This window comes from Musa acuminata, chromosome BXJ2-2 (genome assembly GCF_036884655.1).
Source record: "Musa acuminata AAA Group cultivar baxijiao chromosome BXJ2-2, Cavendish_Baxijiao_AAA, whole genome shotgun sequence".
Taxonomy (NCBI): Eukaryota; Viridiplantae; Streptophyta; class Magnoliopsida; order Zingiberales; family Musaceae; genus Musa; species Musa acuminata.
In genome coordinates this window covers 5,653,297-5,725,385 of record NC_088339.1, presented here as the reverse complement: position 1 = coordinate 5,725,385, position 72,089 = coordinate 5,653,297, and positions in this window count along the sequence as shown.

Genomic DNA, 72,089 nt, shown 5'->3' with positions numbered 1-72,089 from the left:
GAGTGTCTTTGTGATCCCGGTCGATCCCATGTCCAACTGCTTGGCACCCACTTGTTATTTCTTTGCCTAATTAGATTCCAGGCGGATGTGGCACTAAATTTGCCATTGTCATGAGGCCAAATAAGTATATCTGAAGAGTTGTTCCTGATTGGAATAGCTATGATAGTCGGCCAAAGTGATAGCATTTCGGGAGAAATAGGATTAGGGAGACACCAAGTACCGTTGGCAATGAACTCGGAAACCTTCCAATCTTTGGGAGCCCCAAGATCTTTTCGTATTCTGTCGCCATCTAATTGAAATATACTCTTCCCATTCACCCAAGGATCGTACCACATATTAGTACTAGTTCCAGAAGAGATTGCATACGAAATGTGTTTGATTAGCCAATTCCTAGCCTTTAAAATTCCTTTCCAAGCTGCAGAGTGGTATGTTCTTGTTGAAATTTCCCAGATTGATTCCTTTGAAAGATACCTAGCAGAAACCCATTGTGACCATAAGGAACATTTGTTTTGCAGAAGATCCCACAATTGTTGTACCAGGCATGCTTGATTCCAATCTCTAGTATTTCTCAAGTTTAGCCCCCCTTCATCTTTCGGTTTGCAAATGCTATCGCAATTTACCATATGCATTGCCTGATCATTTGTGCCATTCCAGAAGAAGTTCATTAATAACCGTTCAATATCTTGGAGAAGTCCAGCAGGCAGAAGAAATGCATTACACCAATATATAGAGTAGGAGTGCAATACAGAACGGATGAGTTCGAGTCATCCTGCTTTTGATAGAAGCCTATTTTTCCAAGAAGAAATTATATTCTTTATTTTTTGCAGGATAGGCTGACAGTGGGTTTTATGACTGCCTGTGGATATGAGCGGGAGACCCAAATAAGGAACTGGCAGGCTTCCCTCACTAACCCCCAAAGTTTGTGCAATAAAGACCTTATCCTCAACGTAAGGGCTCATATATACTTTACTTTTCGCATGATTTAACTGAAGTCCAGAAACTATACCAAAGTCATTCATAATAGTAGCCAGGTTCTTTACTGAAGTTGGATCATTTTGGAGAAAGATAAGTAAATCATCTGCAAATGTTATATGTGATATATGAATAGAGCCAGCATTAGGTACCTTAATGCTGCCATTTAAGACTGCATGTTCCAACATACAGCTAAGTCCTTCCATCGCAATAGTAAAGAGATATGGAGAGAGTGGATCACCTTGTCGGATGCCATTCGTGCTCCCAAAAAAACCAATAGGTGAGCCATTAAAGAGTATCGAAAACTTTGGAGTTTCCAGGCAAGATTGAATCCAATTAACCCATTGCTGTGGGAAGTTCATATCTGGAGCATATTATAGATAAATTTCCTATTAACTGAATCAAAGGCTTTCCGTAAATCAGCTTTAAAATATATTTTTGTCCCTCTTGCTTTTCAATGCAAATCTTTGACCAAGTCATTAGCAAGCAAAATGTTATGATGTATACTTCTCCCTTTGATGAAAGCAGCTTGATTTGGGCTAATGATCTTGTGTATTATCTTTTGCATTCTATTTGCCAATACTTTCGAGATGATCTTGTAATAAAATTGCATAATGATATGGGTCGATAGTTCTCTAGTGAATCTGCCCCTGCATTCTTCGGAATTAAAGAAATAAAAGTACATTCATCTCTCTAAGAATATGACCTGAAGAGAAAAAATGTTGGCAAGCCTTGATCACATCATTTCCAATAATAGACCAAGCAGTTTGGTAAAATTCAGCTGGAAATCCATCTGGACCTGGGCTTTTGTGCTTTGGTGACTTAAAGATAACACATACAAATTCGTTGTCTGTAATTGGGGCATTGAGGATTGAAATAGCTTCAGAATCAAGTTTTCTAGTCGGCTCCACATGAATGTTATTAGTTTTCCCAACTTGATTGAGTAAGGAATAAAAAAATTGCTCTGTGTGTGCTATAACCTCATCTAAATTCTCAATAAGATTATCATCTTTGTCCCTGCATTTGCTGATACGGTTAACAGCCCTTCGAGTAGCAATTGAAGCATAGAAAAATTTAGTATTGGAATCTCCTAGTGTAAGCCAATGCTGTCGAGACTTCTGCTTTGCAAAACTTTCCTCCTGTTTTAAGGCTTGCATGAAGTTATTTCTAGCTTCTGTCTCTTTGTAGATAATATTCTCATCATTTGGCTGAAGTTGCAGCTCATGTTGCAATGACATTAGTTCCTTCCTGCAAAATTGAACTGTGGTGATAATATTGCCAAAGGTATTTGTATTCCACTCCTTTAGTGCTGCTTTATAGGCTTTGAGCTTTTGACATAAGATGTAAGGGGGTGATTCATGCACATTAACATTCCAAGCAGATCTGATAACATCAATAAATTGAGGATGAGTACTCCACATGTTAAAGAATATAAACGGTTTCTTGCCTCTTGGTGTCGTTTTGTCTGCGTGTATATACATTAAAGAATGGTCAGAAAACAAAGGAGCACCATACTCAAGAAGTGAATCTGGGAAAACTGTTAACCATTCATGATTAATCAAACACCTATCAAGCCGAGCCATTATTTTTCTGTTAGCTGCACCTTAATTACTCCAAGAGAGCCAATTACCCACAGATTTCATATCAAACAAAGCTGCAGTGTCAATGTAATCATTAAAACTTTGAAGCTGGCTTTCTGAAAGTTGTCTACCCCCCTCTTTTTCATTTTTTTTGGTAAGTAAAAGTAAATTGATTATGTGTAAAGTTTCTACAACTAGCTTTATCTATACAAGTCATAGACAAAGCCAAGTAACTCATAGAGTGCGAATGCGATAGTTATGACTACACATGCTGTAGACTATAACTACCTGTGGGTACATTATTTGGCATCATTCCCAAGATCTTTAGCTAATAGCAAAATTAAATTTGATAAAAATATCTTTTTCTCTTCGGGTGAAGTGCTCGGTTTTGAGATCATGCTCCATACAGGATCTTGAGTCTCTAATAATCTCTTTCAAGAGCTGAGCATTGTTTGTGTGTTGACATTCAAAGATTCTATTACATCTCTCCTTCCACATCCACCAAATAGCGCATCTGAAAGTAACCTTTGCCAGTTGTGTAAGATGCCCTTTTCTTGAGAAACATTGCATAAGGTCGCCTAGTTCTTGGTGCAAGTTTGGTTGCGGCAGTCTATTGAGTTCAAATCGCTGGAGAATCTCCTTCCATATCCATTTTGTATAATCACAAGCAAAATAGAGGTGGTCAACAGTTTCTTCTTGTTGCAAACAAAGGGAGCATCGGTTAACATGATAGATACCTCTTCTTTTCATATTGTCTATTGTAGGTAGTTTATTGAGAAGGGCCTGCCATGTACATAAGGAGTGTCTTTGTGATCCCGGTCGATCCCATGTCCAACTGCTTGGGACCCACTTGTTATTTCTTTGCCTAATTTGACTCCATGCGGATGTGGCACTAAATTTGCCAATTGTCATGAGGCCAAATAAGTGTATCTGAAGAGTTGTTCCTGATTGGAATAGCTATGATAGTCGGCCAAAGTGATAACATTTCGGGAGAAATAGGATTAGGGAGACACCAAGTACCGTTAGCAATGAACTCGGAAACCTTCCAATCTTTGGGAGCCCCAAGATCTTTTCGTATTCTGTCGCCATATAATTGAAATATACTCTTCCCATTCACCCAAGGATCGTACCACATATTAGTACTAGTTCCAGAAGAGATTGCATACGAAATGTGTTTGATTAGCCAATTCCTTGCCTTTAAAATTTCTTTCCAAGCTGCAGAGTGGTATGTTCTTGTTGAAATTTCCCAGATTGATTCCTTTGAAAGATACCTAGCAGAAACCACGACACTGTAGCGGCGGCCAGATCTAGGGCGACCACTGTAGCGGCGACGACACTATAGCGGCGGCCAGATCTAGGGCGACCACTGCAACGACGACGACACTGTAGCGGCGGCCAGATCTAGGGCGACCACTGTAGCGGCGACGACACTGTAGCGGCGGCCAGATCTCCCTAGGGCGATCTGACTCCTGCAGCATCGGCTTTCTCCCACGGGCGACGGGCGACGACACTGTAGCGGAGATCTGATTTCCTGCAGTGTCGGCTGTTTCCCAAGGGCGACGGTACTGTAGCGGCGGCGACGACACTGTAGCAGCGACGGTACTATAGCGATGACGACACTGTAGCGGCGACGAGATCTCCCTAGGGCGATCTGACTCCTACAGCGTTGGCTTTCTCCCACGGGCGACTATACTATAGCAACGATTTGATCTCCCTTACTGTAGTGGTGATCGGATCTCCTGCAGCATCGGCTTCTCCCCAAGGGCGACGATACTATAGCGGCGACCAGATCTCTCTAGGGCGACAGTACTGTATCGGCGATCTGATATACTGCGACGGTGGCTTTTCCCTAAGGAGACGATTCTATAGCCGCGACCAGAAGAGGGATCAAACATGGCAGCGACGGCCCCTAGGGCTGGCGATGGTGGCGGGAGGGTTGATACGATGGTAAGACTCCCTACCGTTGCCCCTCAATTGGCTCCTCCTCCATATCCTCTCCAGAGAGAAACTCCTTCGACGAAACAGCATCGAAGTAGGTCGCGCTCTAGATCGCGGCAGCCTGCCCTCATTTCCAGTGACCCTAGGCCTTGGACTAGCCTCTTCAAGGCTCCGGTTGGAAGTCCGGATCTAAGCTTGGAATTCTTTACTCCAGAAGTTCAGGCTGATAAGAAGATTGCTGTATACGAGACTGCTGATTCAGCAGAGCTTATTGAGACATGGTCTATGGCGATTGTTGGCTATGTGGTAGGTCTCAAAACATCTTATTTCCCACTATCATCATTTATCAAAACTCGATGGGGAATATCGTCATTTGATCTTCATATGCTGGAGAACGGATTCTTTGTTTGCAAGCTATACTCTGAAGAAGATTTACAACGGGTCCTCGAAGGATTCTGGACTATTCGCGGCCATCCAATGATTCTACGACGCTGGTCTCCTGATGTCCGTTTGGAGTTAGATAGCCTACAGTCTATTCCATTATGGGTATCCTTTCAAGGTCTTCCTCTACATCTTTGGAGTCGACGTTTTATTGCAAAGTTATGCAGCACTCTGGGACAGCCACTCTACATCGACAAAGGAACAGCTGCTCAGACGAGATTAGCATTTGCACGAGCATGTGTACTGGTTTCTTCCGACGAAGATCTTCCAAATGAGGTTTTCTATCGTGATCTTGACGGGAACACTCGGAAGGTACATGTCTCATATTTCTGGAAGCCACAACGATGTCAGCACTGCTTATCTTTTGGTCATGCAAATGGAGCTTGTCAGAAAACTCCAAAACAAATCACAAAGGTCTATCGACCACGTCAAGCACCTCAGCAACAAAGCGAGTCTTCTCTAATGGCAGTAGCACCGATGGTGGCGAAGACTATTGAGCATTCCGACTCGCAAGGACAGCACCGCGGACAGAAAGACAAATCCAAAACTATATCTCTTCCTATAATGTCGGAGCCTTCCACAACAGAGGTTTCCCTTGGTACTAGTGGACAGGAGAAACATAAGTCAGGAACTTCATCTCTTTCAATATCATTGGATCCATCCACAATAACTCAACAAACTCAGGCCCAAACAAATCTCGCCAGCAAGGATATTCTTCCTCAACAAACTCAGGCCACAACAAACATCGTCAACAAGGATATTCTGTCTCAACAAACTCATGCCCCAACAAACCTCTCTAGCCAGGCTACTCCAACAAGTATTATCCAGGATATTGTGCTGCAACAATCTTATAGTGCTTCAACAAACCATGCCAATCAAGACCACATGATTCAAGGTATTTTAAAGTTTAAAAATCTGCAAGCTGTAGATGAAGTGGATAAATATAGGAATAAAGCCATAAAAGGTAAGGATATTGTGCGGGAGGAAAATACAAAACCGAAGGATAAGAAAAAGGATGGTACAACCCATCCAAAGTCGTAAGATGAATACCTTACCACCTTTTCATTTCTTTATTACTGATGAAGATAACATGTTGGAATGTTCGCGGACTTAATAAGCCGGAGAAATGTCGGGAGCTCAACAGAATAATCAAGTCTGCCGCATGTGATATTGTTATTCTAGTAGAAACGAAAATTAAACAATCGCGCGTTCAAGCTCAAAAGAATTTAATATGGCCGGACGCAGAACTGTTTACCAATGACTCAAATGAAACTTTTGGTAGAATATGGGTCTTATGGCATCCTAACTCTATTAATGCTTGGTTTATTTCTGCTACTGATCAATTCATTCATCTTAAGGTAGAGGACAAAAAGAATGGCTGTCAATTCAATTTCACTGGTATATATGCTTCAAATAGTATGCAAGAAAGAAATACTCTTTGGTTTGACTTGACTAATATTGTAAATGGCTGTCTCAATGTACCTTGGATTGTTCTTGGAGACTTTAATACTGTTCGGTACATAAATGAAAAAGAGGGGGGTAGACAACTTTCAGAAAGCCAGCTTCAAAGTTTTAATGATTACATTGATACTGCAGCTTTGTTTGATATGAAATATGTGGGTAATTGGCTCTCCTGGAGTAATCAAGGTGCAGCTAACAGAAAAATAATGGCTCAACTTGATAGGTGTTTGATTAATCATGAATGGTTAACAGTTTACCCAGATTCACTTCTTGAGTATGGTGTTCCTTTGTTTTCTGACCATTCTTTAATGTATATACACGCAGACAAAGCGACACCAAGAGGCAAGAAACCGTTTAGATTCTTTAACATGTGGAGTACTCATCCTCAATTTCTTGATGTTATCAGATCTACTTGGAATGTTAACGTGCATGGATCCCCCCCTTACATCTTATGTCAAAAGCTCAAAGCCTGTAAAGCAGCACTAAAGGAGTGGAATACAAATACCTTTGGCAATATTACCACCACAGTTCAATTTTGCAGGAAGGAACTAATGTCATTGCAACATGAGCTGCAACTTCAGCCAAATGATGAGAATATTATCTACAAAGAGACAGAAGCTAGAAATAACTTCATGCAAGCCTTAAAACAGGAGGAAAGTTTTGCAAAGCAGAAGTCTCGACAGCATTGGCTTACACTAGGAGATTCCAATACTAAATTTTTCTATGCTTCAATTGCTACTCGAAGGGCTGTTAACCGTATCAGCAAATGCAGAGACAAAGATGATAATCTTATTGAGAATTTAGATGAGGTTAAAGCACACACAGAGCAATTTTTTTATTCCTTACTCAATCAAGCTGGGAAAACTAATAACATTCATGTGGAGCCGACTAGAAAACTTGATTCGGAAGCTATTTCAATCCTCAATGCCCCAATTACAAACGACGAAATTGTATGTGTTGTCTTTAAGTCACCAAAGCACAAAAGTCTAGGTCCAGATGGATTTCCAGCTGAATTTTACCAAACTGCTTGGTCTATTATTGGAAATGATGTGATCAAGGCTTGCCAACATTTTTTCTCTTTAGGTCAAATTCTTAGAGAGATGAATTGTACTTTTATTTCTTTAATCCCGAAGAATGCAGGGGCAGATTCACTAGAGAACCTAGCAGAAACCCATTGTGACCATAAGGAACATTTGTTTTGCAAAAGATCCCACAATTGTTGTACCAGGCTTGCTTGATTCCAATCTCTAGTATTTCTCAAGTTTAGCCCCCCTTCATCTTTCGGTTTGCAAATGCTAGAATTTCTTTAGTGCTACTGAATCATGTGGTCTTGATTGGCAGGGTTTGTTGATGCACGATAAGATTGTTGCAGCACAATATCCTGGATAATACTTGTTGGAGTAGCCTGGCTAGAGAGGTTTGTTGGGGCATGAGTTTGTTGAGATAGAATATCCTTGTTGACGATGTTTGTTGTGGCCTGAGTTTGTTGAGTTATTGTGGACGGATCCAATGATATTGGAAGAGATGAAGTTCCTGACTTATGTTTCTCCTGTCCACTAGTACCAACGGAAACCTCTGTTGTGGAAGGCTCCGACATTATAGGAAGAGATATAGTTTTGGATTTGTCTTTCTGTCCGCGGTGCTGTCCTTGCGAGTCGGAATGCTCAATAGTCTTCGCCACCATCGGTGCTACTGCCATTAGAGAAGACTCGCTTTGTTGCTGAGGTGCTTGACGTGGTCGATAGACTTTTGTGATTTGTTTTGGAGTTTGCTGACAAGCTCCATTTGCATGACCAAAAGATAAGCAAAGCTGACATCGTTGTGGTTTCCAGGAATATGAGAGATGTACCTTCCGAGTGTTCCCGTCAAGATCACGATAGAAAACCTCATTTGGAAGATCTTCGTCGGAAGAAACCAGTACACATGCTCGTGCAAATGCTAATCTCGTCTGAGCAGCTGTTGCTTTGTCGATGTAGAGTGGTTGTCCTAGAGTGCTGCATAACTTTGCAATAAAACGTCAACTCCAAAGATGTAGAGGAAGACCTTGAAAGGATACCCATAATGGAATAGACTGTAGGCTATCTAACTCCAAACGGGCATCAGGAGACCAGCGTCGTAGAATCATTGGATGGCCGCGAATAGTCCAGAATCCTTCGAGGACCCGTTGTAAATCTTCTTCAGAGTATAGCTTGCAAACAAAGAATCCGTTCTCCAGCATATGAAGATCAAATGACGATATTCCCCATCGAGTTTTGATAAATGATGATAGTGGGAAATAAGATGTTTTGAGACCTACCACATAGCCAACAATCGCCATAGACCATGTCTCAATAAGCTCTGCTGAATCAGCAGTCTCGTATACAGCAATCTTCTTATCAGCCTGAACTTCTGGAGTAAAGAATTCCAAGCTTAGATCCGGACTTCCAACCGAAGCCTTGAAGAGGCTAGTCCAAGGCCTAGGGTCACTGGAAATGAGAGCAGGCTGCCGCGATCTAGAGCGCGACCTACTTCGATGCTGTTTCATCGAAGGAGTTTCTCTTTGGAGAGGATATGGAGGAGGAGCCAATTGAGGGGTAACGGTAGGGAGTCTTACCATCGTATCAACCCTCCCGCCACCGTCGCCAGCCCAAGGGGCCGTCGCTGCCATGTTTGATCCCTCTTCTGGTCGCGGCTATAGAATCGTCTCCATAGGGAAAAGCCACCGTCGTAGTATATCAGATCGCCGATACCGTACTGTCGCCCTAGAGAGATCTGGTCGCCACTAGAAGCCGACGCTGCAGGAGATCCGATCACCACTACAGTAAGGGAGATCAAATCGTTGCTATAGTATAGTCGCCCGTGGGAGAAAGCCAATGCTACAGGAGTCAGATCGCCCTAGGGAGATCTCGTCGCCGCTACAGTGTCGTCGTCGCTACAGTACCGTCGCTGCTACAGTGTCGTCGCCGCCGCTACAATACCGTCGCCCTTGGGAAATACCCGATGCTGCAGGAAATCAGATCTCCGCTACAGTGTCGTCGCCCGTCGCCCGTGGGAGAAAGCCGATGCTGCAGGAGTCAGATCGCCCTAGGGAGATCTGGCCGCCGCTACAGTGTTGTCGCCGCTACAGTTGTCACCCTAGATCTGGCCGCCGCTACAGTGGTCGCCCTAGATCTGGCCGCGCTACAGTTGTTGAATCTCGGATTTTGATGATGACAACTAATTGATTGTGTTTAAATGTTTGACTACATTTTGAGTGATACAGGTCTACTCGATCAGGATTAGACAATTAACGCAGGAGGAATTGACGTTGCGTCGGAGGAGATCACGTCAGGATATTGGATGGCAGAAGGCTTCGGGCGTCGGGCATCGGGCCAAGAGCGGAATTGCGCCAAGGATATCGGCGTTGTGGAGGTCAACCGCCGATTGGGCAATAAGCCGCAAGAGAGGACGATGCGCCGAAGAATCGGACGAAGCGCCAACCAATGACGTGCCGAGCAACAGAATGTCAATTCGCTTTATAATAATTGTCTAGATCGGAGTAGAGTTTTGGTTTGTGTGTGCAGGATTAACTATGATAACGATGAAGACATAAAGCGAAACAAAGTGCTGGAGTCAAGCGCGAAGGATTCGTTGGGAGTTCGAGAGTTCGATGGAAGTCCGAAGGTTCGTCGGGAATGCTGCCGGAACTAGCCGAGAATGAGTAGGGAGCTTGCCGAAGGGTTTTTCGGAAGCTCGCCGGAAGGTTCGTTGGAAGTTCGCGGAGCTCGCCGAGAAAGATCGGAGCTTACCAAAGAAGCTCGTTGGAACTCGCCAAGATCAAATCGTGAAGTCTAGGAGCTTGCCGGGAGTCCGCAGAATGGTTTCCGAGAGTTTATCGGAAGACCGTCGGAAGTTCGCTAGAAGCTCGCCGGAAGAAGTCTTGACTTGCGGACTTTGTAATAGCTTAGAAAATGTCTTTAAATTCGTAGTTAGCACATTAATTAGGGTTAGGATTAGGTGTTAATCCTATAACCCAAGTAGGGGCCAATTGGGCCCAAGTTCGGACTAGTTTGGGGCAAGATTGAAGCCTAACTAGTGGGCTGAAAACACTGTAGGCGGTGGCACCGCCTAGCTGGGCGGTGGCACCGCCCAACACCCGAGAGCTGGGCGGTGACACCTCCTAGCTGGGCGGTGGCACCGCCCAGCACCCGAGCGTTGGGCGGTGGCACCGCTTGGATGGGCGGTGGCACCTCCAGCAGCGGGAACCCAAAGAGAATTCAAATTTTGAAGCCCAAATTTGAATCCTCTTGAGGCCTATAAATACCCCTCAAATCTCAGCTGAGAGAACAACTTTTTGAGCAGCAAGTGTTTGAGAGAAAAGCCTTAGAAAAGTGTTAGCTTGTCTTGTTTTCAATTTGCTAGTGTTCACCTCCTTCTTTCTTGTTGAAAATCTGTAAGAGAGTGAACCGCTTGTAAAAGTTGTAAGAGGGGTATTCACCCTTCACTTTCAAGAGACTTGCTAGTGGAAGGTGGGAGCCTCATCGAAGAGGGGCCTCGCAAGTGGAGTAGGTCATTTGACCGAACCACTCTAAAAATCGGCGTAATCTCTGGTTTGCTTTTTATTATTGTCATTTACATTACTGCAAATCTTCTTACTGCTTTAGTTCCTTATTGCTCTTGCTGCGCAACTTTAAGAACACGCCTTCAAGTTAAATTTCTCAAGTTTTGTTCTTAACATACGAAAGATTTTTTTATTAAAACCGAAGTTTTAATCCGCTGCACTAATTCACCCCCCCTCTTAGTGCCGCTCCGATCCTAACAACAGTGTCGTTGCCGCTACCGTGGTCGCCCTAGATCTGGCCACCGTTACAGTGTCGCCGCTCCTCTTTTTCATTTTGTGTACCGAACAGTATTGAAGTCTCCAAGAACAATCCAAGGTCAAACCAAAGAGTATTTCTTTCTTGCATACTATTTGAAGCATATATACCAGTGAAATTGAATTGACAACCATTCTTTTTGTCCTCTACCTTAAGATGAATGAATTGATCAGTAGCAGAAATAAACCAAGCATTAATAGAGTTAAGATGCCATAAGACCCATATTCTACCAAAAGTTTCATTTGAGTCATTGGTAAACAGTTCTGCATCCGGCCATATTAAATTCTTTTTAGCTTGAACGCGCGATTGTTTAATTTTCGTTTCTGCTAGAATAACAATATCACATGCGGCAGACTTGATTATTCTGTTGAGCTCCCGACATTTCTCCGGCTTATTAAGTCCGCGAACATTCCAACATGTTATCTTCATCAGTAATAAAGAAATGAAAAGGTGGTAAGGTATTCATCCTACGACTTTGGATGGACTGTACCATCCTTTTTCTTATCCTTCGGTTTTGTATTTTCCTCCCGCATAATATCCTTACCTTTTATGGCTTTATTCCTATATTTATCCACTTCATCTACAGCTTGCAGATTTTTAAACTTTAAAATACCTTGAATCATGTGGTCTTGATTGGCAGGGTTTGTTGAAGCACGATAAGATTGTTGCAGCACAATATCCTGGATAGTACTTGTTGGAGTAGCCTGGCTAGAGAGGTTTGTTGGGGCATGAGTTTGTTGAGATAGAATATCCTTGTTGACGATGTTTGTTGTGGCCTGAGTTTGTTGAGTTATTGTGGACGGATCCAATGATATTGGAAGAGATGAAGTTCCTGACTTATGTTTCTCCTGTCCACTAGTACCAAGGGAAACCTCTATTGTGGAAGGCTCCGACATTATAGGAAGAGATATAGTTTTGGATTTGTCATTCTGTCCACGGTGCTGTCCTTGCGAGTCGGAATGCTCAATAGTCTTCGCCACCATCGGTGCTACTTCCATTAGAGAAGACTCGCTTTGTTGCTGAGGTGCTTGACGTGGTCGATAGATCTTTGTGATTTGTTTTGGAGTTTGCTGACAAGCTCCATTTGCATGACCAAAAGATAAGCAATGCTGACATCGGGCTTCCAGGAATATGAGACATGTACCTTCCGAGTGTTCCCGTCAAGATCACGATAGAAAACCTCATTTGGAAGATCTTCGTCGGAAGAAACCAGTACACATGCTCGTGCAAATGCTAATCTCGTCTGAGTAGCTGTTGCTTTGTCGATGTAGAGTGGCTGTCCCAGAGTGCTGCATAACTTTGCAATAAAACGTCGACTCCAAAGATGTAGAGGAAGACCTTGAAAGGATACCCATAATGGAATAGACTGTAGGCTATCTAACTCCAAACGGACATCAGGAGACCAGTGTCGTAGAATCATTGGATGGCCGCGAATAGTCCAGAATCTTTCGAGGACCCGTTGTAAATCTTCTTCAGAGTATAGCTTGCAAACAAAGAATCCGTTCTCCAGCATATGAAGATCAAATGACGATATTCCCCATCGAGTTTTGATAAATGAGGATAGTGGGAAATAAGATGTTTTGAGACCTACCACATAGCTAACAATCGCCATAGACCATGTCTCAATAAGCTCTGCTGAATCAGTAGTCTCGTATACAGCAATCTTCTTATCAGCTTGAACTTCTGGAGTAAAGAATTCCAAGCTTAGATCCGGACTTCCAACCGGAGCCTTGAAGAGGCTAGTCCATGGCCTAGGGTCACTGGAAATGAGGGCAGGCTGCCGCGATCTAGAGAGCGACCTACTTCGATGCTGTTTCGTCGAAGGAGTTTCTCTCTGGAGAGGATATGGAGGAGGAGCCAATTGAGGGGTAACGGTAGGGAGTCTTACCATCGTATCAACCCTCCCGCCACCGTCGCCAGCCCTAGGGGCCGTCGCTGCCATGTTTGATCCCTCTTCTGGTCGCGGCTATAGAATCGTCTCCATAGGGAAAAGCCACCGTCGTAGTATATCAGATCGACGATACAGTACCGTCTCCCTAGGAAGACGTCGCCCTTGGGGAGAAAGCCAACGCTGCAGGAGTTAGATCGCCCTAGGGAGATCTCGTCGCCGCTACAGTACCGTCGCTGCTATAGTGTCGTCGCCGCCGCTACAGTACCGTCGCCCTTGGGAAGCAACCGCCGCTGCAGGAAATCAGATCGTCGCTACAGTGTCGTCGCCCGTCGCCTGTGGGAGAAAGCCGACGCTGCAGGAGTCAGATCGCCCTAGGGAGATCTGGCCACCGCTACAGTGGTCGCCCTAGATCTGGTCGCCGCTACAGTGTCTTCGCCGCTACAGTGGTCGCCCTAGATCTGGTCGCCGCTACAGTGTCGTCGCCGCTGCAGGAGTCAGATCGCCTTAGGGAGATCTGGTCGCCGCTACAGTGTCGTCGCCGCTACAGTGGTCGCCCTAGATCTGGCCGCCGCTACAGTGGTCGCCCTAGGTCTGGTCGCCGCTACAGTGTCTTCGCCGCTACAGTGGTCGCCCTAGATCCGGTCGCCGCTACAGTAGTCACCGCCCTATATCAAATCTTATAGACTAATAGACAAAGCTATTTGTAGAAACGTTACGCATAATCAATTTACTTTTACTTACCAAAAAAAAAAAGTCTCATTCCCTTTTTGTTGATGACAAAGGGGGAGAAAAGTGATGACTTGTACCATTTTGATCGCATGACTTATATGAATTGCAAAAGCTTGTATGAATGTCTTATATGCCTTGCAAAATCCTTGAGAATATCACAAGATTGATTGATCATATTGAAAGCATGCCTTACATCTATATCATGAAATTCATGTTGAAAATATTTATCTCCTGTCGTAGTAAAAATTGTCTCTTATCATTCGACTTGAAAATGATTTTCATCGAAGTTTCGCATTTACTTATGCTTAATGAGAACAACGATAAGTTCTACGATCCTTGGAATTGGCTAATCAAACATATTTCGTATGCAATCTCTTCTGGAACTAGTACTAATATGTGGTACGATCCTTGGGTGAATGGGAAGAGTATATTTCAATTATATGGCGACAGAATACGAAAAGATCTTGGGGCTCCCAAAGATTGGAAGGTTTCCGAGTTCATTGCTAACGGTACTTGGTGTCTCCCTAATCCTATTTCTCCCGAAATGTTATCACTTTGGCCGACTATCATAGCTATTCCAATCAGGAACAACTCTTCAGATACACTTATTTGGCCTCATGACAATGGCAAATTTAGTGCCACATCCGCATAGAATCAAATTAGGCAAAGAAATAACAAGTGGGTCCCAAGCAGTTGGACATGGGATCGACCGGGATCACAAAGACACTCCTTATGTACATGGCAGGCCCTTCTCAATAAACTACCTACAATATGAAAAGAAGAGGTATCTATCATGTTAACCGATGCTCCCTTTGTTTGCAACAAGAAGAAACTGTTGACCACCTCTATTTTGCTTGTGATTATACAAAATGGATATGGAAGGAGATTCTCCAGCGATTTGAACTCAATAGACTACCGCAAGCAAACTTGCACCAAGAACTAGGCGACCTTATGCAATGTTTCTCAAGAAAATGGCCTCTTACACAACTGGCAAAGGTTACTTTCAGATGCGCTATTTGGTGGATGTGGAAGGAGAGATGTAATAGAATCTTTGAATATCAACATACAAACAATGCTCAGCTCTTGAAAGAGATTATTAGAGACTCAAGATCCTGTATGGAGCATGATCTCAAAACCGAGCACTTCACCCGAAGAGAAAAAGATATTTTTATCAAATTTAATTTTACTATTAGCTAAAGATCTTGGGAATGATGCTAAATAATGTACCCACAGGTAGTTATAGTCTACAGCATGTGTAGTCATTACTATCGCATTCGCACTCTATGAGTTACTTGGCTTTGTCTATGACTTGTATAGATAAAGCTAGTTGTAGAAACTTTACACAAAATCAATTTACTTTTACTTACCAAAAAAACGATAAGTTCTACGGTTAGAACTTATCGGTTTATGCTTTGAACTCAATGGGATGTAATTCAAGTGTTTTTATCTTCTCATAATATGGCATATAGATAGGGGGAGTTATGTTTAACTCCATCATCAATTGATTGTCATCATCAAAAAGGGGGAGATTGTTGAATCTCGGATTTTGAAGATAAAATCAATTGATGGGTTAATTGATCTAATCCATATTATTGAGTTAAGTGTGCAGGATTAACTACGATAACCAGAAAACATAAAGCAAGAATACCGGAGTCAAGTTCGATGGACGTTTAAGAGTCCGAAGAATCGTCGGAGATGCTGCTGGAACCAACCGAGAAAAAATCGGGAACCTGTCGGAATTTTCGGAAGTTCGCCGAAGAGATCGTCGGAGGTTCACGGAGATCACCGAGAAGGCTCGGCTACTCGTTAAAGTCATCACAAGTTCGGGAGCTTGCTGGGAGTCCATCGGAAGAAGTTCGTCGGAAAGCTCGCCGGAACAAGACTCGACGTTCGCGGTTGAAAACTTGCTTAGGATTTTTTTTTTGTTATGTAGTTCACTTGTAATTAGGATTAGGATTAAGAGATAATCCTATATCCTGGTTAGGGGCCAACTGGGCCCAAAATTAGACTTGGTTTGGGCTAAATTTGAAGCCCAACAAGTAAACCGAAGGGTCCGCCCAGCACTCGAGAGCTGGGCGGTAGCACCGCCAAACACCGAGAGCATTGTCAGAGTCTGACACTGACAGGCGGTGGCACTGCCACTGATAGGCAATGGCACCGCCAGCATCGGGAACCCAAAGAGAATTTAAATTTTGGAGCCCAAATTTGAATCCTCTTGAGGCCTATAAATACCCCTTAAATCTCAGCTGAGATTATAACTTTTTGAAAAGCAATTAATTGAGAGAAAGGTCTTAGAAAGTGTTAGCAAGTCTTGTTTTTCAATTCGCTAGAGAGTTCATCTCCTTCTTTCTTACTGAAAATTTGTAAGAGGTTGAACTGCTTTTAAAAGGTTGTAAGAGGGGTATTTGCCCTTCCATTTCAAGAGATTTGCTAGTGGAAGGTGGGAGCCTCATCATAGAGGGGCCTCGCAAGTGGATGTAGGTCATTTGACTGAACCACTGTAAAATCAGTGTGATATCTGGTTTATATTACTGCAAACCATTTGCAGTAATGCTCTACTTCTTTGTCTCCGTCTTAATTAACGCAATCGAATCGGTTTCAAATTGTTTAAATCGTTGCTTTTATCATACGAAGGTTCCGAAAGTGTTTAAATTGAAAAAGTTTATCGCACTTTACCACTGCACTAATTCACCCCCCCCCTCTTAGTGCCGCTTCGATCCTAACAAACTTTGCATCGACAGTGCTGATACCCTTGACCGACATCAAAAATAGGAGTTGAGATTACAGATTTGTAGTCATTTATATTACTGCAAACCATTTGCACTTTAATGCTCTACTTCTTTGTCTCCGTCTTAATTAACGCAATCGAATCGGTTTCAAATTGTTTAAATCATTGCTTTTATCATACGAAGGTTCCGAAAGTGTTTAAATTGAAAAAGTTTATCGCACTTTACCACTGTACTAATTCCCCCCCCCCTCTTAGTGCCGCTTCGATCCTAACAAACTTTGCATCGACAGTGCTGATACCCTTGACCGACATCAAAAATAGGAGTTGAGATTACAGATTTGTAGTCTTACGCAATGACCACCGATAACTCAATGAAAGCACAAATGGAAGCATTGGAAAGTAAAATTGAGAATTGACTATAAGAAACACTTAATGATTTCAAAAAGAGCCTATTGGAGAGCCTTAGTAAATTTTAACAAAATGAGGGCTCAAGTTCTATATTGCACATATCTAAAAATACTGGAAATGGGCCCCAAGATTATGACACAAACTACTCACACATGAAGGTGAAATTTTCGAGATGGGAAGATGGTAATCCAACTAGTTGGATCTCTAAGGCAGAAATTTTTTTTCGTTTTCACAGAACCCCAAAAGAATCTAAGATAAAAGTGGCCTCAATCCAGCTTGATGGAGATGTAATCCAGTGGTACGATTAGTATGAAACTTTCTACGGAGTTCCTTTGTTGGAATAGTTCAAAAGAGGGCTTCTTGTTTGCTTTGGCCCATCCGAATATGAGAATGTTGATTGCCAGCTCGCTAAAATTCGTTAGACTTCTACAATGTTAGAATATCAGAGTAAATTTGAATGATTGTCAAATCAAGCTAGAGATTGGTCGAAACGATAACTTCTTGGTACATTTATTGAAGGGCTTATTCCAGAGATCCGGTGTGAAGTTAAGGCTCATCAACCCCGCACTATGATAGCTGTGATCTCATTTGCACATCTATATGAGAAGAAAATTAGCAAGGAAAGATCAGCAAGGTGTTTGTACTATGATGAAAAGTGGAGCATGGAGCACCGATGTAAACAAGGGCAACTTTTGATGATTGAACCAATTGGAGAGGAACCGTAAGCTCATGTAGGTATAAATTCTAATAAAGATGTTGGACCTACTATATATACAATGCATGCATTAGCTGACTACTCTAACCCGCAAACTATGGAAGTTGACAGAACTTTGGAACATCAGCCTGTTATAGTTTTGATTGATACTGGTAGCACTGATAATTTTATGGACAAGAAAGTTGTAGCCCAACTAGCATTGAAGGTTATGATAGATTCGAAGTATAGATCACTGATGGACGGATTTTAATTTGTGATAGCAAATGTTCAAAGATAAAATTGATTATACAAGGCCAGGAGTTTCTTGCAACGATTACTACATTGAAAGACCGACTTGTTGCTTATACTATCAAAAAGTGGAGACTATAATTAATTAATTAACAAATTGTAATGCGTTGCAGATAGCATATGATTGAAGTGCTAAAAGAGAAGTTCCCCGAGTTTGATGCTACTCAGCCTTGAGGACAAGGTAGATTTGAAAAGGGAGGAATAGTTAGGATCCTTTTTCTGAGCTTTTGAATAATGTTTATTGAGTCAGTTTAGCTCAGTTGTTTATTGAGTCTGTTTAGTTCAGTTAGAGTCGGGTAGAAGTTTATTTAATATTTAATTATTATTAAGAGTCCAAGTCCTGGTAGACTCTAGGTGGAACTCTATAAATAGTGATGTAACCCTTTCTTTAAATCAATCAAGCAATCAATCAATGAAATATTATTCTAGTTTATTATGACAAACCCTAGGAGGCCGAACCCTCGAAGCGATAAAGGAGGCCGATCCCCCCGAAGTGATCAAGGGGGTTAATCCCCTTGAATTGATCATCCCTTTTTCTTCCATTTCTTCTATTTCTTTTACGATAAAACCTTAGGGTCTTAACAATCCTGCATACATAAAATACACTTCGATCTAGATAATTATTACTAAGCATAAATCATGTTGTCCGGCATGTCATTGGTCCATCGATGCTTCATCCGATTCTTTGGTACATCGTCCTCTCTTGCGACCTATTGCCCAATCGGCTAGTTGACCTCTGCAACTCCAATATCCTTAGTGCAATATCTGCTCTTCTTGGCCCGATGCCTAAAATCATGGCTCAAAGACTTCTATCGATATGTCGATCGATCCTCCAGCGCGACATCCAATCTTTTGACGTGTTTTTCTTCGGCCCAACTTGATTCTTTCTTCTTTAATTGTCTCTCCCTGATCGAAGCTTCCTACATCACTCAAAATGCAGATTAAACCATAAATACTATCAATTAGTTTCATCATCAAAATTCGAGATTCAATAATAAGGTGATGAATAAATTTGCTAGCTGTATGTTATAAAACATGCATGATGATAAAACTGGAGATTATGCAATGATTTGAAATTGTATGTCTAAACACTTGATAGTTGAACTTCTCATTTTTTTTATGACAAAGGGGGAGAAGTATTATGTTATGCATGATTTTATCATGACATGTTGCTTGGATTTTTTAATCCAAGAGTTCTATCAATATGGTATATTAATAGGGGGAGTTAAAGTTAACTCCGTCATCAATTGGTTGTCATCATCAAAAAGGGGGAGAATGTTAAATCTCATATTTTGATGATGAAACCAATTGATAGTGTTTATCTAATCTATGTTTTAAGTGATGCAAGAAGCTTGGATTAGGGAGAGACAATTAAAAGCAGGAAGAATCATGTTGGGCCGAATTGGAACCTGTCAGAAAATTAGACATCGAGCCGAAGGATTGGTTGACATATCGGCAGAAGGCTTCGGGCCATGAGTTTGGGCATCGGGCCAAGAAGAGCAGAAATTACGCCAAGGAAATCGAAGTTGCAGAGGTCAACTAGCCGATTGGGTAATAAGCCACAATAGAGGATGATGCACCGAAGAATCGGACGAAGCATCGATGAACCAATGACATGCCGGACAACATGTTTCAAGCTTTGTAATAATTATCTAGATCGAAGTAGGTTTTATTAGTGCAGGATTAACTATGATAGTGATCAAGGCATAAAGCAAAATGAAGTCCCAGAGTCAAGAATGAGACTTTGTTGAGAGTTCGAGAGTTCGTCGAAAGTCCAGACTTTCATCAGAAGTTTTGCTGGAATTAACCAAGAAGTCCAGGAGGTTACCGAAGAAGCTCATCGGAGCTTGCCAAGAAGATTGTCATGAAGTCCAGGAGCTTGCCGGGAGTCCGTTGGAACATTGCCGAGAGATCATCGGAAGTTCGCCGGAAGATCACTGAAAGCTCGTAGGAAGAAACCTAGACTTACCGGACTTGTTTAGCTGAGCGTATGCTTTAAATTTTGTAGTTACTACATATTGAGATTAGAATTAGACCAACCCAATTAGGGGCCAATTGGGCCTATGTATGGACTGTGTTGGGCTAAGTAAAAGGCCCAAACAATGACCCAATAGGTGGCACTATCGTGACACTATCTCCAAGACTGTGTTAGGCGGTGGTACCATCAAACTGGGTGGTGGTACCACCTAGTGTCAGTGTCAGGAAGTTGTACCACTAGTCAAGGTAGTGGTACCGCCCAGACACAGTCTCTCAAGCGGTGGTACCACCAGATTGGGCGATGGTACTGCCTAGTGTTAGTGCTATAGGCGATGGTACTGCCAGGACTAGGGAAACCTGGGATGAGACCTTTTTAGGCTCCAAGTTTGAATCAACTTGAGGCCTATAAATACCCCTCTCATCCCTGGTTAACATGCGTAAGCACAGAGAACTTAAAAGTGAGAAAATGCTATAGAAATTACTTGAGAGATCCCCTACTCTAGCTTAAACTTAGAATTCTGTTTAGAGAGGAGCATGTGCTTTTAAAAGGTTCTCTCCTAAACCTGTGAAAAGGAGAAGAGTGGTGTAAAAGGGTAGTTAGTCTTCGCCCATTGAAGGAAGACTGATAGTGGGTGGTCTTGACGGAAGAGGAATTGGTGGAGTGGATGTAGGTCACGATGACTGAACCATTATAAAAATCTGGTTTGCATTTCTTTTGAGCAATTTACTTTAACTACAAACTGCCTTCTTATTTCTTTGACTATGTTCCCTTATGCTTCCAAGTTAACATCTTCCAAGATCGATTTTCAACGCATGAAATATTTCCGGAATCGTAATTTTATCCACTACACTAATTCACCCCCCTCTCTTAGTGCCGACTTATTCCTAACACCTTAGGCAAGACCCTTTTGGCTGCCATCTCCTATTCTTCTCTCTCCCTTGCCTCTTCAACTTGCAGCCCCTATTTGGGGTGTGTGGACAGCAAGAAAGGTCGGCTCCTTCTAAATTTGAGGAGCATCTTCAGAGCACCTGCCATTTGGATTACTACTAGAGAGGAGGACAATTGACCTCCTTCATCCTCTCCCATAGATCTGTAGGAATTCAGGGATTTACGATGTCCCTAGGTAACACAATCTTCTTACATATGTAGTTTTCGGTTTTAGTAGGTTTTTACGCATCAATCTTTGCACGACGACAAATACTTTTCGATGGGAAATCTAGTAATTTTTTTTTTGTTATTTCGCTATGTGTGTGCTGCTCTATCCAGGTTTCCTAACAGATACCTCAATGTCAAACAATGATTCCATCGACCAAGTGGTATATCTGGTCCTTAGACATGAGGCACCAAGGATGTTTTATATGAGTACTCTTTTTTTTGGTAAGTAAAAGTAAATTGATTATGTGTAAAGTTTCTACAACTAGCTTTATCTATACAAGTCATAGACAAAGCCAAGTAACTCATAGAGTGCGAATGCGATAGTTATGACTACACATGCTGTAGACTATAACTACCTGTGGGTACATTATTTGGCATCATTCCCAAGATCTTTAGCTAATAGCAAAATTAAATTTGATAAAAATATCTTTTTCTCTTCGGGTGAAGTGCTCGGTTTTGAGATCATGCTCCATACAGGATCTTGAGTCTCTAATAATCTCTTTCAAGAGCTGAGCATTGTTTGTGTGTTGACATTCAAAGATTCTATTACATCTCTCCTTCCACATCCACCAAATAGCGCATCTGAAAGTAACCTTTGCCAGTTGTGTAAGAGGCCCTTTTCTTGAGAAACATTGCATAAGGTCGCCTAGTTCTTGGTGCAAGTTTGGTTGCGGCAGTCTATTGAGTTCAAATCGCTGGAGAATCTCCTTCCATATCCATTTTGTATAATCACAAGCAAAATAGAGGTGGTCAACAGTTTCTTCTTGTTGCAAACAAAGGGAGCATCGGTTAACATGATAGATACCTCTTCTTTTCATATTGTCTATTGTAGGTAGTTTATTGAGAAGGGCCTGCCATGTACATAAGGAGTGTCTTTGTGATCCCGGTCGATCCCATGTCCAACTGCTTGGGACCCACTTGTTATTTCTTTGCCTAATTTGATTCCATGCGGATGTGGCACTAAATTTGCCATTGTCATGAGGCCAAATAAGTGTATCTGAAGAGTTGTTCCTGATTGGAATAGCTATGATAGTCGGCCAAAGTGATAACATTTCGGGAGAAATAGGATTAGGGAGACACCAAGTACCGTTAGCAATGAACTCGGAAACCTTCCAATCTTTGGGAGCCCCAAGATCTTTTCGTATTCTGTCGCCATATAATTGAAATATACTCTTCCCATTCACCCAAGGATCGTACCACATATTAGTACTTGTTCCAGAAGAGATTGCATACGAAATATGTTTGATTAGCCAATTCCTTGCCTTTAAAATTCCTTTCCAAGCTGCAGAGTGGTATGTTCTTGTTGAAATTTCCCAGATTGATTCCTTTGAAAGATACCTGGCAGAAACCCATTGTGACCATAAGGAACATTTGTTTTGCAAAAGATCCCACAATTGTTGTACCAGGCTTGCTTGATTCCAATCTCTAGTATTTCTCAAGTTTAGCCCCCCTTCATCTTTCGGTTTGCAAATGCTATCCCAATTTACCATATGCATTGCCTTATCATTTGTGCCATTCCAGAAGAAGTTCATTAATAATCGTTCAATATCTTGGAGAAGTCCAGCAGGCAAAAGAAATGCATTACACCAATATATAGAGTAGGAGTGCAATACAGAACGGATGAGTTCGAGTCGTCCTGCTTTTGATAGAAGCCTATTTTTCCAAGAAGAAATTCTATTCTTTATTTTTTGCAGGATAGGCTGACAGTGGGTTTTGTGAATGCCTGTGGATATGAGCGGGAGACCCAAATAAGGAACTGGCAGGCTTCCTTCACTAACCCCCAAAGTTTGTGCAATAAAGACCTTATCCTCAACGTAAGGGCTCATATATACTTTACTTTTCGCATGATTTAACTGAAGTCCAGAAACCATACCAAAGTCATTCATAATAGTAGCCAGGTTTTTTACTGAAGTTGGATCATTTAGGAGGAAGATAAGTAAATCATCTGCAAATGTTATATGTGATATATGAATAGAGCCAGCATTGGGTACCTTAATGCTGCCATTTAAGACTGCATGTTCCAACATACAGCTAAGTCCTTCCATCGCAATAGTAAAGAGATACGGAGAGAGTGGATCACCTTGTCGGATGCCATTCGTGCTCCCAAAAAAACCAATAGGTGAGCCATTAAAGAGTATCGAAAACTTTGGAGTTTCCAGGCAAGATTGAATCCAATTAACCCATTGCTGTGGGAAGTTCATATCGAGGAGCATCTTATAGATAAATTTCCTATTAACTGAATCAAAGGCTTTCCATAAATCAGCTTTAAAACATATTTTTGTCCCTCTTGCTTTTGAATGCAAATCTTTGACCAAGTCATTAGCAAGCAAAATGTTATGATGTATACTTCTCCCTTTGATGAAAGCAGCTTGATTTGGGCTAATGATCTTGTGTATTACCTTTTGCATTCTATTTGCCAATACTTTGGAGATGATCTTGTAAATAAAGTTGCATAATGATATGGGTCGATAGTTCTCTAGTGAATCTGCCCCTGCATTCTTCGGGATTAAAGAAATAAAAGTACAATTCATCTCTCTAAGAATTTGACCTGAAGAGAAAAAATGTTGGCAAGCCTTGATCACATCATTTCCAATAATAGACCAAGCAGTTTAGTAAAATTCAGCTGGAAATCCATTTGGACCTGGGCTTTTGTGCTTTGGTGACTTAAAGACAACACATACAATTTCGTCGTCTGTAATTGGGGCATTGAGGATTGAAATAGCTTCCGAATCAAGTTTTCTAGTCGGCTCCACATGAATGTTATTAGTTTTTCCAGCTTGATTGAGTAAGGAATAAAAAAATTGCTCTGTGTGTGCTTTAACCTCATCTAAATTCTCAATAAGATTATCATCTTTGTCTCTGCATTTGCTGATACGGTTAACAGCCCTTCGAGTAGCAATTGAAGCATAGAAAAATTTAGTATTGGAATCTCCTAGTGTAAGCCAATGCTGTCGAGACTTCTGCTTTGCAAAGCTTTCCTCGTGATCTTGACGGGAACACTCGGAAGGTACATGTCTCATATTCCAGGAAGCCACAACGATGTCAGCATTGCTTATCTTTTGGTCATGCAAATGGAGCTTGTCAGCAAACTCCAAAACAAATCACAAAAGTCTATCGACCACGTCAAGCACCTCAGCAACAAAGCGAGTCTTCTCTAATGGCAGTAGCATCGATGGTGGCGAAGACTATTGAGCATTCCGACTCGCAAGGACAGCACCGCGGACAGAAAGACAAATCCAAAACTATATCTCTTCCTATAATGTCGGAGCCTTCCACAACAGAGGTTTCCGTTGGTACTAGTGGACAGGAGAAACATAAGTCAGGAACTTCATCTCTTCCAATATCATTGGATCCGTCCACAATAACTCAACAAACTCAGGCCCAAACAAATCTTGCCAGCAAGGATATTCTTCCTCCACAAACTCAGGCCACAACAAACATCGTCAACAAGGATATTCTATCTCAACAAACTCATGCCCCAACAAACCTCTCTAGCCAGGCTACTCCAACAAGTACTATCCAGGATATTGTGCTGCAACAATCTTATCGTGCATCAACGAACCCTGCCAATCAAGACCACATGATTCAAGGTATTTTAAAGTTTAAAAATCTGCAAGCTGTAGATGAAGTGGATAAATATAGGAATAAAGCCATAAAAGGTAAGGATATTGTGCGGGAGGAAAATACAAAACCGAAGGATAAGAAAAAGGATGGTACAGCCCATCCAAAGTCGTAAGATGAATACCTTACCACCTTTTCATTTCTTTATTACTGATGAAGATAACATGTTGGAATGTTCGCGGACTTAATAAGCCGGAGAAATGTCGGGAGCTCAACAGAATAATCAAGTCTGCCGCATGTGATATTGTTATTCTAGTAGAAACGAAAATTAAACAATCGCGCATTCAAGCTCAAAAGAATTTAATATGGCCGGACGCAGAACTGTTTACCAATGACTCAAATGAAACTTTTGGTAGAATATGGGTCTTATGGCATCCTAACTCTATTAATGCTTGGTTTATTTCTGCTACTGATCAATTCATTCATCTTAAGGTAGAGGACAAAAAGAATGGCTGTCAATTCAATTTCACTGGTATATATGCTTCAAATAGTATGCAAGAAAGAAATACTCTTTGGTTTGACCTGACTAATATTGCAAATGGCTGTCTCAATGTACCTTGGATTGTTCTTGGAGACTTTAATACTGTTCGGTACACAAATGAAAAAGAGGGGGGTAGACAACTTTCAGAAAGCCAGCTTCAAAGTTTTAATGATTACATTGACACTGCAGCTTTGCTTGATATGAAATCTGTGGGTAATTGGCTCTCCTGGAGTAATCAAGGTGCAGCCAACAGAAAAATAATGGCTCGACTTGATAGGTGTTTGATTAATCATGAATGGTTAACAGTTTACCCAGATTCACTTCTTGAGTATGGTGCTCCTTTGTTTTCTGACCATTATTTAATGTATATACACGCAGACAAAGCGACACCAAGAGGCAAGAAACCGTTTAGATTCTTTAACATGTGGAGTACTCATCCTCAATTTCTTGATGTTATCAGATCTGCTTGGAATGTTAACGTGCATGGATCCCCCCCTTACATCTTATGTCAAAAGCTCAAAGCCTGTAAAGCAGCACTAAAGGAGTGGAATAAAAATACCTTTGGCAATATTACCACCACAGTTCAATTTTGCAGGAAGGAACTAATGTCATTGCAACATGAGCTGCAACTTCAGCCAAATGATGAGAATATTATCTACAAAGAGACAGAAGCTAGAAATAACTTCATGCAAGTTTTATATGAGTACTCCATTCTTTGATATCGGACTTATAGCCCTAAAAGTATTGAATCTCGGATTTTGATGATAAAATCAATTGATGGATTAATTGATCTAATCCATATTATTGAGTTAAGTGTACAGGATTAACTACGATAACCAGAAAATACAAAGTAAGAATACCGGAGTCAAGTTCGATGGACGTTTAAGAGTCCGAAGAATCGTCGGAGATGCTGCCGGAACCAACCGAGAAGAAATCGGGAACCTGTCGGAATTTTCGGAAGTTCGCCCAAGAGATCGTCGGAGGTTCACGGAGATCACCGAGAAGGCTCGGCTACTCGTTAAAGTCATCACAAGTTCGGGAGCTTGCTGGGAGTCTGTCGGAAGAAGTTCGTCGGAAAGCTCGCCGGAACAAGACTCGACGTTCGCGGTTGAAAACTTGCTTAGGATGTTTTTTTTTTTTGTTATGTAGTTCACTTCTAATTAGGATTAGGATTAAGAGATAATCCTATATCCTGGTTAGGGGCCAACTGGGCCCAAAATTAGACTTGGTTTGGGCTAAATTTGAAGCCCAACAAGTGAACCGAAGGGTCTGGCGGTGGCACCGCCAGACTGGGCGGTTGCACCGCCCAGCACCCGAGAGCTGGGTGATGGCACCGCCCAGCACTGTCAATGTCTGACAGTGACAGGCGGTGGCACCGCCACTGACAAGCGGTGGCACCGCCAGCATCGGGAACCCAAAGAGAATTCAAATTTTTGAGCCCAAATTTGAATCCTCTTGAGGCCTATAAATACCCCTCAAATCTCAGCTAAGATTACAACTTTTTGAGAAGCACTTGATTGAGAGAAAAGTCTTAGGAAGTCTTAGCAAGTCTTGTTTTCAATTTGCTAGAGTGTTCTCCTCCTCCTTAGTTCCATTCTTATCGTCCGAAAGATTTGTCGAAACCAACGTTTTAATCCGCTGCACTAATTCACCCCTCCCTCTTAGTGCTGCTCCGATCCTAACAAAAAGTTCTAGATCTAGTACAACCTATTATTGGGAGTGGCAGCTAACTTATGAGGGCTATGTTGAATCTTGAATTTTGATAATAAACCTAATTGATAATGTTATGATTTAAACTGTATTTTTAGTGACGCAGGATTTACTACGATCAAGGAGAGGCAAATTAATTGAAGTAGGAGGAATTAGATGTTGGGCTGGTATTAAACATGTCAGAAGATTGGACGTCGGGTCGGAGGATCGGTCGACGTGTCGGCAAAAGACTTCATGCCATATTGTCACGAACGGTCGTCGCGCACCCGCAACAACTCCGTTCAACGAACCGTTCGTCGCTCACACCTGCCTGTACAGCTGCTTGACAGCATGTTTTCTCATGGTTTTGGGTCATTTTGCTTATAAATATGTAAGTTCGAACAAGCTGCAGCGTTGCAAAGCGACTGCTCACCGAACCGAGCAAAACAGCCCCAAAACAGCCCAAAACAGCTCCGTTTTCGTGTGCCGCGGGAGGTGAGCGGAGAGCTGCCTCCGCTCACCAAAATGTCAGCCATCTCAGACCCCAGGAATGCCCCGGGTGGCACAGGGCTGGATGGGGCTTCGGTTATATATCGGGCGTTGAACACTCTTTCGCAAGTTCGCACGTGACCTTTACGGGAACTTGGTTTTGCGCCCGGGACCAGGTGAGCGGCTGTTTATGGGCTTGCAGCTGTTCGTTCATCCTTGAAAGCCTTGTTTTTCTCCCTCTCCCTCTTTTCTCTTGTGCACACAAGGTGTTCGTCGAATTGCTTGTAAAGCTTCCCTTTTCGCGAGACTTCGGGACTTGTCCGTTGCTCGTTCTTTCGAACTAACTTCTTTCTCTTTTACAGGTCCTTCGGGACCTGCGAGAGGTTATAAAGTGGGCTGATCCTTGCAAAGCAAGATCGCAAGGGCGAAGCGCGACTTAGGCGACGCAAGCTAAGTTTGCGTCTTTACCACAAGGGTGACTCGCGACTTAGGCAACGCAAGCTAAGTTCGCGTCTTTGGCCGCAAGGGTGCCTCACGCCTTAGGCAATTCTAACTAAGGTCATGACATTGTGGTATCAGAGCGGGCAAGCTCTTCGATCGAACAGCAAACGAACTTCGCAACTTCGCCATGGCAAAGCATTGTGGCGAATCAAGCAAGACGGGGCAAGCCGGACCCTTGCCCCAAGCAGCCGCAGGTGGGCTGCATGTGCACACTCGCTCTCATGCTGTTGGAGCCGCTCAAGAGGAGCGCGGTAGCGAACAAGATGAGCGAGAAGTTGGCAACTCTCCGCGAGCGGAGGAAGCGCAATCTGGTGCGCTAACTGGGAAGAAGAGTCATAAGGAGAGACTCACGACGGCGGAAACCCGCCTGGATGTTCTGGAAGCGAGCATGGAGGAACTCTACCATGGCCAACAAAGACTTGTTGGGGTAGAGAGCTCGCAAGAGGAAGCGGAGTCTAAGATCGATAAGGTCGAGGCCCTAGTCGACCAACTGTCTGATGACACCAAAGACTCCGTGCAACACTTACAGGATGTTGTGGCGGAACTCACGGCAAAGGTGGCTATGCTCACAAGAACGCTAAATGCGGAAGGAGGCAACACCCGCGTTGCACCGCCACAAAATTTGAGGGCACCTGAGCCTCATGGATATGGAGGGGCCAGAGATGCCAAGGAGCTCGAGAACTTTCTGTTCGACATGGAGCAATACTTCCGAGCTACGAGGCCCGATTCTAAGGATACCAAAGTTTCTATAGCAACAATGTATCTGAATGGAGATGCGAAACTTTGGTGGCGAACTCGTTGGGAGGAAATCCAACAAGGTCGGTGTCGAGTCGACACATGGGAAGACTTGAAGCGGGAGTTGAGAACTCAGTTCCTACCGGAGAACACAGAGTTCGTCGCAAGAAGGAAGTTGAGACAACTCCGCCTAAGTACCACCATCCGAGACTATGTGAAGCAGTTTTCTGCACTAATGCTGGACATACAGGACATGTCCGAGAAGGACAAGTTGTTCAGCTTCCTTGATGGTTTGAAACCATGGGCTCAACAGGAGCTGAATCGAAGGAATGTTACCGATGTAGTCGTGCAATTGCAGCTGCACAAAGGCTCACCGACTTTGTTTCCTCTAAAGACCCAGCGAGAAGGAAACAATCTTCAGGCAATCGCCCTCCAAAACATTCTCGAGGGAAGGAGCTCGGGGGCGAACAGAAGAAGAAGAGCTCCCACAAAGGGCCGAACCCAAAAGGCAAGGCCTTAAAACCTGGAGGATGTTTCTTGTGCGGAGGACCGCACATGGTAAGGGAGTGCCCACAGAAACAGGCACTCAATGCTTTGACAGCTTCCATCCACCCTCCCCGATCGGACAAGGGCAAAGCTGTCGCCCTTAACTCAAGCAGTTCTGAATCCAGCAGCGACGATGAGAAGTCGCAAGGACCCCGAATGAGAGCAATGCGTTTGCTGAACGCTATGCGGGGTCAAGTGGGGGAGAACATGAAGACGAAGGCACAAAAAACAGGAAGTAGCGAACTGATGTATGTGGACATCAAGCTAAATGGCCAAACGACCCGTGCAATGGTGGATACGGGCGCTACCCACAACTTCATAACCGATCGCGAAGCACAGCGACTTGGGTTGACCTTGGAGAAGAGCCCAAGCCGAATGAAAGCGGTGAACTCGGAGGCCAGGCGAATCTCCGGGTTGGCGAAGGGTGTTCCTATCAAAATCGGGACTTGGAGCGGAAACACCAACATGATGGCCGTGCCACTGGATGACTTCCAAGTGATTCTTGGAATGGAGTTTATGCACGTGGCAAAGTTGGTGCCGATGCCATTCTTGAACTCCCTATGTATGATGGGAGGCGACGACCCCTGCATGGTTCCTGTCTCTCGGAAAGGAACCAAGGAGCCCCAACACCTTTCGGCATTACAGTTAAAGAAAGGGGTGCGAAAAGGCGAACTGACATTCGTGGCTGCAATGAAGCTAGAGCCACTCAACAAGGAGGCCATTCAAGAACCTGCTGTGGTGGCGAACATCCTAAAAGAGTTCAAAAACATTATGCCACCCGAGTTGCCGAAAACTCTCCCACCACGCAGAGGCGTGGATCACAGCATCGAGCTAGAGCCAGGAGTGAAGCCTCCAGCGAGACCACCCTACCGCATGCCCCCGCCAGAGTTGGCAGAACTCAGGAAGCAGTTAGATGAACTGCTAAGCGGTGGTCTCATCCGCAGCTCTAAAGCACCTTTCGGAGCTCCAGTTCTCTTCCAGAAGAAACAAGATGGGAGCCTCCGATTATGCGTCGACTACCGAGCCCTCGACAAAGTAATAGTGAAGAACAAGTATCCCATCTCGCTCATTGCGGACTTGTTCGATCAATTGGGCAAGGCAAAGTATTTCTCAAAACTCAACCTTCGGTCGGGGTATTGGCAGTTGCGTATTGCTGAAGACGACGAAGCAAAGACTACTTGTGTGACCAGATATGGAGCGTTTGAGTTCTTGGTGATGCCTTTCGGCTTAACCAACGCTCCGGCCACATTCTGTACTCTCATGAACCAGCTATTCAAGGAGTATTTGGATAAGTTCGTGGTCGTCTACTTGGACGATATCGTCGTCTACAGCCAAACGCTCGAGGAGCATGTCAAGCACCTTCGGACGATTTTCAAGGTTCTCAGGGAGAACACTTTGTTCGTGAAAAGGGAGAAATGCTACTTTGCCCAAACTGAGATCCTATTCTTGGGGCATCGAATCGGTGATGGTTCCATTCGGATGGATAAGTCGAAGGTGCAAGCAGTTGCGGAATGGCGAACTCCAAAGAAGGTGCCAGAGTTAAGATCCTTCCTTGGTTTCGTCAACTACTATCGACGCTTCATTGCCAGATATTCGAAGCGGGCAACCCCACTGACGGAGTTGCTGAAGAAGGAGCAGCCTTGGAAGTGGTCTGACAAATGTGAGATAGCATTCCAAGATCTGAAGGCTGCTGTTCTAGAAGAACCAGTGCTCAGATTGCCAAACTATGGAGAGCCCTTTGAAGTCCATACAGATGCTTCAGACTTCGCTATTGGGGGAGCACTCATGCAGGAAGGTCATCCGGTGGCCTACGAGAGTCGCAAACTCAACGAGACCGAGAGGCGGTATCCAGTGCATGAGAAGGAGATGACAGCAGTGATCCACTGTCTACGAGTTTGGCGACACTACCTCCTCGGGTCACGATTTGTGCTGAGGACAGACAACATCGCCCTGAGCTATTTCCAAACTCAGAAGAAGCTCTCCCCAAAACAGGCACGGTGGCAGGACTTCCTAGCTGAATTTGATATGGCAATGGAGTACAAGCCTGGGAAGGCGAATGTCGTGTCCGATGCGCTGAGTCGGAAGGTGGAATGCGTGAATGCTGCACAACTGGAGGGCAGAGGCCAAGCAAGTCAGTTGCACTCCAACTTCCTTTCACGAATCAAGGATGGACTGTATAGTGATCCCCAAGCAGTTATCCTGATGCAGCTCATCAAAGAAGGCAAGGCATGACGATTTTGGGTCTAGGAGGGACTTGTTTACACAAAAGGGAATAGGGTCTATGTTCCCCGAGTGGACAATTTAAGGCGTGAACTCTTAAAAGAGTGTCATGATTCCCTTTGGGCTGGAACCCAGGCATTCACAGAACGTTGGCTCTCGTGGAGAGGGCCTTTTACTGGCCGAAGATGGGGATTGATGTGGAGGAATATGTTCGAACATGCCTTACTTGCCAACAAGACAAGGTGGAGCAGCGGAAGTCGGTGGGACTTTTGGAGCCGTTGCCCGTACCAGAAAGGCCGTGGGAGAGCATTTCCTTAGACTTCATATCAAGCTTGCCACCTGTAGGGGGACTTGGATCGATACTCGTGGTGGTCGATCGGTTTTCAAAGTATGCAACTTTCATTGCTGCTCCTCTACACTGTTCAGCTGAAGAGGCGGCCAGGCTGATGATGAAGGATGTAGTGAAGTATTGGGGAGTCCCCCACAATATCATTAGTGATCGAGACGCTCAGTTCCTGGGACGATTCTGGACCGAGCTATTCAAATTGTTGGGGTCAAAGTTATACTTCTCTACAAGCCTCCACCCCCAGACGGACGGCCAGACTGAAAGAATAAATTCGCTCTTGGAGCAGTATCTTCGGCACTACGTGAGTGCCAATCAACGAGATTGGGTGAAGCTGTTGGACATCGCCCAATTCTCTTACAACTTGCAACGGAGCTCTGCATCCAACAAGAGCCCCTTTGAAATTATCACAGGACAACAACCGTCGACTCCGCACACTATGGCGATTGGGTATACTGGGAGTAGTCCATCAGCCTATCATTTCGCAAAGGAGTGGCATCGAAATGCAGATATTGCGCGGGCTTACTTGGAGAAGGCAGCAAAACGGATGAAGAAGTGGGCAGACTTGGGAAGGCGACCACAAGAGTTCAAAGTTGGCGATTTGGTGTTGGTAAAGCTCCAACCAGCATCATTCCAATTCTTTAGGAATAGAGTCCACAAAGGATTGGTGCGTAAGTATGAAGGGCCCTTCCCAATTATCAGCAGGGTAGGCAATGTTTCTTACAAGTTGCAGCTGCCGGCGTGGTTCCAAATTCACAACGTTCTTCACGCCAGCAACCTAAAAGCCTACCATTCGGATCCGTAAGATGCTTCCCGAAGTGTTCCAACTCGGCTACCTCCCATCACAGCCTCCTACGAGAAGCGAGTGGAAACCATTCTGGCGGATCGCAAGATAAAGCTACCCAACGGAGCGGAGCAGATAGAGTACTTGGTGAAGTGGCGAAAGCTTCCCCGAACTGAAGCCAGTTGGGAGCCTGAAGATGCCCTGTGACATGAAGAAGAAGTCATCAACAACTACCAACAAGCGTCGACGAGGGCGTCGACAGTTTAAGTGGGGGAGAATGTCACGAACGGTCGTCGCGCACCCGCAACAACTCCGTTCAACGAACCGTTCGTCGCTCACACCTGCCTGTACAGCTGCTTGATAGCATGTTTTCTCATGGTTTTGGGTCATTTTGCTTGTAAATATGTAAGTTCGAACAAGCTGCAGCGTTGCAAAGCGACCGCTCACCGAACCGAGCAAAACAGCCCCAAAAGAGCTCCGTTTTCGCGTGCTGCGGGAGGTGAGCGGAGAGCTGCCTCCGCTCACCAAAATGTCAGCCATCTCAGACCCCAGGAACCCCCCGGGTGGCACAGGGCTGGATGGGGCTTTGGTTATATACCGGGCGTTGAACACTCTTTCGTAAGTTCGCACGTGACCTTTACGGGAACTTGGTTTTGCGCCCGGGACCAGGTGAGCGGCTGTTTGTGGGCTTGCAGCTATTCGTTCATCCTTGAAAGCCTTGTTTTTCTCCCTCTCCCTCTTTTCTCTTGTGCACACAAGGTGTTAGTCGAATTGCTTGTAAAGCTTCCCTTTTCGCGAGACTTCAGGACTTGTCCGTTGCTCGTTCTTTCTCTTTTACAGGTCCTTCGGGACCTGCGAGAGGTTACAAAGTGGGCTGATCCTTGCGGAGCAAGATCGCAAGGGTGAAGCGCGACTTAGGCGACACAAGCTAAGTTCGCGTCTTTGCCACAAGGGTGACTCGCGACTTAGGCAACGCAAGCTAAGTTTGCGTCTTTGGCCGCAAGGGTGCCTCACGCCTTAGGCAATTCCAGCTAAGGTTGTGACAATATGTTGGGGCATCGAGCCTGTTGAATCTCGGATTTTGATGATAAAATCAATTGATGGGTTATTTGATCTAATCCATATTATTGAGTTAAGTGTGCAGGATTAACTACGATAACCAGAAAACACAAAGCGAGAATACCGGAGTCAAGTTCGATGGACGTTTAAGAGTCCGAAGAATCGTCGGAGATGCTGCCAGAACCAACCGAGAAGAAATCGGGAACCTGTCGGAATTTTCGGAAGTTCGCCAAAGAGATCGTTGGAGGTTCACGGAGATCACCGAGAAGGCTCGGCTACTCATTAAAGTCATCACAAGTTCGGGAGCTTGCTAGAAGCCCGTCGGCAGAAAGTTCGTCGGAAAGCTCGCCAGAACAAGACTCGACGTTCGCGGTTGAAAATTTGCTTAGGATGTGTTTTGGTTATGTAGTCCACTTGTAATTAGGATTAGGATTAAGAGATAATCCTATATCCTGGTTAGGGGCCAACTGGGCCCAAAGTCAGAGTTGGTTTAGGCTAAACCAGCGAACTAGAGAGCCAAGATTGAAGCCCAACTAGTGGCTGAAAACACTGTAGTCGGGCTGAAAACACTGTAGGCGGTGGCACCGCCTAACTGGGCGGTGGCACCGCCCAGCACCCGAGTGCTGGGCGGTGACACCTCCTTGGCTGGGCGGTTGCACCGTCCAGCACCCGAGCGCTGGGCGGTGGAACCGCCAGCACCGGGAACCCTAAGAGAATTCAAATTTTGGAGCCCAAAATTTGAATCCTCTTGAGGCCTATAAATACCCCTCAAATCTCAGCTGAGGTTACAACTTTTGAGAAGCATTTTGATTGAGAGAAAAGTCTTAGAAAGTCTTAGCAAGTCTTGTTTTCAATTTGCTAGAGAGTTCTCCTCCTTCTTTCTTATTGAAAATTTGTAAGAGGTTGAGCTGCTTGTAAAAGGTTGTAAGAGGGGTGTTTACCCTTCCATTTCAAGAGACTTGCTAGTGGAAGGTGGGAGCCTCATCGAAGAGGGGCCTCGCAAGTGGAGTAGGTCATTTGACCGAACCACTCTAAAAATCGGCGTAATCTCTGGTTTGCTTTTTATTATTGTCATTTACATTACTGCAAATCTTCTTACTGCTTTAGTTCCTTATTACTCTTGCTGCGCAACTTTAAGAATACGCCTTCAAGTTAAATTTCTCAAGTTTCATTCTTAACGTACGAAAGATTTTGTTAAAATCGAAGTTTTAATCCGCTGCACTAATTCACCCCCCCCTCTTAGTGCCGCTCCGATCCTAACAAGTGGTATCAGAGCAAGGTTATCTCTCATATTTGGTTTAATACCCAAGAGAGATGGCTTACTCCGGCATGCAAGAGGGCCATTCTATTGCACGACCACCTTTGTTTAATGGGTCGGATTACACATATTGGAAGACTCGCATGAGAATCTTCCTCATTTCTATGGACTTTGAGCTTTGGTCTATTGTCGAGAATGGATTTCAAAAATCTTCTCTTCCGATGAGCGAATGGAATGAATCGGAGAAGAAGGTTTTTGCTTTAAATGCAAAGGCTATGAATGCCTTGTTTTGTGCACTAGACAAAAACGAATTTAATCGTGTTTCAATGTGTGATTCGGCTTTTGATATTTGGAGAACTCTTGAGGTCACTCATGAAGGCACTAGCCGAGTGAAAGAGTCCAAAATCAACATCCTTGTGCACTCTTACGAACTTTTCCGAATGAAACCAAGTGAGTCCATCGGAGACATGTACACCCGGTTTACGGATGTCATCAATGGACTCAAAGCTCTTGGTAAAGATTTTACTAACTTTGAACTAGTAACTAAAATCTTAAGATCCCTCCCTAAAAGTTGGGATCCAAAAGTTACGGCCATTCAAGAGGCCAAAGACCTTAAAGCATTCCCTCTTGAAGAACTCATTGGGTCTCTAATGACCTATGAAATGACATGTCAAGCTCATGACGAGCTCGAGAACCCCCTTCCAAAGAACAGGAAGGATATGGCACTCAAATCACAAGAAGACCACTTGAAAGGAACATCAAGTGATGAGGACAGTGACAATGACATTGCACTTTTGACTCAAAAGTTTAAAAAATATTTAAGAAAGAACAGATTTAAAAATAATACAAAAAATAAATTTGAACAAAAGAAGGACCAAGTGATTTGCTATGAATGCAAAAAACCGGGACACTACAAGAACGATTGTCCTCAAGCCAAAAAGAGGACATCAAAGAAGAAGGCGTTCAAGGCAACGTGGGATGATTCAAGCGCATCCGAAGAAGAGGAGTCCAACACCGAGCAAGTTGCTCATTACGCGCTAATGGCTTTAGGAGAAGAGGTATGTGATTTACTTAATGAAGATTTATCTTTTGAAGAACTCTCTATCGCTTTTCATGAATTATTTGATGAATGTAGAACTGTTAGCAAGAAGTTAAGTATCTTAAAGAAAGAGCATGCTTTGCTACAAGATAAGTTTGATAATATTCAAACTCCTCCATGCTCTAAGTGTGAGCATTTAGAAGCAATAAAAAATGAAAATTTGCTTCTTAAAGAAACCTTAAACAAGTTTAAGGTTGGTAGCAAAGGATTAGATATGATCCTTGCACACAAGGGTCACATCGCAAATAGAAATGGAATTGGATTTGTAAAAGGATTACATCAAAATCCTACCACTTTCATAAAAGGACCTACATTACATGTTTCCTCTTATATGCAATGCAACTTCTGTTGCAAATCCGGACATATTGCCTACAAATATCCTTTTAGGAAAATGAGTTCACAAAAATTAATATGGGTTCCTAAAGGAACTATAAAGGATTCGATAATAAATAACAAAGTTAGTGGGTCAATTTTTGAGGCACCCAAAATCAAATGGGTACCTAAAAATCATCCTCTTTTGTAGAAAAACCCACAAGCTAGGAGCAAGAGATGGTATCTCGATAGTGGATGCTCAAGACATATGACTGGAGATCCATCTCATTTTTCTATGCTCACTAGCAAAGAAGAAGGGTACGTTACCTTCGGAGACAACAACAAAGGCAAAATCATTGGCAAGGGAACTATTGGTAACAAATTTAGTTTTTCCATTGATGATGTTTTACTAGTTGATGGATTGAAACACAATCTCTTAAGTATAAGTCAACTATGCGATAAAGGTTATATCGTTAGGTTTGAATCAAATATGTGCATTATTGAAAAACCAAATCATAACATGACTATGATTGCTTTAAAACAAAATAATGTCTATACCATCAATCTTGATGAACTAAGTAATGAAATGTGCTTCTCCGTCGTAAATGATGATGCTTGGCTTTGGCATAGGAGATTAGGCCATGCAAGCATGAAAACAATATCTAAGATCTCATCTCAAGAATTAGTACGAGGAATTCCAAATTTAAAGTTTATTAAGGACAAAGTATGCGATGCATGTCAACTAGGCAAACAAATAAAAACAAGCTTCAAACCAAAAAATCAAATTAGCACTACTAGACCATTACAATTGATCCATTTGGACTTATTTGGACCAATTGATACAACAAGTCTAGGTGGAAGCAAATATGCTTTTGTGATTGTGGATGACTACTCTAGATACACTTGGACCTATTTCTTAGCTCACAAAAGTGATTGCTTCAAGTGTTTCTCTAAATTTTGTAAACTCACTCAAAACGAAAAAGGCTTCATGATTTCATCAATTCGGAGTGATCACAGTGGTGAATTCCAAAACCGTGACTTTCAAAATTTTTGCGAAAGTAATTGGTACAATCACAACTTCTCAACTCCAAGAAATCCTCAACAAAATGGAGTAGTTGAAAGGAAAAATAGAAACCTACAAGAAATGGCAAGAACTATGTTGAATGAACAAAGTTTACCTAAGTACTTTTGGGCCGAAGCTGTAAATACGGCTTGCTACATCATGAATAGAGTCCTAATAAGACCATCCTTATCCAAAACTCCCTATGAATTATGGAATAACAAAAAACCAAACATCTCCTATTTTAAAGTTTTTGGTTGTAAATGCTTTATTTTAAATGAAAGGGATGCTTTAGGAAAATTTGATGCTAAATCCGATGAAGGCATCTTTCTTGGTTACTCTTCCGTTTCTAAAGCTTTTCGGGTTTTTAATAAAAGAACTTTAGTAATTGAAGAGTCTATTCATGTAGTTTTTAATGAAATTTCCGATTTAAAGAAAAATGATTTTGATGATGATCTTGGTTTTGATAATTTGAATTTAAATGAACCCTCTCCTCAAAATAGCCATTTGAATGCATCTTCTTCCGAAATTTCTTTACCAAAAGAATGGAAGTATGAAGATGCTCATCCAAAAGAGCAAATTATAGGAGATACATCAAAAGGGGTTCAAACTCGTTCTTCTTTCAAAAATTTTTGTGCTAACGCCGCCTTCCTTTCTCAAATTGAACCTAAATGCATTGACGAAGCCTTAAAAGATGATTTTTGGATCATTGCAATGCAAGAAGAATTGAACCAATTTGAGAGGAATGAGGTATGGAAGCTTGTTCCTAGACCAAGTGACCACTTAGTCATAGGTACTAAGTGGGTCTTTAGAAACAAGCAAGACGAAAATGGTATTGTGGTTAGAAACAAGGCTAGATTAGTGGCCAAAGGTTTCAACCAAGAAGAAGGTATCGATTACGAAGAAACCTTCGCTCCCGTGGCTCGATTAGAAGCCATAAGGATGCTCCTTGCCTATGCTAGTAGTAATAATTTTAAACTATTTCAAATGGATGTTAAAAGTGCTTTCTTGAATGGTTTTATTTCCGAAGAAGTATTTGTCGAACAACCTCCCGGATTTGAAAATTCTCTTCTTCCTAATCATGTATTCAAATTGACTAAAGCTCTCTATGGCTTAAAACAAGCTCCTAGAGCTTGGTATGAAAGGCTTAGTTCCTTTCTTATTTTAAATAATTTTACCAAAGGCAAGGTTGATACTACATTGTTTATTAAACATTTTGAAAATAATTTTCTTATTGTGCAAATTTATGTTGACGATATTGTGTTTGGCGCTTCGGATGAATCACTATGTGAATCATTTGCCAAATGTATGAGTCTTGAATTTGAAATGAGTTTAATGGGTGAATTAACTTTCTCTTTGGGATTACAAATCAAACAACTTAGTGATGGTATATTTCTTAACCAATCCAAATATACATTAGAATTGTTAAAACGATTTAACATGGATAATTCAAAAGCAATAAACACCCCTATGAGTACTGCGACTAAGTTAGATATGGATGAAAATGGTGAAAGTTTCGATCAAAAAACATATAGGGGAATGATAGGTAGTCTACTCTACCTCACTGCGACTAGACCGGATATTATGTTTAGTGTAGGACTTTGCGCTAGGTTTCAATCTAATCCTAAATTATCTCATCTTAAGAGTGTTAAAAGAATATTTAGGTATCTTAAAGGAACTTCAAATTTAGGATTGTGGTATCCAAAATCTGAAAATTTTGATTTAATAGCCTATGCGGATGCCGATTTTGGCGGATGCAGAATAGATAGAAAAAGTACATCCGGAACATGCCAATTTTTAGGACATGCACTTGTTTCTTGGACTTCCAAGAAACAAAATTCAGTTGCACTATCTACGGCAGAAGCCGAATACATAGCTGCAAGTGCATGTTGTGCACAAGTCATTTGGATGAAAAATACATTAGAAGACTATGGAATTCACTTTAAAAATATTCCCATAAAATGTGATAATACTAGTGCCATATGTCTTACTAAAAATCCAATTCAGCATTCTAGAACTAAGCACATCGACGTTAGGCATCATTTCATACGCGATCATGTCCTTAACAATAATATTGTTCTAGAATTCATTGACACAAAGCATCAATTAGCGGATATATTCACAAAAGCCTTGAATGAAGACCAATTTGAATTCATTAGAAGGGAATTAGGTATGTTAAATTGTCCCTAAACAATAAACTTGTTTGATTGGATTTTCCGTAAAGTTTTTCATCTTCTTTCCATCTCTCATTCCATATGACATGTTGTGAAATCTCGAAATCGACTTTGATGACTTGATAATGAATTTCAAGTTAGCGATTTGATTTAAATAAGTTTTATCTAAATCATAATCTTGATCTTGCAAAATTGGAATCACAAATAATATCTTTTGGCATTCATGAATTGATACTTACAAATATGAAAGTATTGGCATTCATGACTTGAATTTGATTGAAACATTGTATGCTTAAATTAATCATTCTCCTATGTTTCAAAAATTCTTTAAATGCCTTATGTGATGATTAAAAAGTAATGTTGAGATTTTCATGAATTTGACGATTTGAATGAGTTTGTATTCGAATTATGATCTTGACTTCGTGAAATTACTACTTGAATTTTTTTTATCCCAATCTCTCTCTTATACATCTACAATTTCTGTTATTCATAGGAAGAAGAGATTAGATAATATGAATGCATGCTGAATTTTCCTCTAAAATGAACTCTGCGTAAATATTTTTGCATACTTAATTTTCAATGATAAAATCGTTGTATGACAAAATATGTGCTTCAAGTCTCATTTTCCTTTTTGTTGATGACAAAGGGGGAGAAAAGTGATGACTTATATCATTCTTAATAGCATGACAAAATATGAATTGCAAAATCCTTGAGAAAAGTGATCGATCGATGATTATCTTATATGCCTTGCAAAATCCTTGAAAATATTGTAAGATTGATTGATCATATTGAATGCATGTCTAAAATGTATAATCATGCAATTCAAGTTGAAAATCTTTATCTCTTGTCATAGTAAAATTTGTCTCTTATCTTTCGACTTGAAAAAGATTTTCATCAAAGTTTCGCATTTACATTATGCTTAATGAGAATAACGATAAGTTCTACGGTTAGAGCTTATAGGTTTATACTTGAATTCAATGATGAAATTCAAGTGTTTTATCTTCTCATAATATGGCATATAGATAGGGGGAGTTACGTTTAACTCCGTCATCAATTGATTGTCATCATCAAAAAGGGGGAGATTGTTGAATCTCGGATTTTGATGATAAAATCAATTGATGGGTTATTTGATCTAATCCATATTATTGAGTTAAGTGTGCAGGATTAACTACGATAACCAGAAAACACAAAGCGAGAATACCGGAGTCAAGTTCGATGGACGTTTAAGAGTCCGAAGAATCGTCGGAGATGCTGCCAGAACCAACCGAGAAGAAATCGGGAACCTGTCGGAATTTTCGGAAGTTCGCCAAAGAGATCGTTGGAGGTTCACGGAGATCACCGAGAAGGCTCGGCTACTCATTAAAGTCATCACAAGTTCGGGAGCTTGCTAGAAGCCCGTCGGCAGAAAGTTCGTCGGAAAGCTCGCCAGAACAAGACTCGACGTTCGCGGTTGAAAATTTGCTTAGGATGTGTTTTGGTTATGTAGTCCACTTGTAATTAGGATTAGGATTAAGAGATAATCCTATATCCTGGTTAGGGGCCAACTGGGCCCAAAGTCAGAGTTGGTTTAGGCTAAACCAGCGAACTAGAGAGCCAAGATTGAAGCCCAACTAGTGGCTGAAAACACTGTAGTCGGGCTGAAAACACTGTAGGCGGTGGCACCGCCTAACTGGGCGGTGGCACCGCCCAGCACCCGAGTGCTGGGCGGTGACACCTCCTTGGCTGGGCGGTTGCACCGTCCAGCACCCGAGCGCTGGGCGGTGGAACCGCCAGCACCGGGAACCCTAAGAGAATTCAAATTTTGGAGCCCAAAATTTGAATCCTCTTGAGGCCTATAAATACCCCTCAAATCTCAGCTGAGGTTACAACTTTTGAGAAGCATTTTGATTGAGAGAAAAGTCTTAGAAAGTCTTAGCAAGTCTTGTTTTCAATTTGCTAGAGAGTTCTCCTCCTTCTTTCTTATTGAAAATTTGTAAGAGGTTGAGCTGCTTGTAAAAGGTTGTAAGAGGGGTGTTTACCCTTCCATTTCAAGAGACTTGCTAGTGGAAGGTGGGAGCCTCATCGAAGAGGGGCCTCGCAAGTGGAGTAGGTCATTTGACCGAACCACTCTAAAAATCGGTGTAATCTCTGGTTTGCTTTTTATTATTGTCATTTACATTACTGCAAATCTTCTTACTGCTTTAGTTCCTTATTACTCTTGCTGCGCAACTTTAAGAATACGCCTTCAAGTTAAATTTCTCAAGTTTCATTCTTAACGTACGAAAGATTTTGTTAAAATCGAAGTTTTAATCCGCTGCACTAATTCACCCCCCCCTCTTAGTGCCGCTCCGATCCTAACAGAGCCAAGATGTTTCAGTACTTGGATGGACATTTTTTTTTTGGTAAGTAAAAGTAAATTGATTATGTGTAAAGTTTCTACAACTAGCTTTATCTATACAAGTCATAGACAAAGCCAAGTAACTCATAGAGTGCGAATGCGATAGTTATGACTACACATGCTGTAGACTATAACTACCTGTGGGTACATTATTTGGCATCATTCCCAAGATCTTTAGCTAATAGCAAAATTAAATTTGATAAAAATATCTTTTTCTCTTCGGGTGAAGTGCTCGGTTTTGAGATCATGCTCCATACAGGATCTTGAGTCTCTAATAATCTCTTTCAAGAGCTGAGCATTGTTTGTGTGTTGACATTCAAATATTCTATTACATCTCTCCTTCCACATCCACCAAATAGCGCATCTGAAAGTAACCTTTGCCAGTTGTGTAAGAGGCCCTTTTCTTGAGAAACATTGCATAAGGTCGCCTAGTTCTTGGTGCAAGTTTGGTTGCGGCAGTCTATTGAGTTCAAATCGCTGGAGAATCTCCTTCCATATCCATTTTGTATAATCACAAGCAAAATAGAGGTGGTCAACAGTTTCTTCTTGTTGCAAACAAAGGGAGCATCGGTTAACATGATAGATACCTCTTCTTTTCATATTGTCTATTGTAGGTAGTTTATTGAGAAGAGCCTGCCATGTACATAAGGAGTGTCTTTGTGATCCCGGTCGATCCCATGTCCAACTGCTTGGGACCCACTTGTTATTTCTTTGCCTAATTTGATTCCATGCGGATGTGGCACTAAATTTGCCATTGTCATGAGGCCAAATAAGTGTATCTGAAGAGTTGTTCCTGATTGGAATAGCTATGATAGTCGGCCAAAGTGATAACATTTCGGGAGAAATAGGATTAGGGAGACACCAAGTACCGTTAGCAATGAACTCGGAAACCTTCCAATCTTTGGGAGCCCCAAGATCTTTTCGTATTCTGTCGCCATATAATTGAAATATACTCTTCCCATTCACCCAAGGATCGTACCACATATTAGTACTTGTTCCAGAAGAGATTGCATACGAAATGTGTTTGATTAGCCAATTCCTTGGATGGACATTCAATACCCAATAGGGTAAAGATCTATTAAGGTTAAGTAGATAGGGAGCCTCTATAAATAGGAGGGCACTAAAGAGCCTTAGGCGAGACTCTTGGCCACCACCTACTATTCTCCTCTCTCCCTCTCCTCTTCAACTTGTAGCCCCTATTTAGGGTGTGTGGACAACAAGAAAGGTCGGCCCCTTCTAGATTGTGTGATGAACACAAGGAGAAGATTTGAGTAGCGATTTAAGGAGCATATTCATAGCTCCTACCTTGTGGATTACTACTAGAAGGAGGACAATTGACCTCCTTAATCCTCTCCCACATATCAATAGGAATTTAGGGATTTACGATCTCCCTAGGTAACATAATCTTCTTACACATGTAGTTTTCAGTTTCAATAGGTTTTTACATATCAATCATTGCACGATGGCGAACACCTTTTCTATGGGAAATCTAGGAATTTTATTTTTTGTTCTTTTGCTACGCATGTGTTACTCTATCCAAATTTCTTAATAGATACCTCATTGTCAAACAACGATTCCGTCGTCCAAGTGGTATATCTGGTCCTTAGACATGAGACACCAAGAATGTTTTGTATGAGTACTTCATTCATTGATACAAGACTTATAGGCCTCAAAGTTCCTGATCTAGTACAACTAGTTATTGGGAGTGGCAGCTAACTTATGAGGGCTTTGTTAAATCTCGAATTTTGATGATGAAACCAATTGATAATATTATAATCTAATATGTATTTTGAGTAATGTAGGACTAGCTTCGATCAAGGAGAGGCAAATTGATTGAAGCAGGAGGAATCATATGTTGGGTCAGAGTTAAACGTATCAGAAGATTGGACGTCGGGCCGGAGGATCGATCGACATGTCGTCAGAAGACTTCATACCATGAGTTCAAGTAATGAGCTAAGAAGGATCAGATATTGCACTAAGGAGATCGAAAGTTGCGGGTGTCAATATGCATATTGGGCAATATATTAAAGGAGAGGACGATGCGCCGAAGGATCGGACAAAGCATCGGAAGAACAAATGGTATACCGGACAATATGTGATTCATGCTTTGTAATAATTTGTCTAGATCGAGTTAGTTTAGGTCGTAATTGGGTTAGTTTAGAATGTAATTAAGCCAACTCAATTAGGGGCCAATGGGGCTCAAAGTCGAGCTATTTTGGGCCAAGAGAAAGGCCCATTCAGTGACCCAAAAGTTGGGTCAATTAGGACTCTAGCTAAGAGAGTCCTAATTAAGTTTTATTGAAAGGGGCATTTATCTAAAACCTACCTAGCCGACCTCTATTGTGAAGAGGTCGGCTAAGATTAGGATTAGTTTGGAGGTTGCTCTTAAAGAAGCATTAGGAGTTGGTTAGAAGTAGGAACCTTGAGTATGAGTCCTATTAGGAGTTGGAGTTTAGAAGTCCTATAAATAGTCATGTATTCATCCTCTTTTTACAAGAAATAGATGAATCTTTTTAGCAATCTTTGAGTAGCAATTTGGAGGAAGGAACCCCTATAGAGTTCCAAGGAGGCCGATCCCCTAAAGAGATCAACCCTAAGCTTAAAATCTATAAGGGTTATAATAGTGACCCTCTAGGCCCAATATCGAGCTGGCCATGAGTCATACCTGTCAAAACTCTTTTTGACTCAATGAATTTTTATCTCCATAATAATTCATTTGACTCATCGACTACGGATGTACTAGGCCACTACGTCGTAGTCTCCAGATGATATAGGAGAATCCAATCCTTTGGACCTTTTTATCTTTAGTTACCATATATCTATAGTCCCTCATTTATCTAATACCCTAAAGACTGTATACTAGGTATGGTACTATCAGGCCCATATAGTTTCTACTCGAGTCTCACTCTAATTGGATTCCCTTAGAGAACTCTTTATCTATCAATCCGAATAACCCTAACTAGGGATTTGTCAAAGCAAGAACACATGAGATATTCTTCTTATGACACTGAGAGCGAAGGATCCTGTATCGTCACTCAATAGCCCTCATAAGGTTGGCTACCACTCCCGATGATCGGCTGTGCTAGATTTGGAATATCTAGACCTATTAGTCCGGTATCAAAGAGTTGAGTACTCATATAGGATATCCTTGGTATCTCAAGTCTAAAGAACAGATACACCACTACATCGATGGAATTGTTGTTTGACAATAAGGCATTATCAACCATCTAGCATTCCGTGAGCGGATCAATTAGTGAACTCATTCTCTAATGAGCACCTGCACTGTATCCCTAGTGTCCCTACATGAGCAGCTATTAGTCCAGTTGCATCCATCATATGGATGGGTATACAACACACCAATCTGTCCAATTATCTTGATATCCATCTCGAGTAACCTATGATCGGGATTATTTAGGATCTATATTTAAAAGCGAATCGGTCTCATTATCATGATCTCATCACGATTTGATTCTCATTGCATAAATCCATGGACATCACAATATATTCATGCAATAGGTAATATAAAGTGAAAAAATACCAAACAAAAATAATAAGCAAAAAGATTACATTTCAAGTCACACGTGCCGTCACTTACGTGATTAGCTTGCATGACACCTATGACTAGCAGGTAACTGAGATAGATAGGTCCAAAGAATTGGATTCTCGTGTATTGTTTTGAGAGTAGATAAGTTGAGTAAATTATTACGGAGTTAATAATTTATTGAGACAGAAGGAATTCTGATAGGAATGACTCGTAGCCAGCTCAATATTGGGCCTAAAGGGTCACACACATGTGATAGGTGTTGCGATGAATAGAGGTTTAGATATAAGTGTTGAATCTCGGACCCAATCAATATATGTTTATGTTTTAATTTGTGTTTTTAAGTGATGCAGGATGCGCTTACCAAAAATATTTTAACTTACCAAAAAAAAAAAAAAGTGATGCAGGATGCTTCGATCAGGATAAGACAATTAAAGCAGGAAAATCATGTTGTGCCGGAGGAACATGTCAGAAGATTGGACGTCGGGTTGGTGGATCGGTCGACGTATCGATAGAAGGCTTCAGGCTATAGATTCGGGCATCGGGCCAAGAAGAGTGGGTATTGCGCCAAGGATATTGGAGTTGCGGAGTCAACTGGCCGATTGGGCAATAGGCCATAGGAGAGGACGATGCGCCGAAGAATCAGACGAAGCGTCGAGGGACTAATGACATGCCGGACAACTTAGGAGTAATTGTCTAGATCAAACTTTTGTTTTACATATGCAGGATTAACTACGATATCTCGAAGACATAAAACAAGTCTATCGGAGTCAAGTTCGATAGGTGTTCGAGAGTCCGAAGATTCGTCGGAGATGCTGCCGGAACCAACCGAGAAGAAATCGGGGACTTGTCGAAGTTTTCGGAAGTCCGCAGAAGAAATCATCGGAGGTTCGCGGAGATCACCGAGAAGGCTCGACTACTCGTTGAACTCGCCACAAAATTGGGAGCTTGCTAGGAGTCCGCCGAAAGAAATCCGAGGGTGTATCGGAAGTCTGTCGGAAGATCGTCGGAAAGCTCGCCGGAAGGAGACTCGATGTTTGCCGGTTGAAAACTTGCTTAGGACTATGTTTTCAGTTTCATAGTTTGCATGTAATTAGGGTTAGAATTAAGGGTTAATCCTATAACCCGGTTAGGGACCAATTGGGCCCAAGTTCGGACTAGCTTGGGCCAAGTTTGGAGCCCAACTAGTGAGCTGAAATAGTCTAGGCAGTGGCACCGCCAGATTGGGTGGTGGCACTGCCTAGCACCCGAGAGGTCCGGCAGTGGCACCGCAGACTAGGCAGTGGCACTGCTAGTACACTTATCAGTGTTAGACACTGACAAGCGGTGGCACCGCCAGCTTCGGGAACCCAAGAGAATTCAAATTTGTAGCTTAAATTTGAATCCTCTTGGGGTCTATAAATACCCCTCAATTCTCAGCAGAGAATACAACCTTTGAGAAGTTAGAGATTGAGATAAAGCCTTAGCAAAGTCTTTAGCAAGTCTTGTTTTCAATTGCTTGAGTGTTCACCACCCTCTTTCTCTTGGAAAATCTGTAAGAGTGTGAACCACTTGTAAAAGGTTATAAGAGGGGTATTTTTCCTTCCCCTTCAAATTGATTTGCTAGTGGAAGTTGGGAGCCTCATCGAAGAAGGCTTCGCAAGTGGATGTAGGGCATTTTGACCGAACCACTTTAAATTGGTATGTTCCTTGAATGTGTGAGTGTTTACCTTCTTAAACCGTTATTTACATAGCAGCAAGCTTTCAGTTTTTATCTTCTCTTTTTACTCAAGCTACTTTCACCAAGTCATTCATTATCGAATCAAAATCTCTATGCATTTATGAAATCATTTTCAAACTTATGAGTTTTAATCCGCTACACTAATTCACCCCCCCCCTCTTAGTGGTGCTCCGATTCTAACAATAAGTTATTCGTTGGAGCTTCTATCTTACTGGATATCCAATAAGCCCTTGAATTATTGGATCCCATGACTGAGATCTAATAAGAGCCAATAAGAGATTATTGGGTAGAGATCCACTAATCTAAGAGGCTTAGATAGTTAGATGGAGATTCAATACCCAATAGGGTAGAATCCATTAAGGTTATGTTAACAAGGAGCCTCTATAAGTATGAGGGAACCAAAGGGCCATAGGCTAGACCCCTTTTAGCTGTCACCTCCTATACTCCTCTCTCCTCCTCCTAAGGCTACAGCCTCAGATTGAGGGCATGTGGATTGTAAGAAGGCCCACCCCCTTCTTGATCACATGGTGCCCATGCAAAGGAGTATTGTGGAGCAATTTGAGGAGCATCTCCATAGCCTCTACCATGTTGATCATTGCCAGAGAGGACAATTGACCTTCTTAATCCTCTTCCATAGATCTGTAAAATTCAGGGATATACGATCTCCCTAGGTAACACAAATTTCTCATATGTGGTTTTTTTATGATCGAGTCGGCACTAAGAGGAGGGGTGAATTAGTGCATTAGATAAAATCACCGTTTTGAAAAATTCTTCATTCGATAAAACTAATATCGGAATGATAACTTCAAATCTCATTCATAAGCATAGTGGAAGTAATAAGCAGGTAAGGCAGTTTGCAGTAAAGATAAATTGCAAGAATAAAAATGCAAATCGAGTTTTATAATGATTCGGTCGTCGTGACCTACATCCACTACGCCGATTCCTCTTCCGTCGAGGCCACCAGCATTTACTAATGATCTTCCTTCAAGGCAAAGATCAAGTACCCTTGCAACTCGATTCTCTTTTTGATAAGTTTAAGAAAGAACCTTTACAACCCCCTTCACTCCTCTCTTAAACAAGACTAACACTCAAAACTTAAGAGGAGTTCTCATAAGATTACAACAATATTTTTATTTCTTTTTGCTCTCAATTCTAATGTATGTTAACCAGGGATGAGAGAGGTATTTATAGGCATCAAGTAGATTCAAACTTGGAGCTTGCAGCACTAACATTGGGTGGTACCACTACCTAGTCTGGTGCAACTCGATTCTCTTAAGAGGAGTTCTCATAAGATTACACTCTACCAATAGGTGGTACCACCTCCCAGTCTGGTGGTACCACCGCTTGATATTCTCTCAAAGACTATGTCTAGACAGTACCAATGCCGAGACTAGTGGTACCGCCACCTAACATAGTCTCGGAGACTATGCCATGATGGTTCCACTTGTTGGTGTTGAATCTCGGATTTTGATGATATAATCAATTGGTGGGTTAATTGATCTAATCCATATTATTGAGTTAAGTGTGCAGGATTAACTACGATAACCAGAAAATATAAAGCAAGGATACCGGAGTCAAGTTTGATGGACGTTTAAGAGTTCGAAGAATCGTCGGAGATGCTGCCGGAACCAACCGAGAAGAAATCGGGAACCTGTCGGAATTTTCGGAAGTTCGCCGAAGAGATTGTTGGAGGTTCACGGAGATCACCGAGAAGGCTCGGCTACTCGTTAAAGTCATCACAAGTTCGGGACCTTGATGGGAGTCCGTCGGAAGAAAGTTCGTCGGAAAGCTCGTCGGAACAAGACTCGACGTTCGCGGTTGAAAACTTGCTTAGGATGTGTTTTGTTATGTAGTTCACTTGTAATTAGGATTAGGATTAAGAGATAATCCTATATCCTGGTTAGGGGCCAACTGGGCCCAAAGTCAGATTTGGTTTGGGCTAAAATTAAGCCAAACAAGTGAACCGGAGAGCCAGGCGGTGGCACCGCCCGGCACTCGAGAGCTGGGCGGTGACACCTCCTGGGCTGGGCGGTTGCACCGTCCAGCACCCGAGCGCTGGGCGGTGGCACCGCTTGGATGGGCAGTGGCACCGCCAGCATCGGGAACCCAAAGAGAATTGAAATTTTGGAGCCCAAATTTGAATCCTCTTGAGGCCTATAAATACCCCTCAAATCTCAGCTGAGATTACAACTTTTGAGAAGCATTTGATTGAGAGAAAAGTCTTAGAAAGTCTTAGCAAGTCTTGTTTTCAATTTGCTAGAGAGTTCTCCTCCTTCTTTCTTATTGAAAATTTGTAAGAGGTTGAACTGCTTATAAAAGGTTGTAAGAAGGGTATTTACCCTTCCATTTCAAGAGATTTTCTAGTGGAAGGTGGGAGCCTCATTGAAGAGGGGCCTCGTAAGTGGATGTAGGTCATTTGACCGAACCACTCTAAAATCGACGTAATCTCTGGTTTGCATTTCATTATTGCTATTTACATTATTGCAAACCTTCTTACATGCTTTAGTTCCTTATTACCTTTGCTGCGTAACTTTAAGAATACGCTTTCAAGTTAAGCTTTTCAAGTTCCGTTCTTATCGTACGAAAGATTTTTCTAAAACCGAAGTTTTAATCCGCTGCACTAATTCATCCCCCCCTCTTAGTGCCGCTCCGATCCTAACAAGTGGTATCAGAGCTAGGTTATCTCTCATATTTGGTTTAATACCCAAGAGAGATGGCTTACTCCCGGCATGCAAGAGGGGCATTCTATTGCACGACCATCTTTGTTTAATGGGTCGGATTACACATATTGGAAGACTTGCATGAGGATCTTCCTCATTTCTATGGACTTTGAGCTTTGGTCTATTGTTGAAAACGGATTTCAAAAATCTTCTCTTCCGATGAGCGAATGGAATGAATTGGAGAAGAAGGTTTTTGCTTTAAATGCAAAGGCTATGAATGCCTTGTTTTGTGCACTAGACAAAAATGAATTTAATCGTGTCTCAATTTGTGATTCGGCCTTTGATATTTGGAGAACTCTTGAGGTCACTCATGAAGGCACTAGCCGAGTGAAAGAGTCCAAAATCAACATCCTTGTGCACTCTTACGAACTTTTCCGAATGAAACCAAGTGAGTCCATCGGAGACATGTACACCCGGTTTACGGATGTCATCAATGGACTCAAAGCTCTTGGTAAAGATTTTACTTTTTTATTGGTAAGTAAAAGTAAATTGATTATGTGTAAAGTTTCTACAACTAGCTTTATCTATATAAGTCATAGACAAAGCCAAGTAACTCATAGAGTGCGAATGCGATAGTTTTGACTACACATGCTGTAGACTATAACTACCTGTGGGTACATTATTTGGCATCATTCCCAAGATCTTTAGCTAATAGCAAAATTAAATTTGATAAAAATATCTTTTTCTCTTCGGGTGAAGTGCTCGGTTTTGAGATCATGCTCCATACAGCATCTTGAGTCTCTAATAATCTCTTTCAAGAGCTGAGCATTGTTTGTCTGTTGATATTCAAAGATTCTATTACATCTCTCCTTCCACATCCACCAAATAGCGCATCTGAAAGTAACCTTTGCCAGTTGTGTAAGAGGCCCTTTTCTTGAGAAACATTGCATAAGGTCGCCTAGTTCTTGGTGCAAGTTTGGTTGCGGCAGTCTATTGAGTTCAAATCGCTGGAGAATCTCCTTCCATATCCATTTTGTATAATCACAAGCAAAATAGAGGTGGTCAACAGTTTCTTCTTGTTGCAAACAAAGGGAGCATCGGTTAACATGATAGATACCTCTTCTTTTCATATTGTCTATTGTAGGTAGTTTATTGAGAAGGGCCTGCCATGTACATAAGGAGTGTCTTTGTGATCCCGGTCGATCCCATGTCCAACTGCTTGGGACCCACTTGTTATTTCTTTGCCTAATTTGATTCCATGCGGATGTGGCACTAAATTTGCCATTGTCATGAGGCCAAATAAGTGTATCTGAAGAGTTGTTCCTGATTGGAATAGCTATGATAGTCGGCCAAAGTGATAACATTTCGGGAGAAATAGGATTAGGGAGACACTAAGTACCGTTAGCAATGAACTCGGAAACCTTCCAATCTTTGGGAGCCCCAAGATCTTTTCGTATTCTGTCGCCATATAATTGAAATATACTCTTCCCAATCACCCAAGGATCGTACCACATATTAGTACTAGTTCCAGAAGAGATTGCATACGAAATATGTTTGATTAGCCAATTCCTTGCCTTTAAAATTCCTTTCCAAGCTGCAGAGTGGTATGTTCTTGTTGAAATTTCCCAGATTGATTCCTTTGAAAGATACCTAGCAGAAACCCATTGTGACCATAAGGAACATTTGTTTTGCAAAAGATCCCACAATTGTTGTACCAGGCATGCTTGATTCCAATCTCTAGTATTTCTCAAGTTTAGCCCCCCTTCATCTTTCGGTTTGCAAATGCTATCCCAATTTACCATATGCATTGCCTTATCATTTGTGTCATTCCAGAAGAAGTTCATTAATAACCGTTCAATATCTTGGAGAAGTCCAGTAGGCAAAAGAAATGCATTACACCAATATATAGAGTAGGAGTGCAATACAGAACGGATGAGTTCGAGTCGTCCTGCTTTTGATAGAAGCCTATTTTTCCAAGAAGAAATTCTATTCTTTATTTTTTGCAGGATAGGCTGACAGTGGGTTTTGTGAATGCCTGTGGATATGAGCGGGAGACCCAAATAAGGAACTGGTAGGCTTCCTTCACTAACCCCCAAAGTTTGTGCAATAAAGACCTTATCCTCAACGTAAGGGCTCATATATACTTTACTTTTCGCATGATTTAACTGAAGTCCAGAAACCATACCAAAGTCATTCACAATAGTAGCCAGGTTCTTTACTGAAGTTGGATCATTTAGGAGAAAGATAAGTAAATCATCTGCAAATGTTATATGTGATATATGACTAGAGCCAACATTGGGTACCTTAATGCTGCCATTTAAGACTGCATGTTCCAACATACAGCTAAGTCCTTCCATCGCAATAGTAAAGAGATACGGAGAGAGTGGATCACCTTGTCGGATGCCATTCGTGCTCCTAAAAAAATCAATAGGTGAGCCATTAAAGAGTATCGAAAACTTTGGAGTTTCCAGGCAAAATTGAATCCAATTAACCCATTGCTGTGGGAAGTTCATATCGAGGAGCATCTTATAGATAAATTTCCTATTAACTGAATCAAAGGCTTTCCGTAAATCAGCTTTAAAACATATTTTTGTCCCTCTTGCTTTTGAATGCAAATCTTTGACCAAGTCATTAGCAAGCAAAATGTTATGATGTATACTTCTCCCATTAATGAAAGCAGCTTGATTTGGGCTAATGATCTTGTGTATTACCTTTTGCATTCTATTTGCCAATACTTTGGAGATGATCTTGTAAATAAAGTTGCATAATGATATGGGTCGATAGTTCTCTAGTGAATCTGCCCCTACATTCTTCGGGATTAAAGAAATAAAAGTACAATTCATCTCTCTAAGAATTTGACCTGAAGAGAAAAAATGTTGGCAAGCCTTGATCACATCATTTCCAATAATAGACCAAGCAGTTTGGTAAAATTCAGCTGGAAATCCATCTGGACCTGGGCTTTTGTGCTTTGGTGACTTAAAGACAATACATATAATTTCGTCGTCTGTAATTGGGGCATTGAGGATTGAAATAGCTTCCGAATCAAGTTTTCTAGTCGGCTCCACATGAATGTTATTAGTTTTCCCAGCTTGATTGAGTAAGGAATAAAAAAATTGCTCTGTGTGTGCTTTAACCTCATCTAAATTCTCAATAAGATTATCATCTTTGTCTCTGCATTTGCTGATACGGTTAACAGCCCTTCGAGTAGCAATTGAAGCATAGAAAAATTTAGTATTGGAATCTCCTAGTGTAAGCCAATGCTGTCGAGACTTCTGCTTTGCAAAACTTTCCTCCTGTTTTAAGGCTTGCATGAAGTTATTTCTAGCTTCTGTCTCTTTGTAGATAATATTCTCATCATTTGGCTGAAGTTGCAGCTCATGTTGCAATGACATTAGTTCCTTCCTGCAAAATTGAACTGTGGTGGTAATATTGCCAAAGGTATTTGTATTCCACTCCTTTAGTGCTGCTTTACAAGCTTTGAGCTTTTGACATAAGATGTAAGGGGGGGATCCATGCACGTTAACATTCCAAGCAGATCTGATAACATCAAGAAATTGAGGATGAGTACTCCACATGTTAAAGAATCTAAACGGTTTCTTGCCTCTTGGTGTCGCTTTGTCTGCGTGTATATACATTAAAGAATGGTCAGAAAACAAAGGAGCACCATACTCAAGAAGTGAATCTGGGTAAACTGTTAACCATTCATGATTAATCAAACACCTATCAAGTCGAGCCATTATTTTTCTGTTAGCTGTACCTTGATTACTCCAGGAGAGCCAATTACCCACAGATTTCATATCAAACAAAGCTGTAGTATCAATGTAATCATTAAAACTTTGAAGCTGGCTTTCTGAAAGTTGTCTACCCCCCTCTTTTTCATTTGTGTACCGAACAGTATTAAAGTCTCCAAGAACAATCCAAGGTACATTGAGACAGCCATTTACAATATTAGTCAAGTCAAACCAAAGAGTATTTCTTTCTTGCATACTATTTGAAGCATATATACCAGTGAAATTGAATTGACAGCCATTCTTTTTGTCCTTTACCTTAAGATGAATGAATTGATCAGTAGCAGAAATAAACCAAGCATTAATAGAGTTAGGATGCCATAAGACCCATATTCTACCAAAAGTTTCATTTGAGTCATTGGTAAACAGTTCTGCGTCCGGCCATATTAAATTCTTTTGAGCTTGAACGCGCGATTGTTTAATTTTCGTTTCTACTAGAATAACAATATCACATGCGGCAGACTTGATTATTCTGTTGAGCTCCCGACATTTCTCCAGCTTATTAAGTCCGCGAACATTCCAACATGTTATCTTCATGCCGAACAACATGTGATTTATGCTTTGTAATAATTATCTAGATCAAAGTAGTTTTAAGTTGTAATTGGGTTGGAATTAGGCCAACTCAATTAGGGGAGCGATTGGGCCTGAATCAGGGCTGAATTAGGCCTGTTGTTTGGCCCATTCAATGTCCTATAGTAAGGTCTGGCGGTGGTACCACCTAGATTGGGCGATGGTACTGCCTAGACACAATCTTCAAGACTATGTCAGGTGGTGGTACCACTAGATTGGGCGGTGGTACTGCCTAGTGTTAGAGAGTACTAGCGATGGTACCATCCAATGTTAGTGTTGTAGGTGGTAGTACCACACAGCACAGGCGGTGGTACCGCTAGGACTTGGAAAACCCGAGATGAGACCTTTTTTGGCTCCATTTTTTTAGTCATTTACAGTCTATAGATACTCTAGCTATTCCTACATGGAAAAGCATAAATTAGAGCAAAAAGGGATTTTTATTCTGGGTTTGAAAATTGCTTAGTGTCCTCCTCCTGCCTTTCTAGTTTTGAGATCATTCAAGAGAGGTGTGAGACTTGTAAAGGTTATCTCCTAAACTCATATAAAATGAGAAAAAGTTGTAAGAGGGTAGTTTGTCTTTGCCTATTAAAGGAAGACTAGTAGTGGAAGCCTATTGTATCGAGTGAAGAGGAATCGGGAGTGGATGTAGGTTATGACGACCGAACCACTATAAATATGGTTTGCATTTACTTTGAGTTTTTTTATTTTCATTGCAAACTAATTTCTTACCTTTACTATTTTTACGAACATATTTTCAAGTTAACATCTTTCCGATATCGGTTTTCATCGTATAAAGTTTCAAACCATCATAATTTTTTGTAACCACTAATTCACCCCCCTCTTAGTGCCGACCCGATCCTAATAGTTGGCATCAGAGTCACATTTTTCTCATTTGGTTTAACAACCAAGAGAATTGTCTTTCATCAGATTTTAAGAAGGTAACTCTATCATTCGTCCTCTTATGTTCAATGGGATGGACTACACATATTAGAAAACTCGAATGAGAGTTTTTTTGCTTTCTATGAATTTCGAGTTATGGAATATCGTTGAAAATGGATTTCAAAATTCTTCTCTTCCATTGAACGAATTGAATGATTTAGAGAAGAAGACTGTCTCTTTGAATGCCAACGCTATGAATATCTTATTTTATGCTTTGGATAAAAATAAATTCAATTAAGTTTCTATTTGGGAAATGACTTATGAGATTTGGCACATACTTGAAATCACACACGAAGGCATAAGTAGGATTAAAGAGTCAAAAATCAATCTTTTGGTTAATAGTTATGAATTGTTTCACATGAAACCAAGCGAGACCGTTGGAGACTGGTAGAACCCTTGCAGATTCTAAACTTAGGGTTGATCTCTTTAGGGGATCGGCCTCCTTGGAACTCTATAGGGGTTCCTCCCTCTAAGTTGCTGCTCAAAGGCTGCAGAAAAGATTCATCTATTGCTTATGAAAAGAGGTGGAATACTTGACTATTTATAGGGCTTCTAAACCCTAACTCCTAATAGGACTCTTACTTAAGACTCCTACTTCTAACCAACTCCTAATAGGACTCCTACTCAAGACTCCTACTTCTAACCAACTCCTAATAGAACTCCTACTCAAGACTTCTATTCCTTTACAACTCCTTATTCTTCTCTAAGAAATAACCTCCTAACCCTAGCCGGCCACTTCATCTCTTTAATAGGGGTCAGCTTAGGTAGGTTTTACATGAATGTCCCTCTCAATTAGGACTCTCCTAGTTGGACTCTCCTAGCTAGAGTCCTAACAAACCCGCCCTCTTCAAATCAGCCTTGTCCTCGAGGCTGACGATTCATGAATTTTGGGAATTTAATCTTCAAGTCATCATAGTTCTCCAAAGTGACATCTTCTGTTAGTAGGTTTGCCCACTGTATTAGCAATTCAGTAGTGGATCATCATCGTCGAGTCAAAATCCGTCGATCAATAATGGCACTTGGCTGAGTCTGAAGTTCTCCTTGGGTAGTTATATTTGGTGGGTGGCTTTGGGCTGTCTCCAAGCACCAATTTACTATTGAATCTCGTATTTTGATGATGAAACTACTTGATATATGTTTATAATTTAATCTGCATTTTGAGTCACGCAGGATGCTTCGATCAGGATGAGACAATTAAAGTAGGAAAATCATGTTGTGCCGAAGGAACATGTTAGAAGATTGGACGTCGGGCCGGTGGATCGGTCGATGTATCGATAGAAGGCTTCGGGCCGTGGACTCAGGCATCGGGCCAAGAAGAGTGGGTATTGTGCCAAGGATATCGGAGTTGCGGAGTCAACTGGCCGATTGGGCAATAGACTGCTGGAGAGGACGATGCGCCGAAGAATCGGACGAAGCGTCGAGGGACCAATGACATGCCGGACAACTTGGTTAATTGCTTAGGATTAATTGTCTCGATCGAAGTTTTGTTTTAAGTGTGCAGGATTAACTACAATGGAAGAAAGACATGCAGCAGGAGTTGCGCCGGAATCAAGACAATGATCACGTTGGGAGTTCGAGAGTTCGACATAAGTTCGGGCAGTCGTCGGAGGTTCTGCGATTGACGCGCCGGTGCAAGTTGCATTAAATGTCTTAGGAAATATCGTAGTTAGCACAATGATTAAGTTGGAAATGGGAGGTGATCCCATTAACTTAATCTTGGGGCAATTGGGCCCTTGAAAAACCCAAATAGGGCCGAATGGATCAACCCATTCGGACCCTGATTTCTGCCAGGCGGTTGAACCGCCCCAGCCAGGCGGTGGCACCGCCTGGGCTCAGTCTCCGAGCGAGACTGGGCGATGCAACCGCCCCTGACAGGAGGTGGCACCGCCTGAGCTCGGTCTTCGAGCTCTGGCAGGAGGTGCAACCACCCCTGATAGGAGGTGGCACCGCCTAGAGGCTCAGTCTTCGAGCTCTGCCAGGCGGTGCAACCGCCAGATCCCGGAATTCCGGGAATTGACAGTTTTATGCTCCAAATTCAAACTAGGTTGGGGCATATAAATACCCCACCCTTTCAGCACTGAAAGGGCACCAAAAACACACCGAAATCCTGATCTTATTCTGTGATTTTTAGAGCTCAAAATTATTGTAGAGGCCAAAAGTTCTTCTCCCTCTTTTCTTCCAAGTTCTGATCTTTAAAGAGAGGAGAGAAAATTCTGTAAGGGTTGTCTCCTAAGCTCGTCAAAAGGAGTGAAACTGTAAAAGGGTGGTTGGCCTTCGCCTATTGAAGGAAGGCCTCTAGTTGATGTCAGTGACCTCGTCGGTGGAGGAAGCCAAAAGTGGATGTAGGTCAAGATTGACCGAACCACTCTAAATCTCGGTTTGTATTTACTTTGAGCATCTTATCCTTACTACAAACCTCCTCAATAGCTTACTGCTTTCTGCACATTTACGATCGTGTTTCAAAGTTCAGTATTTTCCAAATCGGCGTTTAGACTTAAATCAGTTTTATCGTACGAACATCATATTTTAGTTTGCGCTTACATTTTAACTTTCATCATAACTGCAAACTACCTTCATAGATATCCTTTAACTACATCTCGCTTAATTACAAGTTAAAGAGATTTACGAATCGGCTTTTCTACCGAAATTGCTTTTATCGTACAAAAACTTTTTTAATCGTCGAAAGTTTTCCGCTGCACTAATTCACCCCCCCCCCCCCCCTCTTAGTGCTCTTGATCCTAACAATTGGTATCAGAGCCCGGTATTTCTCATTTCAGATTTACACCCGAGAGAAATGGCTCCTCATGGCTTTCAAGAGGGCTTATCGGTTGTTCGTCCACCGTTGTTTAATGGATTGGACTACACTTATTGGAAAACTCGAATGAGAGTTTTCTTGATTTCTATTAATTTGGATTTATGGAATATCGTTGAAAACGGTTTTCAACTTCCCTCTAAACCGATGAACGAATGGTCGGATTTGGAGAAGATGTATTTTTCTTTAAACGCAAAGGCTATGAATGCCTTATTTTGCGCTTTGGACAAAAATGAGTTCAATCGGATTTCTACGTGCGAAACAGCTTTTGACATTTGGCGAACACTTGAAATCATGCACGAGGGAACTAGTAGAGTCAAAGACTCGAAAGTTAAAATTTTATTGCATGATTTTGAGCTTTTTCGAATGCAACCAAGTGAGACTATAGGCGACATGTACACCCATTTCATGGATGTCGTCAATAGTTTAAGAGCTCTTGGAAAATGTTTTTCAGATTTTGAATTCGTAAACAAGATTTTGCGTTCTCTTTCTAAGAAGTAGGATTCAAAAGTAACTGCAATACAAGAAGCTAAAAACCTAAACAACTTACCACTTGAAAAACTAATTGGTTCGTTGATGAAATATGAAATGGTGCACAATGCAAATGATGAACATGATGAACAAAATCACCTTCCAAAGAACAGGAAGGATTTGGAACTCCGGACAAATGAATACCACTTGAGCGATGACTCAAGTGATAAGGACAATGATGAACTTGAACTTCGAACACTAAATCTTAATAAGTTTATTAAACAAAAATCTAAAATAAACAATAAACTTGAACGACGGAAGAGGCCAAAGAAGAAGAACACAAAGTGGGATGAATCGAGCTCCTCCGAAGACGAGGAGAAAATCAAGAAAGGCGAGATGACAAACTACGCCTTAACCGCTTTTAATGATGAGGTAATCGAAATCCCCCTAATTTATTTTGAAATTACTTGATGCTTTCATGATGTATTTTCTTTTTTAGTTTAGAATTAATTTTCTTAAAAATTACATGTTTAAAAAAAAAAAATTATCATCATGCTAAGTAATTTTGAAAATGATAATATTGCATATTTTATGATAAACAAATAAAATGATTTTGATTGAAAATATGAAATCATGGTTAAGAAGTAATAATGTGTATTACGTTGATTTCCATTGTTATTTCTTGATTTTGATTAAAAAAAATCATATTTGATTTGAAGAAATGCATAATGATGTAATATTAAATATTTTGATAAACAATTTTATGCATGAGATTTTAAGCTATACATGATGATAAGCATGTGTTATTTTCATGAGTGTATTTGAAAAACTATGGCAAAAATGTGCTCAAATGCATGAACTTGTTAAGATTATTTTTCGGACTTTCTTGATTCAATGTTCAAATCACTTAATTGCCATGATGATTTTACACTATTACATGCCTTAATAACATGTTGGAAATTATATGTTTTGGATACAAAAAATTTTATGATCATGAGCATGTTTTATCTTAATGATTGAACTTGAAAATCTATAGCAAAAGTTTTATCTTCATGATTGAACTTGAAAATCTATAGCAAAACCTTGTCCGAATGTATGAAAGTGTTAAATTTTATTTTCGGATTTTCTTGATCATAATAATTCATTTTTAAGAATCTATTGATCTTGATGGTTTTATGATGAAATTCATTTTTCGATCCTAAACGTTGATGCATGTTTAACATAAATGAAAAAGCATGCTAACATGAAATCAATCACTTAAAATGAAATACTTAAAAAAAGGAAAAATATATTATCAATGAAATCATGAATCTACTTATGTTACGAATTTTGTGAACTATAAAAATGATTTTTGGTGATTTGAATTTGAATGAGTTCCTCTTGCTTTTGAATGCAAATCTTTGACCAAGTCATTAGCAAGCAAAATGTTATGATGTATACTTCTACCTTTGATGAAAGCAACTTGATTTGGGCTAATGATCTTGTGTATTACCTTTTGCATTCTATTTGCCAATACTTTTGAGATTATCTTGTAAATAAAATTACATAATGATATGGGTCGATAGTTCTCTAGTGAATCTGCCCCTGCATTCTTCGGAATTAAAGAAATAAAAGTACAATTCATCTCTCTAAGAATATGACCTGAAGAGAAAAAATCTTGGCAAGCCTTGATCACATCATTTCCAATAATAGACCAAGCAGTTTGGTAAAATTCAGCTGGAAATCCATCTGGACCTGGGCTTTTGTGCTTTGGTGACTTAAAGACAACACATACAATTTCGTTGTCTGTAATTGGGGCATTGAGGATTGAAATAGCTTCCGAATCAAGTTTTCCAGTCGGCTCCACATGAATGTTATTAGTTTTCCCAGCTTGATTGAGTAAGGAATAAAAAAATTGCTCTGTGTGTGCTTTAACCTCATCTAAATTCTCAATAAGATTATCATCTTTGTCTCTGCATTTGCTGATACGGTTAACAGCCCTTCGAGTAGCAATTGAAGCATAGAAAAATTTAGTATTGGAATCTCCTAGTGTAAGCCAATGCTGTCGAGACTTCTGCTTTGCAAAACTTTCCTCCTGTTTTAAGGCTTGCATGAAGTTATTTCTAGCTTCTGTCTCTTTGTAGATAATATTCTCATCATTTGGCTGAAGTTGCAGCTCATGTTGCAATGACATTAGTTCCTTCCTGCAAAATTGAACTGTGGTGGTAATATTGCCAAAGGTATTTGTATTCCACTCCTTTAGTGCTGCTTTACATGCTTTGAGCTTTTGACATAAGATGTAAGGGGGGATCCATGCACATTAACATTCCAAGCAGATCTAATAACATCAAGAAATTGAGGATGAGTACTCCACATGTTAAAGAATCTAAACGGTTTCTTGCCTCTTGGTGTCGTTTTGTCTGCGTGTATATGCATTAAAGAATGGTCAGAAAACAAAGGAGCACCATACTCAAGAAGTGAATCTGGGAAAACTGTTAACCATTCATGATTAATCAAACACCTATCAAGCCGAGCCATTATTTTTCTGTTAGCTGCACCTTGATTACTCCAAGAGAGCCAATTACCCACAGATTTCATATCAAACAAAGCTGCAGTGTCAATGTAATCATTAAAACTTTGAAGCTGGCTTTCTGAAAGTTGTCTACCCCCCTCTTTTTCATTTGTGTACCGAACAGTTTTAAAACTGATTTACGGAAAGCCTTTGATTCAGTTAATAGGAAATTTATCTATAATATGCTCCTCGATATGAACTTCCCACAGCAATGGGTTAATTGGATTCAATCTTGCCTGGAAACTCCAAAGTTTTCGATACTCTTTAATGGCTCACCTATTGATTTTTTTGGGAGCACGAATGGCATCCGACAAGGTGATCCACTCTCTCCATATCTCTTTACTATTGCGATGGAAGGACTTAGCTGTATGTTGGAACATGCAGTCTTAAATGGCAGCATTAAGGTACCTAATGCTGGCTCTATTCATATATCACATATAACATTTGCAGATGATTTACTTATCTTTCTCCAAAATGATCCAACTTCAGTAAAGAACCTGGCTACTATTATGAATGACTATGGTATGGTTTCTGGACTTCAGTTAAATCATGCGAAAAGTAAAGTATATATGAGCCCTTACGTTGAGGATAAGGTCTTTATTGCACAAACTTTGGGGGTTAGTGAGGGAAGCCTGCCAGTTCCTTATTTGGGTCTCCCGCTCATATCCACAGGCATTCATAAAACCCACTGTCAGCCTATCCTGCAAAAAATAAAGAATAGAATTTCTTCTTGGAAAAATAGGCTTCTATCAAAAGCAGGACGACTCGAACTCATCCGTTCTGTATTGCACTCCTACTCTATATATTGGTGTAATGCATTTCTTCTGCCTGCTGGACTTCTCCAAGATATTGAACGGTTATTAATGAACTTCTTCTGGAATGACACAAATGATAAGGCATTGCATATGGTAAATTGGGATAGCATTTGCAAACCGAAAGATGAAGGGGGGCTAAACTTGAGAAATACTAGAGATTGGAATCAAGCATGTCTGGTACAACAATTGTGGGATCTTTTGCAAAACAAATGTTCCTTATGGTCACAATGGGTTTCTGCTAGGTATCTTTCAAAGGAATCAATCTGGGAAATTTCAACAAGAACATACCACTCTACAGCTTGGAAAGGAATTTTAAAGGCTAGGAATTGGCTAATCAAACACATTTCGTATGCAATCTCTTCTGGAACTAGTACTAATATGTGGTACGATCCTTGGGTGAATGGAAAGAGTATATTTCAATTATATGGCGACAGAATACGAAAAGATCTTGGGGCTCCCAAAGATTGGAAGGTTTCCGAGTTCATTGCCAACGGTACTTGGTGTCTCCCTAATCCTATTTCTCCCGAAATGCTATCACTTTGGCCGACTATCATAGCTATTCCAATCAGGAACAACTCTTCAGATATACTTATTTGGCCTCATGACAATGGCAAATTTGGTGCCACATCCGCATGGAATCAAATTAGTCAAAGAAATAACAAGTGGGTCCCAAGCAGTTGGACATGGGATCGACCGGGATCACAAAGACACTCCTTATGTACATGGCAGGCCCTTCTAAATAAACTACCTACAATAGACAATATGAAAAGAAGAGGTATCTATAATGTTAACCGATGCTCCCTTTGTTTGCAACAAGAAGAAACTGTTGACCACCTCTATTTTTCTTGTGATTATACAAAATGGATATGGAAGGAGATTCTCCAGCAATTTGAACTCAATAGACTGCCGCAACCAAACTTGCACCAAGAACTAGGCGACCTTATGCAATGTTTCTCAAGAAAAGGGCCTCTTACACAACTGGCAAAGGTTACTTTCAGATGCGCTATTTGGTGGATGTGGAAAGAGAGATGTAATAGAATCTTTGAATGTCAACACACAAACAATGCTCAGCTCTTGAAAGAGATTATTAGAGACTTAAGATCCTTTATGGAGCATGATCTCAAAACCGAGCACTTCACCCGAAGAGAAAAATATATTTTTATCAAATTTAATTTTGCTATTAGCTAAAGATCTTGGGAATGATGTCAAATAATGTACCCACAGGTAGTTATAGTCTACAGCATGTGTAGTCATAACTATCGCATTCGCACTCTATGAGTTACTTGGCTTTGTCTATGTTTTGTATAGATAAAGCTATTTGTAGAAACTTTACACATAATCAATTTACTTTTACTTACCAAAAAAAAAAATTTGAATGAGTTTTATCCAAAATCATGATCTTGGTTCCGTGATATTTACAAATTAAGATTTATTATGAATCAAGATTTTTTCATTAATCTTTTTTTTTGGTAAGAAAAAAAAAAAAAGAAAAAGATTAATGAAAAAATCTTGATTCATAATAAATCATAAAAAATCTGATTTTTTCATTAATCGTTCTCCTAAGATTTTCTTTTGATTTATTATGGAGTATGTTTTTCAAAAAGAAATCATGTCTTTTGGTATTCACATGTTCTAATCTTTCATGATATGATTTTTATGCAATTCCTTATATTCATGAAATGTTTATCTCATCACCTAATAATTCTTCTTGATATTTCTTATGTGATGATAAGAATACATGAAATATTCATTAATTTATTTTGATGTATCCAAATAAGAAGTTTCGATCATGTATGGTAGAATGTAATTTGACAAATTTGGTACCATCATGTTGCAAAATAAATGATGGGACGATACTGTAGCGGTGATCAGATCTCCCTAGGGCGATCTGACTCCTGCAACATTGGCTCTCCCCCACGGGCGACAGTACTGTAGCAGCGATCTGATCTCCTGCAGCTCGGCTTCTCCCCAAGGGCGACGATACTGTATCAGCGACCAGATCTCCCTAGGGCGTCGTTTCTGTAGCGGCGACCAGAAGAGGGATCAAACATGGCAGCGACGACCCCTAGGGCTGGCGATGGTAGCGGGAGGGTTGAAACGATGGCAAGGCTCCCTACCGTTACCTCTCAAGTTACTCCTCCACCATATCCTTTCCAGAGAGAAACTCCTTCAACGAAGCAACATCGAAGTAGGTCGCGCTCTAGATCGCGGCAGCCTGCTCTCATTTCCAATGATCCTTGGCCTTGGACTAGCCTCTTCAAGGCTCCGGTTGGAAGTCCAGATCTAAGCTTGGATTTCTTTACTCTAGAAGTTCAGGCTGATAAGAAGATTGCTGTATACGAGACTGCTGATTCAGCAGAGCTTATTGAGACATGGTCTATGGCAATTGTTGGCTATGTGGTAGGTCTCAAAACATCTTATTTCCCACTATCCTCATTTATCAAAACTCGATGGGGAATATCGTCATTTGATCTTCATATGCTGGAGAACAGATTCTTTGTTTGCAAGCTATACTCTGAAGAAGATTTACAACGGATCCTCGAAGGATTCTAGACTATTCGCGGTCATCCAATGATTCTACGACGTTGGTCTCCTGATGTCCGTTTGGAGTTAGATAGCCTACAGTCTATTCCATTATGGGTATCCTTTCAAGGACTTCCTCTACATCTTTGGAGTCAACGTTTTATTGCAAAGTTATGCAGCACTCTGGGACAACCACTCTACATCGACAAAGCAACAGCAGCTCAGATGAGATTAGCATTTGCATGAGCATGTGTGCTGTTTCTTCTGACGAAGATCTTCCTAATGAGGTTTTCTATCGTGATCTAGATGGGAACACTCGGAAGGTACATGTCTCATATTCCTGGAAACCACAATGATGTCAGTGTTGCTTATCTTCTGGTCATGCAAATGGAGCTTGTTAGCAAACCCCAAAACCAACCACTAAGGTCTATCGACCATGTCAAGTGCCTCAGCAACAAAGTGATTCTTCTCTAATGGCAGTAGCACCGATGGTGGCGAAGACTATTGAGCATTCCTACTCGCAAGGAAAGCACCGCGGACAGAAAGACAAATCCAAAACTTTATCTCTTCCTATAATGTCGGAGCCTTCCACAACAGAGGTTTCCCATGGTACTAGTGGACAAGAGAAACATAAGTCAGGAACTTCATCTCTTCCAATATCATCGGATCCGTCCACAATAGCTCAACGAACTCAGGCCCAAACAAATCTCGCCAGCAAGGATATTCTTCCTCAACAAACTCAGGCCACAACAAACATTGCCAACAAGGATATTCTGTCTCAACAAACTCATGCCCCAACAAACCTCTCTAGCCAGGCTGCTCCAACAAGTACTATCCAGGATATTGTGCTGCAACAATCTTATCGTGCTACAACAAACCCTGCCAATCAAGACCACATGATTCAAGGTATTTTAAAGTTTAAAAATCTGCAAACTGTAGATGAAGTGGATAAATATAGGAATAAAGCCATAAAAGGTAAGGATATTGTGCGGGAGGAAAATACAAAACTGAAGGATAAGAAAAAGAATGGTACAGTCCATCCAAAGTCGTAGGAAGAATACCTTACCACCTTTTCATTTGTTTATTACTGATGAAGATAACATGCTGGAATGTTCGCGGACTCAATAAGCTTGAGAAATGTCGGGAGCTCAACAGAATAATCTAGTCTGCCGCATGTGATATTGTTATTATAGTGGAAACGAAAATTAAACAATCGCGTGTTCAAGCTCAAAAGAATTTAATATGGCCAGATGCAGAACTGTTTACCAATGACTCAAATGAATTTTTTGGTAGAATATGGGTCTTATGGCATCCTAACTCTATTAATACTTGGTTTATTTCTGCTACTGATCAATTCATTCATCTTAAGGTAGAGGACAAAAAGAATGGCTGTCAATTCAATTTCACTGGTATATATGCTTCAAACAGTATGCAAGAAAGAAATACCTTTTGGTTTGACCTGACTAATATTGTAAATGGCTGTCTCAATGTACCTTGGATTGTTCTTAGAGACTTTAATACTGTTCGGTACACAAATGAAAAAGAGGGGGGTAGACAACTTTCAAAAAGCCAGCTTCAAAATTTTAATATTACATTGACACAGCAGCATTGTTTGATATGAAATATGTGGGTAATTGGCTCTCCTGGAGTAATCAAGGTGCTGGTAACAGGAAAATAATGGCTCGACTTGATTGGTGTTTGATTAATCATGAATGGTTAACAGTTTACCTAGATTCACTTCTTGAGTTTGGTGCTCCTTTGTTTTCTGACCATTCTTTAATGTATATATACGCAGACAAAGCAACACCAAGAGGCAAGAAACCGTTTAGATTCTTGAACATGTGGAGTACTCATCCTCAATATCTTGATATTATCAGATCTGCTTGGAATGTTAATGTGCATGGATCCCCCCCTTACATCTTATGTCAAAAGCTCAAAGCCTGTAAAGCAGCACTAAAGGAGTGGAATACAAATACCTTTGGCAATATTACCACCAGAGTTCAATTTTGCAGAAAGGAACTAATGTCATTGCAACATGAGCTGCAACTTAAGCCAAATGATGAGAATATTATCTACAAAGAGACAGAAGCCAGAAATAACTTCATGCAAGCCTTAAAACAAGAGGAAAATTTTGCAAAGCAGAAATCTCGACAACATTAGCTTACACTAGGGGATACCAATACTAAATTTTTCTATGCTTCAATTGCTACTCGAAGGGCTGTCAACCGTATCAGCAAATGCAAAGACAAATATGATAATCTTGTTGAGAATTTAGATGAGGCAATTTTTTTATTCCTTACTCAATCAAGCTGGGAAACCTAATGTGGAGCCGACTAGAAAACTTGATTCGGAAGCTATTTCAATCCTCAATGCCCTAATTACAGATGACGAAATTGTATATGTTGTCTTCAAGTCACTAAAGCACAAAAGCCCAGGTCCAGATGGATTTCAAGCTGAATTTTACCAAACTGCTTGGTCTATTATTGGAAATGATGTGATCAAGGCTTGCCAACATTTTTTCTCTTCAGGTCATATTCTTAGAGAGATGAATTGCACTTTTATTTCTTTAATTCCGAAGAATGCAGGAGCTGATTCGCTAGAGAACTATCGACCCATATCATTATGCAACTTTATTTACAAGATCATCTCCAAAGTATTGGCAAATAGAATGCAAAAGGTAATACACAATATCATTAGCCCAAATCAAGCTGTTTTCATCAAAGGGAGAAGTATATATCATAACATTTTGCTTGCTAATGACTTGGTCAAAGATTTGCATTCAAAAGCAAGAGGGACAAAAATCTGTTTTAAAGCTGACTTACGGAAAGCCTTTGATTCAGTTAATAAGAAATTTATCTATAAGATGCTCCTCGATATTAACTTCCCATAGCAATGGGTTAATTGGATTCAATCTTGCCTGGAAACTCCAAAGTTTTTGATACTCTTTAATAGCTCACATATTGGTTTTTTTGGGAGCACGAATGGCATCCGACAAGGTGATCCACTCTCTCCGTATCTCTTTACTATTGCGATCGAAGGAATTAGCTGTATGTTGGAACACTCAGTCTTAAATGGCAGCATTAAGGTACCTACTACTGGTTCTATTCATATATAACATATAACATTTGCAGATGATTTACTTATCTTTCTCCAAAATGATCCAATTTCAGTAAAGAACCTGGCTACAATTATGACTGACTTTGGTATGGTTTCTGGACTTCAATTAAATCATGCGAAAAGTAAAGTATATATGAGCCCTTACGTTGAGGATAAGGTCTTTATTGCACAAACTTTGGGGGTCAGTGAGGGAAGCCTGCCAGTTCCTTATTTGGGTCTCCCGCTCATATCCATAAGCATTCACAAAACCCACTGTCAACCTATCCTGCAAAAAATAAAGAATAGAATTTCTTCTTGAAAAAATAGGCTTCTATCAAAAGCAGGACGACTCGAACTTATCCGTTCGGTATTGCACTCCTACTCTATATATTGGTGTAATGCATTTCTTCTGCTTGCTGGACTTCTCCAAGATATTGATCGGTTATTAATGAACTTCTTTTGGAATGACACAAATGATAAGACAATGCATATGGTAAATTGGGATAGCATTTGCAAACCGAAAGATGAAGGGGGGCTAAACTTGAGAAATACTATAGATTGGAATCAAGCATGTCTGGTACAGCAATTGTGGGATCTTTTGCAAAACAAATGTTCCTTATGGTCACATTGGGTTTCTGCTAGGTATCTTTCAAAGGAATCAATCTGGAAAATTTCAACAAGAACATACCACTCTGCAGCTTGGAAAGGAATTTTAAAGGCAAGGAATTGGCTAATCAAACACATTTCTTATGCAATCTCTTCTGAAACTAGTACATGTGGTACGATCCTTGGGTAAATGGAAAGAGTATATTTCAATTATATGGCGACAGAATATGAAAAGATCTTGGGGCTCCCAAAGATTGGAAGGTTTCCGAGTTCATTGCTAACGGTACCTGGTGTCTCCCTAATCCTATTTCTCCCGAAATGTTATCACTTTGGCCGACTATTATAGCTATTCCAATCAGGAACAACTCTTCAGATATACTTATTTGGCCTCATGACAATGGCAAATTTAGTGCCACATCCGCATGAAATCAAATTAGGTAAAAAATTACAAGTGGGTCCCAAGCAGTTGGACATGGGATCGATCAGGATCACAAAGACATTCCTTATGTATATGGCAGGCCCTTCTCAATAAACTACCTACAATAGACAATATGAAAAGAAGAGGTATCTATCATGTTAACCGATGCTCCCTTTGTTTGCAACAAGAAGAAACTGTTGACCACCTCTATTTTGCTTGTGATTATACAAAATGGATATGGAAGGAGATTCTCCAGCGATTTGAACTCAATAGACTACCGCAACCAAACTTGCACCAAGAACTAGGGCACCTCATGCAATGTTTCTCATGAAAAGCGCCTCTCACACAACTAGCAAAAGTTACTTTCAGATTCGCTATTTGGTGGATTTGGAAGGAGAGATGTAACAGAATCTTTGAATGTCAACACACAAACAATGCTCAGCTCTTGAAAGAGATTATTAGAGACTCAAGATCCTGTATGGAGCAAGATATCAAAACGGAGCACTTTACCCGAAGAGAAAAAGATATTTTTATCAAATTTAATTTTGCTATTAGCTAAAGATCTTGGGAATGATGCCAAATAATGTACCCACAGGTAGTTTTGATATATTTGGATAAACATTTTCTATGTTGATTATAATTGGGAGTTATAGTCTACAGCATGTGTAGTTATAACTATCGCATTCGCACTCTATGAGTTACTTGGCTTTTTTTTTTGGTAAGTAAAAGTAAATTGATTATGTGTAAAGTTTCTACAACTAGCTTTATCTATACAAGTCATAGACAAAGCCAAGTAACTCATAGAGTGCGAATGCGATAGTTATGACTACACATGCTGTAGACTATAACTACCTGTGGGTACATTATTTGGCATCATTCCCAAGATCTTTAGCTAATAGCAAAATTAAATTTGATAAAAATATCTTTTTCTCTTCGGGTGAAGTGCTCGGTTTTGAGATCATGCTCCATACAGGATCTTGAGTCTCTAATAATCTCTTTCAAGAGCTGAGCATTGTTTGTGTGTTGATATTCAAAGATTTTATTACATCTCTCCTTCCACATCCACCAAATAGCGCATCTGAAAGTAACCTTTGCCAGTTGTGTAAGAGGCCCTTTTCTTGAGAAACATTACATAAGGTCGCCTAGTTCTTGGTGCAAGTTTGGTTGCGGCAGTCTATTGAGTTCAAATCGCTGGAGAATCTCCTTCCATATCCATTTTGTATAATCACAAGCAAAATAGAGGTGGTCAACAGTTTCTTCTTGTTGCAAACAAAGGGAGCATCGGTTAACATGATAGATACCTCTTCTTTTCATATTGTTTATTGTAGGTAGTTTATTGAGAAGGGCCTGCCATGTACATAAGGAGTGTCTTTGTGATCCCGGTCGATCCCATGTCCAACTGCTTGGGACCCACTTGTTATTTCTTTGCCTAATTTGATTCCATGCGGATGTGGCACTAAATTTGCCATTGTCATGAGGCCAAATAAGTGTATCTGAAGAGTTGTTCCTGATTGGAATAGCTATGATAGTCGGCCAAAGTGATAACATTTCGGGAGAAATAGGATTAGGGAGACACCAAGTACCGTTAGCAATGAACTCGGAAACCTTCCAATCTTTGGGAGCCCCAAGATCTTTTCGTATTCTGTCGCCATATAATTGAAATATACTCTTCCCATTCACCCAAGGATCGTACCACATATTAGTACTAGTTCCAGAAGAGATTGCATACGAAATATGTTTGATTAGCCAATTCCTTGCCTTTAAAATTCCTTTCCAAGCTGCAGAGTGGTATGTTCTTGTTGAAATTTCCCAGATTGATTCCTTTGAAAGATACCTAGCAGAAACCCATTGTGACCATAAGGAACATTTGTTTTGCAAAAGATCCCACAATTGTTGTACCAGGCATGCTTGATTCCAATCTCTAGTATTTCTCAAGTTTAGCCCCCCTTCATCTTTCGGTTTGCAAATGCTATCCCAATTTACCATATGCATTGCCTTATCATTTGTGCCATTCCAGAAGAAGTTCATTAATAACCGTTCAATATCTTGGAGAAGTCCAGTAGGCAAAAGAAATGCATTACACCAATATATAGAGTAGGAGTGCAATACAGAACGGATGAGTTCGAGTCGTCCTGCTTTTGATAGAAGCCTATTTTTCCAAGAAGAAATTCTATTCTTTATTTTTTGCAGGATAGGCTGACAGTGGGTTTTGTGAATGCCTGTGGATATGAGCGGGAGACCCAAATAAGGAACTAGCAGGCTTCCTTCACTAACCCCCAAAGTTTGTGCAATAAAGACCTTATCCTCAATGTAAGGGCTCATATATACTTTACTTTTCGCATGATTTAACTGAAGTCCAGAAACCATACCAAAGTCATTCATAATAGTAGCCACGTTCTTTACTGAAGTTGGATCATTTAGGAGAAAGATAAGTAAATCATCTGCAAATGTTATATGTGATATATGAATAGAGCCAGCATTGGGTACCTTAATGCTGCCATTTAAGACTGCATGTTCCAACATACAGCTAAGTCCTTCCATCGCAATAGTAAAGAGATACGGAGAGAGTGGATCACCTTGTCGGATGCCATTCGTGCTCCCAAAAAAACCAATAGGTGAGCCATTAAAGAGTATCGAAAACTTTGGAGTTTCCAGGCAAGATTGAATCCAATTAACCCATTGCTGTGGGAAGTTCATATCGAGGAGCATCTTATAGATAAATTTCCTATTAACTGAATCAAAGGCTTTCCGTAAATCAGCTTTAAAACATATTTTTGTCCCTCTTGCTTTTGAATGCAAATCTTTGACCAAGTCATTAGCAAGCAAAATGTTATGATGTATACTTCTCCCTTTAATGAAAGCAGCTTGATTTGGGCTAATGATCTTGTGTATTACCTTTTGCATTCTATTTGCCAATACTTTGGAGATGATCCTGTAAATAAAGTTGCATAATGATATGGGTCGATAGTTCTCTAGTGAATCTGCCCCTGCATTCTTCGGGATTAAAGAAATAAAAGTACAATTCATCTCTCTAAGAATTTGACCTGAAGAGAAAAAATGTTGGCAAGCCTTGATCACATCATTTCCAATAATAGACCAAGCAGTTTGGTAAAATTCAGCTGGAAATCCATCTGGACCTGGGCTTTTGTGCTTTGGTGACTTAAAGACAACACATACAATTTCGTCGTCTGTAATTGGGGCATTGAGGATTGAAATAGCTTCTGAATCAAGTTTTCTAGTCGGCTCCACATGAATGTTATTAGTTTTCCCAGCTTGATTGAGTAAGGAATAAAAAAATTGCTCTGTGTGTGCTTTAACCTCATCTAAATTCTCAATAAGATTATCATCTTTGTCTCTGCATTTGCTGATACGGTTAACAGCCCTTCGAGTAGCAATTGAAGCATAGAAAAATTTAGTATTGGAATCTCCTAGTGTAAGCCAATGCTGTCGAGACTTCTGCTTTGCAAAACTTTCCTCCTGTTTTAAGGCTTGCATGAAGTTATTTCTAGCTTTTGTCTCTTTGTAGATAATATTCTCATCATTTGGCTGAAGTTGCAGCTCATGTTGCAATGACATTAGTTCCTTCCTGCAAAATTGAACTGTGGTGTATTGCCAAAGGTATTTGTATTCCACTCCTTTAGTGCTGCTTTACAAGCTTTGAGCTTTTGACATAAGATGTAAGGGGGGGATCCATGCACGTTAACATTCCAAG